Source organism: Chiloscyllium punctatum, chromosome 33, assembly GCF_047496795.1.
Source record: "Chiloscyllium punctatum isolate Juve2018m chromosome 33, sChiPun1.3, whole genome shotgun sequence".
Lineage (NCBI taxonomy): Eukaryota > Metazoa > Chordata > Chondrichthyes > Orectolobiformes > Hemiscylliidae > Chiloscyllium > Chiloscyllium punctatum.
Window position 1 is genome coordinate 37,971,245 of NC_092771.1, and position 72,089 is coordinate 38,043,333.

At 45.6% G+C, this 72,089-nt stretch overlaps 1 protein-coding gene and 1 long non-coding RNA gene across 3 annotated transcripts in view; one reads left to right on the top strand and one right to left on the bottom strand.

The window, feature by feature from the left end:
• LOC140458603 (uncharacterized) overlaps positions 1-6,515 on the top strand; it is a 25,284-nt gene extending 18,769 nt beyond the window's left edge. The window contains exons 3-4 of the long non-coding RNA XR_011953602.1: positions 2,342-2,911; positions 6,380-6,515. This is a non-coding gene — a long non-coding RNA (uncharacterized lncRNA). The remainder of the gene's footprint in view (positions 1-2,341; positions 2,912-6,379) is intronic.
• A 14,191-nt stretch (positions 6,516-20,706) lies between these two features.
• Positions 20,707-27,290, bottom strand: LOC140458539 (endogenous retrovirus group 3 member 1 Env polyprotein-like). Of its 2 annotated transcripts, none has more exons than XM_072553330.1 (2): positions 26,853-27,290; positions 20,707-23,158 (listed from the first exon to the last, which is right to left on the bottom strand). In XM_072553330.1, exon 2 carries the CDS (start codon positions 22,309-22,311, stop codon positions 21,016-21,018), a length of 1,296 nt encoding a protein of 431 aa, XP_072409431.1. In that variant the 5' UTR covers positions 22,312-23,158; positions 26,853-27,290; the 3' UTR covers positions 20,707-21,015. The 2 variants fall into 2 exon arrangements, with proteins under 2 accessions (XP_072409431.1, XP_072409432.1); XM_072553331.1 differs by lacking the exon at positions 26,853-27,290 and adding an exon at positions 26,765-26,846.
• Positions 27,291-72,089: the final 44,799 nt, after the last annotated feature.

Here is a 72,089-nt window from a genome sequence, read left to right on the forward strand (position 1 = left end):
TTTCAGTTTGATAGACTCCCTTATTTCCCGAGCCACCCACGGTAGATTATTCCTTTTCCTACAGTCCTTCCTTTTCCCAGATAGATAATTTTGCTGAGCACTTCGAAAAATTGCTTTGATATTCCTGCACTGTCCGTCAACTTTCCCACCATAAAGTCTTTGCATCTAGTCTCCATTAGCCAACTCCTGCCTCATCCTATTGTCGTCTCCTTTAATATAAGCACTGGATCTTGGGAGTGGATCTAATCTTCCAGCTTTCCATCTGTGTTCTAAATTCAACCAGACTTCTCAGAATTCTTTTATCAGATTACGAGGTGAGACCATGTTTCCTGGGTGTTTTGGTTTTCATTGTCAGAGACCTTGGCTTTGTAATAAAGTACAGGATAGATATTCACAACAGAGTATTCTGGACGGTGGGAATGTACTACACAGTCTAAAACCATAAATCACTGTCTCCCCTCAGTTTAAAATTGCAAAATCATTATCTCCTACACGCTTCCTCACTACCTAAGTTTGGAATGCTAATCCACCTGACTATCTGTCATTTTCCGAAAATCTCCTTTGGTGAAGGTGGTGAGTTTTGGATTTAACTTTCCAGTTATTACCATAAGAAGATATGCACTGGGCACAGGAGAAGCAATGCAGCCCTTCGAATCAACTCCACCATTTAATACGGTGATGATTGAGCTCACCTCGGTCTCAGCTGGATTTTCCTGCCTGCTCTCTCTCACCCTTCATCTCATTGCAAATTCAACAGCAGTGGTTAGCACTGCTGCCTCACAGCGCCAGAGACCCAGGTTCAATTCCCAACTCAGGCGACTGACTGTGTGGAGTTTGCACATTCTCCCCGTGTCTGCGTGGGTTTCCTCCGGGTGCTCCGGTTTCCTCCCACAGTCCAAATATGTGCAGGTCAGGTAAATTGGCCATGCTAAATTGCCCGTAGTGTTAGGTAAAAGGGGTTAATGTAGGGGAATGGGTGGGTTGCACTTTGGCGGGTCGGTGTGGACTTGTTGGGCCGAAGGGCCTGTTTCCACACTGTAAGTAATCTAATCTAATCTAATCTGTATCTCTTCATTAAATTGGCTCATTGTCCTGGCATCCACCGCATTTTGAATAGGGAATTCCACAGATTCACAACACATCGAGATAAGTACATTCTTCCTCATGAGATTAGAATAGAGTCCCTATAGTGCAGAAACAGGGTATTCATCCATCGAATCCACACCAACCCTATGATGAATATCCCATTCAGACCCACTCATTCCCTGTAACATTGCATTTCCCATGGCTAATTGTCTCACCGGCACGTGCATGGACACTGTCAGCAATTTAACATGGGCAATCCATCTAACCTGCACATCTTTGGACTGTGTGAGGAAACTGGAGAACTGCACGAAACCATGCAAACATGGGGAGAATGTGTAAACTCCACACACTCGCCTAAGTTTCCTGACGCTGTGAGGCAGCAGTGCTCGCCACTGAGCCACCTCTGCTTAAAACCTGCTGCCCCTTATTAACCTCCCTATGCCCCAATTGGCTGAATCTATGTTCCTTATGTCAGAAATCAGGTTGTCTAAGCAGATGTCTCAGGAAATCCCAGTGACAGCCCACATGTCCCGTGTGTCTGCATGGGGATCTGATACACAACATCCTCCACCCCACACTTTTCATTCACATTCCAGAGACAGGGCTCCAGTGGCTGCATGAGGACTGCAACTCCCAAATTCCGAGGCAGGGACCATACGTCTGTGGGGAAACCTGGCACTGCACAAGTACAGAATGTGGGTGGGTTTTGGAGTATGTGCTTTGGGGTAACTAGTGGAAAGTATTTCACACTGTGATTGTCTGGAGGAGGAACGTATTTGCTTGTAGTATTGATCTGTTGGAGTGTCAAAGTGTCACCACACCCACATGGGACCAAGTTCCATTCCCAACTTGTCATAACACTGGAATCGACCAATGAGAAACAAAGAAGGATCTGACCCATTCTCCCAGTCTGAAGGTTCCTCTTCTGTCCAGGATCTGCCACCTCCCTTTCTGTTTCCTTTTGTTTCATTCTGCTGTTACATTATTGACTTGCAGCAACTGAAGGGAAAGGAAGTGAACCCAGAAAGGGTGCAGACTCTAACCAGGGACGGGAAGTGGTGGCATAGAACTGTTTATCAACAACTCCATGAGAATGTAAAGGGTGTACATTAGGGGGTAGTAGAGTCAGAACGGTGGGAGAGAGTAAGTGGGCTGGAGGGTTACAGCTTTGGGGGAAGGAAGAGGAAAAAGATATTCCAGAGAAACTAGAATTGTCTGTTCTGAATTTCTAATCTGTACATATTCCTTTCTACAGGGTGCTAGATGGTGAAGATTTGCGGACTGAACTCTCAACATCATTTGCCGATCGTGATAAAGTTAACCAGAATTTGAAGAACCAAAGATAGAGAATCATTCAGCCAAAATCCTGCAACACTCTCCTCATGGCATTGTCGGTCTATCTGCGCCAAATGGACTGCGAATGGTTCAAGACAGCAGCTCACTACCATCTTCTCAAGGGTAACGAGAGATGGGGAATAAATGCTGGCTGAGACCGTGATGCCCATATCCTGGAAACGGTTTCTATCTTTAGTTGCTGAAACCCAGTTGATGTTACTGCAGGATGATGAGGGACGCTGAGTGCATCCTCCAGGAGGCAGCACCATCACATTACCCCCGCCAACACCCACACAGTAACACAACAACGCCACTGGAACAAAAGGCAGTGAAGCCAAAGGAGGACTTTGATATAGTTCTTCGCGGTAAAGTCATGAAAGGGGATTGGAACACAGCAGGAACAGGAGACTGAGCTGGATGGTCAGCTGTTTCCCATTGAATGGTGGAGCAGGATTGAAAGGCCGAATGGCCTCCTGCTGCTATCTCCCAGGTATGAAGATAGCCATGGAGCCCGGGTAGGAAGGAGTAGGCAGGGATTCTCCAGGAGATTGCATTTCCACAACAGTTTTCAGTGAGGGATGGTTTGATGGATTTTATTTAACATTTGTCTTTAACACAAGGTTTGTGAATTTGGTTTTAAAATATTGTAGCTATTTATTCCACAATAAATAAAACTAAAAGAAATGACACTAACAGTTTTTAAAAATTTCAAATGCCCTGTAAAACAAAATCCTGTCTATTCCCGGACACCATCACTTTCCAGTTACTCAAACTCCAGGGAAATATTCCCTCCCTGTCTGAACCTTTGGTTTGATTTAACTGCTTTTCAGTTCTCGTTCTGTGAGCTGTGAAGTGTTCTTTTTCCGACCCAGACATGTTATCTCACACAGCTGAGCAACCTTCCCACGTTCATCATTACACCATTTTGGGTTTTTGTTAATATATAATCACCAGCAGTAAACCACCCGTGTAACCAATTGAATATTTACAAACAAAGCCCATTACGGGTAAAGCAAACCATTACAAATGACAGTGGGAAGGGGCCAAATCAAAGTAGAGTTAGGGGTGAGGGGGCAGCAGTGGAGATAAAGCACTGTATTTTCTGCGATGCCCACCTCTATCTAAAGGCATCAAGAGCATTGATACATACCACATGCTCCTTCTCCAAGGACACCCTGCTTTATCCTCAATCATAGAATAGCCTTTATCCTCAATCATAGAATAGAATCCCAACAGTGTGGCAGGAGAGTATTGGCACATCAAACCCCACCAACCATCCAAAGAGCATCCCACCTGGATCACTCCATCCCTGTAACCCTGCATTTCCCATGGCTGATCCACTGAGTCTGCACAATTATGGAGACTGTGGACAAGTCCACACCGACCCGCTGAAGCGCAACCCACCCATACGCCTACATTTACCCCTTACCTAACACTACGGGCACACACAGAAACACAAAAGGCAGCATGTGTATCTGAGTTGAATGAACCTGGACCTAGGAAAATGTGACAACAATCACAACTAGTTAGAATTACAGAATCCCTTAGGCGCACAAGGAAACTATCCGGTCCATCGAGTCTGCAATGACCTGCTGTCCCACCCAACCTCCATAACCCACATTTAGCATGGCTAACCCAACCACGAACCTACACACTACAAGCCATGTTAGCACGGCCAATCCATCAAACCTGCACATCTGTGGGAGGGTCACATATTATGTCTAAGTGCTCAAGATTGTGGATGAAGGCTCACAAATACTTGACTCTGACGCAAATCCTCTTTTTTTTATCAAAATAAAATCTGGGGGAAACTGCAGCCAGAAAGATTTCCGATTATGTCATGAGGAAGAGAATTCAAAACTCGTGCCCCTGACCTAGGGGGCGCAGTGAAGTCACAGAGGTCTGGGAATCAGAAATGTAACAGGTTGTGAGCAAGGTGGGAGTGAGACAAGGACAAAAAGACAGTCTGGCGCATGGGGGAAGGCAGGAGAGATTAAATTGCAGAAATGGTAGTCCCTCAAGGCCACGGGGAATGGAGTTAGGGCTGGGAAAGAAACCAGGAAACAAGGTGAGCAGCTGTCAAAGAAATACATTGAAAAAACAGATTATAACAACATAGAGGGCAGAGTACACAGTCTGAAATTGTTGCTCTCATTGGTGAGTACAGAACGCTGTAAAGCCTGGGTCATTCTATTACAGCCAACACATGCAGGATGGGCCAAGTGGCCTCAATCTGTGCTGTAACTTTCTGATAAATTTATTCCGACATTTGGAATTCAGGTCGGGTGATGTTCATAAATTCTCAAATTGGACTTGAGTTTAATATTCTGGAGAAATGTCAAATCAATCACAATGATCCCATTCTGCAGACTTTAGTCCACAGCCCTGCATGTTCCAGCATCTCAGTTACATCCATGTCCTTTTATTCTAATGTGATGCTGGTTCCTGCCTCTGCCACCCCATCAATGAGTTCCTGCTCCCCACCATCTCTGAGTGAAATGAATTCTCCCCTCCCCTTCTTTCTGGGTATTAGTTTCAATCTAAATCCTCCAGTTTCTGACCTCTCAGTTAATGAATAGCTCATTCCATCCACTCGATCTGGATTCCTCAACATTTTATCACTTCAATTAAATCTCAGCTCATCCTCCTTGGAAATCATCCCCAGCCTATCCAACCTTTCCTCAGAGCAGAAATTTTCCAATTGTATAAACATTCTGATCAATCTCCTCTCTACCCTCTCTGGTGTGATCACATTAACCCTGGAGTAAGGGGATCAGAAGTGTGTGCAGTACTTTAACCGCAGTCAAACGAGTGTTCCTGACATTTCCCATGTCACCTCCGTGTTCTTGTGGTTGTCGCTCACACAAGAAGTGTCTTGGATTTCCCACATGGAACTGGATGTGCACTCCATGGGGCTGGGATTCCCTACCATGTGTTTATTTGTTAACTAATCCTAAATTAACTTCAGATTAAAACAAGATTAGCAGCTACCCACCAATCAACTTCTTCCATTATACTCAAGTCACCTTACTTTTTAAGATCTCTTTAAAATTATTACTATCTAAACACAACAGGCTTCAAGTTGCTGATCAAGTATTCAGATGTCTCCATTGTTACAATCACTTGAAGATTATCTTTACCTTCAGCTACATTTGGTGAATTGAACACTGATTGTAAATATATGAATATCAAACGGACTTGAGTTTTATGATAATTAATCCAGTCTGACATTCTTGTTGGTTAATATCTTGAAGAGAACTGTCCCCAGAACTCCAGCTGTGCTCTGACTTCATTCACAACTGGATTTGGTTGGACTGCAGATCTTAGATCTGTTCCGAAGTTTCCCGGATTGCTTCGCTCTGTCTATCACTTACTGCTTATGCTGCTTGGAACACAAGTCGTCCTCTTTGGGAACTTCATCAGGTTAACACCTCATTTTTAGGTATTCATGCTGCTGTTACTGGCATGCCCTCCTGAATTCTCTCAGTTGAATGAGGATTGATACTCTGGTTTGATGGTAAGAGGTAAGTTGGGGAAGATGCGGGGCCGTGATTCTGTAAGTTTTGTTGGAGTACAATTCTACTGCTGTTGTTGGAAGGAAAGAGCTAAACTCTTACACTGTTGGCCCCATATACTACATGCAGTACCATGAACACTGATAGGTCAAGACATGAAATACGAGCAACACTGTACAATGATGCAGGATCACAACTGCAGTAAGGGGAGTTTAAGATCCAACTTGACATAGGAGTTGGGAAAGAAGCAGCTGATCAGATTGTCTCATTCATAATCATAAAGAGACTCTATGAGATTATTGTATTGTTGGAGGTGAGGATGGAGGACGTTGGGGAGATGGAGAGCCCTTCAAAAGAAACTAATCTGCCTGAGAGTTATGGGATCGACTTGATTGCCATGCATTTAATAGAAAGCTAATTGAAACTGTTTTTATCCCCAAAAGATAACAAGACTGATGGTTCTTCCAATTATCACCAGAAACAAACCCCAGAATACGTGGTTCAGAGATGGATGTCAATAGCCAATCAACCTCCAACTCCTGCAATTATTCAGCAAACGTATGTGTGATTACCCAGTTCTGATGAGCCAGACAATCACTGTTCATTCTGTGCAGATGGACAGCGATGTGGGGAAGTATTGGCCGAGTGGTATTATCGCTAGACAGTTAATCTAAAACCCCAGATAGTGTTCTGGAGACCTGGGTTCAAAGCCTGCTGCAGCAGATGGGGGGCATTTGAATTCAATAAAAAAAAACTTGTGAATTTAGAGTCTAATGATGACCATTAATCGATTGTCAGAAAAACCCATCTGTTTCAGTAATGCCCTTTCAGGAAGGAAGCTGCCATCCTTACCTGGTCTGGCCAACATTGTGACCTCAGACCCACAGCAATGTGGTTGACTCTTACCTGCCCTCTGGGCAATTAGGGATGGGCAGTAAATGCTGCCAGGCCAGCGACACCCTCATCCTGTGAATGAACAAAGGAAAATAAAAATCTGTACCCAGTCTGAATCTGTACATGTTCAACAATGTTGTGAACATTTCCAAAGCGAAGATCTCTATGTGCGCAACTTTATGAGCTGCCAAAACCATTGTTCATTACTTGGCGTGAAAAAGTGGAAAAAATCCTTCAACTGTGGCTATCAGTAAATTGACTGGTGTCTCAGCAGGATGGATGCCTGAGTGAATCCCTTTCCCCCCCCCCCCCCCCTCCCTCTCTCTCTCTCTCTCTCTCTCTCTCTCTCTCTCTCTCTCTCTCTCTTCTTTCTCTCTCTCTCTCTCACACACACACACACACACACACACACACACACACACACACACACACACACACCAGGTGAACAGCTTCTCCCCAGTCTGACTGGTTTGGCCAGTTTCCAGGTGGGATGGTTAAAGAATTCCCTTCTGGCATTCCCCACATTTCCAGAGTCGATCTCTAGTGTTTTGCTATTTCAGATAAATGCTAGCAGACTGTTATACACACCGTTAGCCCCCCTCCCCTCCCAAAAGAACCCAGTATAAAGCAGTAAACATTATCTCCTGTTGTGGAGGGACAGCCTGTATTGGTTTGAGTAGGAACACTGAGCAGATTTACCTAAATGACAACTTAATCGGTGACCAGAACAAGTTAAGCAAGTCCAAATAAAATGCATTATAGCACAGAAAGAGGCCCATCAAATCCAAGCTGGCTCTCTGTAGCAGAATCCCATATTCTCATTCCCCATACGTACCCCAAACTCTGCAAGTTTATTTCCCTCAGAACTGATCTAATTGTTTTTATCAATCATTGATCTTCTCTAATTGCACCACCAAACTAGGCAAGAGGTTCTGCATATTTCCAGCCAATACAGTCAGCAGAGACACTTGCTCATCTCCCACTGTCTCGAAACCTCACAACTAGTCTTGTGCCATTACCTATCAAAAACAGATATTTTTATCTGCTATATCTAGGTCTGTTATAATCTTATACAGCTCTATCGAAAATATATTTAACTTAAAATAGCAATCTCTTCAAATCAATCCAGTGACTGCATTTTCTTCATCAGTGAACCACTCCAGTAAGTCTATACTCCACATCCTGAAGATTACTCATATCCTTCCTTGTTAATGTCTGTTTTGTTCCACAAATCCAGACGACACAAGTTTTTTGTACAACAGCAGTAGCTTTATTATCGGACAGCTGGCAAGAGTTTCAAAGCATCTCTAAAGTAGCCGAGTGTCTACTTGTACAGACTCATCTTCACGAATCTCTGCCTTACCCAAAGAGACAGTATATTTAATAAGAATTAGACAAAAGCATATCAGTCACATGGGCGATTGCCATTACCTAGTTTAAAGCTGGTAATTATGAATTTACAAAACTTGATGAATGGCGATGTTCTGTGATAATGTGAGATGGATTACAGAAACTGATTATCGTATTGTCCATGATTATGTGTTGATGGGAAGAGATTAAGGCAGAAGGGTTCTTTCTTCAGTAAATGGGGGATTCACTTACCTTTGCTCATATGGAGGGGAGGTAAGACAATGGGAGCAGGAGGCAGTTTAACAGGGTTGTGCCCAGGGCTCTCAGTCTTGTCTGGAAAGGGCAAATTGCTCTATCTGGGGTAATGGTGGAATCCACATGTGTGGCTCCAAGAGGTTCTGTTTCGAAGATTCGGTCTGCCTCACCCCTACTGAGGTGTTCAGTCTGTATTGCAAGAGTACAGGCCTTGTATTCTTACAATACGGCAGTAAGACCTTTGGCAGGAGAATGTTTAACCCTTGAGTCGCCAACGCATCCTGAAAGAGAAGCAAAGTATGGAACAGGCCCCTCTGTGGTATTTTAACTTCCTCATCCTGACCAGGAATCTGTTGACCACAATTGGATGCAATGATTGACTATGACCTAACTAGAACTTTGTCAATGATCAGCATCTTTTCCATGAGTATGTTATCATTCCCTCTATTAATGAAGCCCAGCATCCTATACGTTTACTCAAAACACTTTATGTTATCTCTCCTTTAAGGATTTGGACACATTGTCCCGCATTCCTGCTGTCCTGCTCTCTATGTCTGTGCCATTCAAATATATATTCCCTTTCAACATTGCTTCTCTCAAAATGCATCAACTTACTGTGTGTTCTAAAGAAGAGACATATTATACTCAAAATATTAACTCTCACTCCACACATTCTCCCCACCCCCCCCCCCCGGAAAACAGAACAGTACAGCACCGGAATAATCGGCCCACCATGTCTGTGTGGATCATGATGCCATTCCAAACTGATTCCATCTGCCTGTATATGATCCATATCCCTGCCAACCCAGGCCTGCTTATCTGTCTGTCCAAATGCCTCTTAAACATTGTGATTGTTTCTGCTTTTATCATCTGTCAGGCAAGTACATCCTAGTCACTGACCACCTCCCGCATAAGAAACTTGTCTGACACAACTCCCTTTTAACTTGCACAGATGTTGTTGGAAATGCTGAGCAGGTCATGCAGCATCTGTGAAGAAAAATCAGTTAGTTTCGGGTCCGGTCCCCCTTCCTCAGAAATGTTAACTAATTTCTCTTCACAGATGCTGCTAGAACTGCTGAGCTTTTTCTGAAACTTCTGTTTTTCTTTCTGGTTTACAACATCTGCTATTCTTTCGGTTTTCATTTCCTTTAAACTTGCCCCCTCTCTCCTTAAATCTATGGCCTGTGGAATTGGTACTTTCCACTTGGAAAACGATTCAGATTATTCACTCTGTGCCTCTTGGATCACTCCACAGCCACTGACTTTCCAAAGACAACAATCCGAGATTTTCCAACCTCTCCCAATCCAGGCAACATCCTGGTAAACCCATTACCACCCTCTCCAAAGCCTCCACATCCTCCTTATAATGCGGTGCTCAGCACAGCACACAATACCCCAAAGGTGGCCTAATGACAGTTTTATATTCACTCCCCTGACAGAAGAAGGCAAGCCTGCCATCCACCTCCTTCACCACATTCAGGGAGCTGTGAACTTGCACCTGAAGATCCCTCTGTATATCAATGCTGCTCAGGGCACTTCATTTTAGTGTATACATTCCTCTTACAATGAGCTGCCCAAAACACATCACGGCACACTTGTCTGAATTAAAATCTATCTGCAATTTCTCCGCATAACCTTCCAACTGATCTCGTCCTTGATGTTTCCTTTGAGAACATTCTTCACGATTCACAACTTCTTCACTTTGTGCCATCTACAAACTTGCTAATTAAATCTTTACATTTTCAGGCTAATCATTTCTATGTATTACAAAGGACAGATGTCCCAGCTCTGACCCTTGTGGAACAGAGGCACTGGTCACAGACCTCCAGCCACCAACATACCCCTGCACAACTGTTACTGGGAGAAATATCAAAGAGGAGCCTTGAGTTCTGTGCTGAGCAGCACGACCAATGTTTATTCAGAGCTCCTTACTAATGCAGGATGGAAGAGTTCCCTCTCTGGAATTCTGTGGCTCCCGCAGCCAAGTCCAGCATTTTGATGTGTTTCTTTCAGACGTTTCACTAATATTTCCCCCCTGACCCGATCTCCTGGATTCGGGATGTCAGCTCGGATGTTTATGAGCTCCCATTCCCAGTCTCTGATTCTCTGTCCGTCTGCAACTTCCCCTCTCAGCTCATGCAGTTGCTTTGTCAGTTCTTTCTCAAATTGTTTCATCCTATCCTTGCCATTGTACATCTCCTGCCCTCCCACTACCATACCCTCTGACAGCTGCATAGTCCAAATTCAAAGGGAGATTGCTCAGGTCCCTTTGCTGGGGTTGACGTCAGTTTCATTAGGATTGTGGGGAGTACCCTAACCCATCCTGGCCTGTCTCTGTCAGGGCCTTAGTCAGACTAGCTTTCAGTGTCTGCTTCATTCCTTCTACTGTCCCTGAGCTCTGGGGGTGGGATGTGAGATGGGATTTCTGCTCAGTACCAAACAGGCCACAGAGCTGCTTAACTTCGTTTCCTGGAACATGTGTCCCTTGGTCAGAATCTGCAGGGGAATGTTTCCACCCACTGAGTAAACCTGTTTATTAAGACCCAGCAGGATTTCCTTCCCTGGGATTGGGATGGGGTGTATGTAAAATCCATCTGTAATTGTTCCTGTGAGCCCCTGGGTCCCTGCTGCTGCCTCCATTTTATCCTGATTGTTTTCCCTGACTGTCACTGTGTACAGACTACATCCCTTCGACAAAACCTTCTTGTTCCAGAACACCCCTGAAGTTGATCATCCGATATTGCATTTTATCCTGCTCAATATGGGCCAGCCCATGATATGTTTTTAATAATGTTTGTCTTATACAGTGGCACTGCTGGATCATCCTATTTCCTATTACTGCCCCACCCTTTTCCCATTCCTGTTTCTCCTGCTATGGGACTGTTTCTGGAAATATCTTCAAACTTTCCTTTCTCGCTTCTGTAGCTCCTGCCACTGCATCCTCCTCAAATGTCTGCACTGTTTCAGTAAGTATGCTCACCCATGCTCACCAACTACCCCGTTGGTGTGGGGTTTCTACTTTCCTGTGAGCTCTAATCTTCATTATTGCTGCTTCACTGGGAAAGTTAGCTGCTTCCACTAACTCTCTGACCTGTTCTTCCTGCACAATATGGCCCCCAGACAGGGTGATATACCTTCACCGAGCCCAGTCATGAACTATACCAAAGCCATGCTGACTGTGTGCATTTTGCCTCCCTCACCCCTGGTTAATGTCCACGCTTCTGCCAGGGCTCGTGATGGTTCTCTATTTCTGGATAATTCCTCACAAAATTCCCACATTAATTATACAATCCTAAAGTTTGCCTGATCCCTTTACAGTGTGTGGGTAGATAATTTTATAATCATAGTTTTTGTTCCCGCTGGGACTGTTCCCTCTCCCTTCCTGATTTGATCTCCCCAATATGATGTCCCAGTTCCGTCTCTCCCTACCTTCCCAGTTGCACTCCCTGTGCGTTAATTTTAAGCCTGGCCTGGCTAACCTGATCCAATACTCTGTATAATATCTGGATATTTTCTTTCTCACCGCTTGAGGTGTTGGTAAGATCAGTGTGATGAAATCCATCAAACACACATCGGTGGGATATACTGGAATATTGCGGGATCCCTGAGGTAATAGTATCCTGTTGGACTGTTCTCCTCAGTCAGTAAACACCACTCTCTTCTGCCATTCAATGTCCACAGGTATGGACCCAGACTATTTCCAGCTTCTGTCAATCTATCACTATCACAATTACTGCCTCCTCAGCCCCAGCTTTGATGAGATCCCGTTTGTGTGGGGAGTGAGAGGGCCCTCGATCTTTACAGAGTCGATAGATAACAACCCACTTTCCTGTTTGAGTTACGCACACCGCTGAGTGGGTCTGAGCTATAACCCACCAGATTCTCTGACTGCCCCAGTCTCCCTCCAATGTAGCTACTCCGGAGAGGTTGCCTCTCCTTTTCTTTCTGTCCCAGTCCTGGCTGGAGCATCCCCATGTTTAAATTCGGGTGTTGATGTCAATAGTTGCCATTTTAGAATAAACAGGAGCAACTCCCAGAATGGTCCCTTCTTGAGTGTCACACCCCCATATCTGAATACGTTTTGTCATACTCCCGGTCTACATCGGGGCAGGTTTGCTTCATCCACCTTCCTAGGTTCCCTCTCCGACTGCTCTCATTTTAGTAATTGAGGGGGTGAGGAGTAAATCCTTATCGGTAACTGACAAAGATGCTCCGATGTTAGAAACATGCAAGTGTTGGCCCCTTAACAGCATGTCAATGAATATTCATGGGCTATGCATATACCTACATGAACACAGGCCACTCACAATATGAACACCTATCTCCCACTCTGTGCCTACATTCCTTGTCTATGTGCCTTTTCCTGCTTCCCTTGTAACATTGTGGGTCTGATTACCCTCCCTGTACTGCAGCTATTCCCCTGTGTTTCTGTGTTTGCCTCAGCTCTCATGGCCCAATTCAGAATGTGGTTAGAATTATCTCCCACTGAGAGTCCCATGTTTATAATTACAGTTAAATAGTGTCCCATGTCATCTTTTAAACGCATCAAACCGATTTCATCATCACAGGTTGGGGTTTGGTAATCCCCCGTAGTCGTTACACACCTCAGGCTTCCTCTCTGTATGATCCTCGATATTACCCTTGGGTCCCTGAGTGACCAAGGTTATTTTAGCCCATTCAGCCTGTCCCCTCCCCAGTGTGTCCCTGTAATATCTGTAAATGCCTGGCGCCATGGATCAGCTGTACTCTGGGGGGAACTGGCTCGCACCCCATCGTCTCATTGCAGGTACAGTTTCTGCTGTACACTTCAGGGCACCTTGGGCCGAGGGAGGGTCTGCACATCATCTTCGGTGAGACTGTGTACCTCCACTAATTCATCCATATTGTCCCAATAAGGCCCATTATTACCATTTCTCTATCAGGCTGGGTCTTCATTCACCAACATCTGTTATTCAGCGGGGTGAACGGTTCAGGTTTGGTTTCTGTCAGTTCCCTTTGTTGCTCCCTACTCTCTAAGTTGAGCTTTGATGCCCAGTGGTGCCATAGACACAGCCTTCTGGACCTTATAGGGCGGTGGGTCATCCCACCCATTGTCGTCCCTCTGTCCATACGTGGGCGCTTTGTCATCTAACCCATTCCAGTCTGTGTCACCATCCTTACTGCCTTCTGAGGAGAGCAGGGCACTAGGTACCTCCCCCACTGTAACTACCACCTGGCCCTTTGGCTTTAAGGCCTCACGTCTGAGAGTCACCACCTTCACTTATTCCTGTTTCCCATAATAATGTAACACATCCTGTCATTCCTGGAATAAAACAGAGCAAAATGTGAATTTGGTTTTACTTGAAATATTAATAATTTGACATTCACTTTACATATCTATAGAGGGGAGAATTCTAATTTGATTATTTAAGTGAATTTAACGTGATCATACAATGAAAATAACAGATAATCAATGACAATGAATGAACTGAATAATATGTGATATTTTGTACAAGTTCTTGCAATGAAAATTCAATTTTATTTAATGTTTGTCACCCATTACACCATGGTCATTCTTATTAGGGAATAAAGTAATGGAAGGATATCAGAGAAAATAAATAGACTTTAATTTTAGCTTCACTGCAATAGTGAACCAAAACAATATTTGGAAATATGGTTAAACTACATAACAAAGTTTCCAGTGTCATTATTGACATGAAAACTATTTTAGTTTGCAAGTTGTTTTGCTCTAAGAATAATTGGAAATGAATTGTGATTTGGAATACACCATTTAAAATATATTTTGAAGAGAATAATCACATACATTTTTTTGGAGGAAATTAGGAATGGAAATAAATATATATTCATTGATATTAATAGTTTTAAAATGTTGAGAAGTTGACTGGGATTATTTTAATTGAGAGAGGCTGCATGATTATAAAGACTAATTCACCATTTTCATTGCACTGTTGGTTTCACTAGAATCTGTTGTGGTCTAAGTTCTTGTTGTGTGCAATGGACTGTCACGAATAGCTTAATTAACCTGCGAGTTCTTGATCAGGTTTCCTTTGTCTGTAAATCAGTCTGTAAGTGAGCAACACACCTCCTTTTGTGAGGGGAAATAAGTGGCAGTTCACCCTGAGAATGGTTTCTAGCACACACCATCAGCAGGGAAGGGTTTTTTCTAAAGATTTCCAATCTCTATCTACAAATCTGATTTGTCAGTTTGTGGAGGATTCAGCCCCTTTGTTCTGAGCTGTTTTTATACAAGCAGTTGGTTCATTCTGGCTTTGCCAAGAATGTTGTTTACTTTTCCCTTTTACTGTGATTCTGCAGGTTCGCATATTCTGTGAGTCAGTAATGTTCAGTAACTGAACATTGAATGATTTTGTCTCTAACAGAGCAGTGGCCTTGTTTTCAGCTAAGTATTCACTTTCCATTTCCTGGTTGTATTGAATGTTCCAGAACCAGACTCTGAGCAATGTTTCCATTCACTTGTGTTGGATTCACTGCCAGCCACATGGTCAGTCAGTTTCAGCAGTTTGAATTCAACAATCATCTAGAATTATGAGTCTATTGATGAAATTATTCTCGATTGTCAGGAAACATCCAACTCGATCACTGATGTCCTTTAGGGAAAGAAGCTGCCATCCTTACCTGGTCTAGTCTACATGTGACCCCTGACCCACAGCAATGTGGTTGACTCTTACCTGCCCTCTGGGTAATAAATGCTGCCCATAGCCTGTGGCACCTACATCCAGTGAATGAATTTTCAACAAAGCTCTTAGTCCTGTGTCATGTGAGAAAGAAGCAGAAGGTGAAGTTTCAGCCCCTCAAGTCCACTCCATCATTCAATAAGGCCAGGCCTGATCTGTTAGTGATTTGTGTTACATCTTCCCCCAACGTCCCTTAACAAGAATCTATCAACCTGTATCTTAAAATACTCAGTGAGCCCACCTTCTGGGGCAGAGAGTTCCAAAGTTGCATAGCCCTCTGAGAGGAAATAAATCTCATCTCTGTCCTGAAAGGGTGAATCTAATTTTAAAGCAGTTCTCTCGAGTTCACGTATGACCCACAAGAGGAAACATCCTTTCCACGTCCTCCTTAACAAACCATTCAGGATTTTAGACACTTCAGTCACGTCACCCCTCACTCTCCCAAACTCCGGCTGTAACAAATCCAGCCTGTCCAACCGATCCACATTTTATTCCTGTCACACCAGGTTGAATTGTTGTGTTGTGTTTATTATGCAGTGAATGTGTTGTTCCACTGTGTGGGGTCTAAGAGTAAACGTGAGCCATACTAGCTTTCCTGTCTCACTGGGTTACATATATCTTACATCACTGTGGTGATCCAATCCCTCCCTACCTCATATAACCAAAAAGAATGGCAGAGAGAGATCAAGAAAAGTTGTTAGAAAATTTGTTGTTGCCTAAAAGGTACTTGGTCTGTTTGTAGAGATTGCATTGTAATTGAAGTAACCAGTTAATGAAAAGTTACTGACAAAATATTTGAAGCGGAGTTGCTGCTGGTGATGGAAATGCTGCTGGTTGGTATAAGAGAGGGCTGGGGGGAATACTGTACTGATGAGAAAGTTGAGCAAGGTAACCTTTTATCTTTGTCAATAAGAAGAGGCAGAGATTGCAGCTAGGACAGCGTTGGAGCTGTTTTGATCCTGCAGACATTATTTTAATATTTATTTGATGTGATTTGGTTGTCACTGGCTGGGCCCAGCATTTATTGCCTGTCCCCAGTTACCCTTGAGATATTGGTGCTGAGCTATCTTCTTGAACCGCTGCAGTCTACCTGCTGTGGGTTGAACCACGATGCCATTGGGGTGGGGATTTCCAGGACATTCACCCACCGACAATGAAGGAATGGCAATATATTCCCAAGTCAGGGTGGGTTAGTACCTTGGAGGGGAACTTGAAGGTAGTTGTATTTCCATCTAGCTGCTGCCTTTGTCCTTCGAGATGGAAGTGGCCATGGGTTCCTTGAGTGTTGTTAGGGCGGCACTAATCCAGGCAAGTGGGGAGTATTCCATCACACTCCTGACTTGTGCCTGGTAGCTGTTGGGCAGGCTTTCAGGAGCCAGGAGTTGAATTACTCTTGTAGCCACTGTGTTTGTGTGGTGAGACCAATTCAGTTTCTGATCAATGATTATCCCCAGGATAATGTTGATAGTGGGTGTTCAGTGATGGTAACAGCATTGAGTGTCAAGTGATGGTGGTTAGGTCATTTCTTATACGTGATGGTCGCAGCCTGCATTTGTGTGGGATATATGTTACTTGCCCCTTGTCAGCCCAAACCTGGATATTGTCTAGATCTTGTTGTTCTTGGGGTTGGACTGCTTCCGTACCTGAGGAGTTAATTAGTTAACAATGTTCAATAATTACAAAATTATGCCAATTCCTTTTTCTATCAAATGTCATGGACTGTAGCTTGTGGTCACTCTGATATTAACTTTCGTTATCTCCTTATTTTCTTCCTAATTCAGACACAGATGTTTGAACATCGATCAGGATAAAATTAAGTAAATTAAATACATACGTTTCTACCTGTAAACTAATTGAATTAAATACATTACTTCTGTATTGTCTGCATTTTGAGCAAAAGTCATTTCTTTTCAATCATTACTGGATGGCTCATGTCCTCAATCCATCAATCCAGCTGTTAGATTTTAGTCTTCAGTTTACCGATCTTAATGATGTCTCATCAACATCAGAGCAAAGTGCTTTTAAAATGTTGAGTCAACTTATTTGTTCAGATTACAACATTTATTATGAATTCATTATCCTTATAATAATTACAAAATAATTTGTTTGTCTTTCTAACATGTATAGTCAGATCCATATTTTAATTTAATCCATTGTTTCATTTAATCCATTGTAACAATACTATTGATTTCAGCTCAAGTATCCCACAATGGAACCAATGATTTTGCATCCAACATGCTTTGAAAACTGACTTTTGCTCATTTGAATAATCACAGTAATCTCAGCCTTTTAAGTTCAGAGAACTGTAATTACTTTTCACTGCAATGATTGCTGTTCATGTCTACACATTGCACAGTCACATAGCAACATTAAATATCTCCTTCTTTGAAGTGCACTGATATATTTTCAAAAATCTATGTGTTGCTAATATGTAATTATTGTTCAGTTCAGTAAGGGATATAAATGCGCAATAATAGCTCAGTACGTGAACTGATGTGAATATATTACGGTGTACAAATCTCAATCATTGTGAATATCAATTTTTATTTAACCATGGAAACACAGTTGAATTAATTCAATTATATTTCACTTTAGTGCTCGCATTCATTGTATTTCTAATCACAATAAGAGTGAACTATTTCATGTGACACAATTAATTAAAATTCATGTCACTTTTTCACTGACACAAAATAGAAATAACACCCGTTGTTTGCTTTCCTTTACCTATCACAGTCAAGTTTGAATTGTAGAAAGTTAGACTGATACAGCACGGAAACAGGCCATTCAACCCAACTTGGCATTCCGGCCAGGTTTCCGAAACTAAACTAGTCCCATTTTCCTGTGTTTGTCCCATATCCCTCTGGATGTTTTCTCTCCATGTAACTCTCCAAATGTCTTTTAGATGTTGTAATTGTACCAGCCGCTGCCTTTCCTCTCACAGCTCATCTTAATATGCCAAACACGCGTTGTGAAAAGAGTTGCCCCTCAGATCCCTTTTAAAACTTTCCCCCTCACCTTAATAACATTCATACTTTAATCAGTGACCTGAAGCAAATAAATTCAAGATATTGTGACCATTATAATCAACAACAGATACAAGTTGAGAAAATGTTGGATTAAAAAGTAATTCAATTGACACTTAGATATTTTCTAATCAACTCTGAGGTGCTTTGACACATCTCTGTTTAAGGAATTGAATGCCTGCCTCCTGGTCTATTAGTACAGACATTACCAGAGCCCTCCATAATGTTCCCATGTGGGAAGGGCAGGACTATAATCACATACTTACTGTGGTTACTCACAGGGAAAACTGCTCAGATATTTATCGTGATATTTGGACTAGGATTATATTAGACACTTCCAGTGTGTAATGGATAAAAAGAATTCCTAATTTCTAATAATGATGGAACGAAGCGACAATGATCTTAAATAAATATAAGTCTCATGATAATCAAATAAGTCAATATGTTTGAAGCAGTTATTCATATACATAAATTAACATTGACCTGCTTTGTAATGCACATGAATTGGAAATAAAGCATTCGCCATTCAACGTGACTACACAGCGAAAGACAACTTTCCTCAGTTTCACAAAATTGTGATTTCTAAGAATTCAAGATTTATTGTAAAAGAATTGATCAAACATTTGATCATTCAGGTTTGTGTACACAAGAAACACGTGAAATTTAAATAATGTTTAATGTGAAAAATAGTTAGCTCTTTTATAATAATCAGAAATATAGAAATGTTAGCATTGAAGTGAAATACAATCAGTACAAAAACGCAAAAAACTGTGGATGCTGGAACTCAGAAACAAAATCAGTAAATACTGGAAAACAACACCGCAGGTCTGGCAGCATCTGTGGGAAGCATTCAGTGTTAATACTTTGGGTCCAGTGACCCTTCTTCAGAATGTATTTTTGCTCACAGCCAATTCACTCTAACTAAGCTTCCACACTGAAAATTATTTTGCTCAGATTAAGAGATTGTAGAGTGCAATATTGTTTGTCAGTTGATGTATTGAGCCATTGTTCCACATCGACAGCTGGATATATTGCATTCAAACAATGATTACCAGTTAGACATTAGCAATAATTAGTTTTTAAATGGCTGAAACCAAATTTAAGGTTGATAAGAAAATCCTTATTGCAATGTAATTGTGCAGTATATCGGAAAAAACTGAAATATTGAAGTGAAAAATAATTAGCCATCTCTTAATTTATAAGGCTGATTAATAATTGTTCCATTAATATGAGAATTCAAATGAAAGAGAATGAGATAGTTACTATGAGTGTGGGGTGAGAAAACTCTGGTTGATTACAGGTGTGTTGATCTGAAAAGAATGTTAATATTTCATTGTGATACTGGCACTAAGAAATAATGGATTCAACTAAAATGTGAATCTCATGATGGTGTGAGAATTGAAATGACAATTAAATAATAATTAATGTCAGAACTCAACACGTAAAATGATTCAATATATTCAAAGCAGCGTGCGCGCGCGCGTCCCTCCCTCGCTGCGTGCGCGCGCGCGTCCCTCCCTCGCAGTGTGCGCGCGCGCGTCCCTCCCTCGCAGTGTGTCTCAGCAAGTCCCTCGTTTGCTGTGTGTGTCTCTTCCTCGCTGTTTGTTTGTACGTGTCACATCCTCACTGTATGTGTTTGTGTGTCCCCCTTCACTGCATGTCCCTCACTCGCTGTTTGAGTGTGTGTCAGTCCATCGCGTTGTGTGTGTTTCTCTCTCTCGCAGTGTGTGTGCATATCCCTCCCTCGCTCTGTGTGTGTGGTGTGTGTTTACGTGCGTGTCCCTCTGTGTGTGTGTGTGTAATTGTGTCTCCCTCCCACACTGATAGTGTGCGGGTTCCCCTCGCTGTATCTGTGTGTGTGTCTGTCCCTCCCTCGAGCGTGTACGTCTGTGTGTGTGTCCCTCCCTCACTGTGTGTGTGTGTGTGTGAGTTTCCCCTACTTGCTGTGCGTGTGTGTCCGTGGCCCTCCCTCGCTGCGTGTTCATGTGTCTCCTCCTCGCTGTGTGTGCATGTGTCCCTCTCTTGCTCTGTCTGTGTGTTTGTGTGTGACTCTCCCTCGCTGTGTGCGCGTGTCCCTCCCTGGCTTTGTGTGCGCGTGTCCCTCTTGCTGTGCGTGTGTGCGTGGCCCTCCCTCGCTGTGTGTGCATGTGTCACCCCTCGCTGTGTTTCTGAGTGTCCCTCTCTTGCTCTGTGTGTGTGTGTGTTGTTAGAAACGAAAATCGCTTCTTAATAATCGCTCTAGACAAATTCAGGAAAACAAAGTTTTATTAGCAAGTCTGCAGAGTCGGGCAGCCTTCTGAGTAAAAGGCGCGCTGAGGCTTACAAAGTTTCTCATTATATACAGTACAAATCCCTCCCCTCCTTGGCTCTAACAAGCCATGAGGTTCACATTCTTAAAAACATCATTATTCTTCGATTTACACCCTTATCACAAAGTCTGCAACAAATGCCTCCAGACCCTCCCCTCCCTGGCTCTAACGAGCCATGAGGTTCACATTCTTAAAAACATCATTATTCTTTGATTTGCACCCTTATCACAAAGTCTTCAGAGTCTCCAAAGTTGTTTCTCTCACCCTGCAGTCTTATCAGTCAAGGACTCATCCTTCCCTGCCTGTGTTAATGGTTTCATCAATCAAGGGCCTGTTTGTTTTTACTCTGCTCACAAATTGTCAGCATTCTGCACAATTTAAACTATTCTACTTTGAGTATACAAAATGTTTTAGAAAAGAAACAAAAGTTTTGTCTTTTATTATAGATCAGTCTGTGGTCCAGGCACATCTTAAAGTTTAAACCGAAATTACCTCTCACAATTCCACCCTTTTCTTTCTTTAAGATGTGCCTGACCAAGATAGCCCCCCCTCCTCAAGGGCCCGGGAAATCCTTGGTCTTTCGCAGCAACATCACCTTAAGTTCCCGTGTCCCATGTTGTGGAACCACCACTGCCTGGAGTCGGGAAATATTTTTCTGAATTAAAAACTGAATACAGGGGGTTAGGCAGGGTAATATGAGAAGAAGAATCATGCCCCCCCCAACCACCAGCAACACCGTGCGCCACCAACTACCACCGAGGAGACCATCCCACCATCCGATGCCACTAAGAGGACGCCAAGATTGTACTGGCACATGGGCCAATTTCCGAATTTCATCGGAAATTTTCAAAACCGCTTTACCATTATCGTCAATTTCTAGGCAGCAGTTAGTCAGGTTAAACTTCCCGCACACGCCCCCCTCCGAGGCCAACAGATAATCCAAGGCAAGACGGTTTTGATATAAAGCAGCCCTCATCTGATCCTGCTGCTTAGCCAGCAGCTCCAGGGCCAGGGCAGTCCGGTTAGTAATAACCTCTACGACTGCTTGGAGCCTGATAATTCGATTTAACATATAGATAGGAGTACGGTATCCCCATGATCCGTCCTGTGCCCATGTAGCTGGCCCGTAGTATTCAATAATCCGGGCCGGTGGCCACTCATCCCCCCAATCACCGACTTGGATATCCCTTGGCGACCTACGGAGGGAGTCAAAGAGTTTAACTCCCAAATCATCGCCTTCCTCCCGGGGTAATAGGAAGAACGCCGGTCGTATTAGACCCAGGAAGCATACCCCAGCCCATCCCATGGGCAGTGTGGAGTATGCCTGATTACCGCATATCCAAAATAGGCCATCTGGAGCAGGCCCTCCCTGCCTCACAACGTCATCCCACAGCTCCTTTACCACAGGGACGCCCTCATAAGGACCAGGACCACTACAATTCCAATATTCGGGCTCCTGGCCCCGTGCCAGAGTCTGGACAGGAGTATCCCAGCATCGACTCCCCTGACAACCACCACCCCAGGCTCTCATCATGTCATCGGAAGAATCAGCACCTAGTTCGTCAGAGGAGGAATCAGTACGTAATGGAACGCAATTTTGATGACCTCGGTTTGCAATGTACCAAGTAATATCCTCAGGCCACCATACTCGTGTGGTCGCATCCAATATACTCTGACAGGGACTAATTCCTACCTCCACGGTCCCCTTTCCTTCAATACATAACTGGCCCTCAGGGCTATTTGTCAGTCTCCACCCCTGGCTTTTCCTTTCGTTGACATGTGTCCAAGTGGTTTGAAGCAATTCCCATATGTCTAAGCTGTGACCAGTCCATGGCCATTGTTCTGACATATGCGGCCCCCCACAAACCCAGCAATTACTAACATTTAAAACAGTGGCTATTCTAGAGGTGAGATCAATAAACAGGTTTTGTGTAACATCAGGGAGTTCAATTTTTCCTTCTACCTCTTCGTATACGGATGGCACTTTAGGGAGCACGACCGTTCCCTAACGGTCTTGCTCCTTCCCCAACCCCCGATCAGTGATCTGTATCTTGGTCTCCTTGACTCTGTCAACCTGCTCCCTGAGCAACACGGAGGATAGGTCCCACCTCCCAGTTTTGCTAATAGACACCCAGCGGTCATTTATAGGGCATCCACGGATTTTGCCACCGTATCCTTTATTATATACCTGATAATAGGGTCTCCCATCCTCCCAACATTCATGGCGTGCACTCACATCGTAACACCTATCGTCCACATAGGAATGGGACACAAATGATCCCGAGTAGATCCTACTCCCAAGCCTCACCGTAGTCCGACATTTGTCACATCTCCCCTCACCCTCCCCCACATACAAGAGAAAACTGATTAATATCCCCACCAATACAGTCCAAGTAGAGTTCATTATTGCTGTCTTTTCAGTTTTACCACCAACGGCTTGTCCCCTGGCTCGCATGTCCAAGTGCTCTCTCCTTCAGGCGGAACAGGCCCCTTTATCCTTGATGCGTGGACCCACCCTTTTTCTTTCGTCCGAACAGCTGCTTCAGTTGTTAACAGAACCAGGAACGGTCCTTCCCACCTCGGCTGGAGCTTTTCGGCCTTCCAGGTCTTAACAAGTACCCAATCTCCGGGCTCCACCTTATGCAGGAGGAAGTCGAGCGGTGGAGTCTGAGCCAGGAGACCTTTCCTCCGGAGTTCTGCAAAAGAACGGGATAAGGCCAGTAAATAGTTTCTGATAAATATATCTCCCCCTTGTAAAGTGGGACATCCGTCAACCTTACTCCAATATGGTAATCCGAACAGCATTTCATAGGGGGAAACCCCGACATCCCGGCGAGGTGCCGTACGAATCCTCAATAGGGCAATGGGCAGGCATCTCGGCCAAGGTAACTTAGTTTCTAACACCAGCTTAGTCAATTGGGTCTTGAGTGTGCCATTCTTTCTCTCAACCCGACCCGAGCTCTGGGGATGCCAGGGTGTGTGGAATTTCCATTGGATACCCAGGGCAGTACAGATCAAATGGTGTAGTTTAGAAATAAAATGTGTCCCGCAGTCGGAGTCGATAGATTCCATTATGCCATATCTCGGGATTATATTCTCTAACAACAGTCGGGCCACGGTTGGTGCATCGTCTTTGGCAGTTGGGAAAGCCTCTACCCAGTGAGTGAAATGGTCTACTATTACTAGCAGATATTTCCATCGCTGCACTGGGGGTAATTCTGTAAAGTCGACTTGGATTCTCTGAAATGGCCTGATCGCGAGGGGCTGACCACCGGCTGGCATAGAACGCATGGCTTTCTGGTTAATACGCCGGCAAGTGGGGCATCCGACTACCTCTTGTTGGGCTAATGTGTATATCCCCCTGCATACATAGTCTCTCAGGATCGTATCACACATGGCTTGCACCCCCCAGTGGGTTTGATGGTGTAATCGGTGCAGAATACCCCGGGTGATCTGTTTGTTCAGTACTTGTCTCCCATCAGGAACCGTCCACCTCCCGTTAGTATCTAGCCGGGCACCCAATTGATCCATTTTATCAATCTCCCCCTGGGTGAAGACGGGTTGTTTAGCGAGCCCTTCCCTCAACGGTATTAACGTTAACAATTGGACGGATTTTTTTGACCGCTGCCCGCTTGGCTTCCTCATCTGCCAGCCGGTTTCCCACCGCTTCCGGTGTCGACCCCTTCTGGTGGCCGGGTACATGGACTACTGCGAGTTCCGTAGGTAACGCCAGGGCTTCCAACGTTAGGCTGATCATTTGTTCGTGAGCTAACTCTTTTCCCCGGGAAGTTATCAATCCTCGCTCTTTCCAGATTTTCCCGAAAGTATGAACGATCCCGTATGCATACTTTGAGTCAGTATATATGGTTCCCACCTTCCCCTCCAACAACTTCATGGCCCTCTGGAGGGCGTACAACTCACAGGATTGGGCTGACCACTTCCCGGGCAGTCGTCCGGACTCGATCGTCTGTTTCGTTGCGCCATCTACGACAGCATAGCCACTGTACCGTACGCCGCTGATGCACCGGGAGGACCCGTCGATGTACAGTTCCTGTCCTTCCATAGCAATCGGGTACTGTTTCCTTCTTACCGGGCCTTTTCCTGGTAACATGGTGATTTGGAGAGGTTTGATGTTTAGGCCCCCTCTGTTCCCCTCTCGGTACCATACTTCCGGGTCTATTTGTTGATCATCTTCTTCGGTGAGGGCGAACAACCTTACCACCATTTCCCCATTACTTGGTACCGTTCCGATCCCTAGTTTGACCTGCAAGTCTCTTCCTAACAAATTAAACCCCGCCGATGGCAATAGAAGGAGGTCTCGTTTAGTAGTTCTGTTTTCATATCCAATTTCCACATCCTCCACCACTGGGACTTGTAATTTCTGTCCTCCAATTCCAGATACCCCCATAACTGTTCCTCCTGCTCGGGTGCCGGGGGGTATTTGGATTATTCTTGATCTTTCGGCTCCCAAGTCCACCATAAATGTGATCTCCGATCCTTGGGGTCCTACTTTCAAGTTTACCAGGGGTTCCTGTCGATAGTCCTTTTGCCCCAAGGGTAGGAACCCCCGACCTCCCTAATCTTCCTCCATCAGGGCGTACGACCGCACTTCCCGCTTGTAGCGGGGGCACTCCCGTTTGAAATGTCCCTCTTCATCACAGTAGTAACATCTGAGTATCCTTCTTGTTTCCCTGTCGCGGTCTCGCGTTCCTCCACTCTTCCTTTGTTCCGGCCATGGTTCTCTTTTCCTCTGCTCTTGCCACGGCTCTCCCCTTTTCCCTTCTTCCAGCTGTCACTTGCTGCACCGTCTGCATCATTATCTTTGTCGCCTTCTTTTGCTTCTCATCGTCCCTTCTCACAAACACCTTTTGCGCCTCCCGTAGTAGTTCACTTAGAGATTTACTATCCCAATCATCCATTTTCTCTAACTTCTTGCGTATGTCCGGCCAGGCTTTTGATACAAACTCTACCCGTATGAGTTGTTGCCCCACGTCCGTCTCAGGGTCCACCCCAGCGAACTGCTGCAAGTTCTTCCTAATCCTGTCTAGGAAGTCCGTAGGGGTTTCCTCCGGGTTTTGATGATTACCAAAGGCCTTGGTAAAATTGTGCCCCTTCGGGGCTGCCTGTCTTATTCCTTTTATCCAATATTCCCGCATGTCTCTCATGTTGCGCCGTCCTTCCTCCGTGTTCTTATTCCACTCGGGGTCGGTGAGGGGAAACTTCTGCTCCCCTCCTTCTCCCCCTTCTCTCTCCCAGACCAAGAGCGCAGCTTGTCGTATCATCTGACGCTCCTGGCTAGAGAACAATGTTTTCATAATGGAACACATCTCTTCCCACGTGTAAGTATTCGGACCCAGGAACTGATCTAATTGTTCAGCCAGGCCCATGGGGTCCTCTAGCAGACCCTTCATCTCCCTCCTGAAATTCCGTACTTCAGTACTCGTCAAGGGAACGTTCACATAGCCCGTCCCTCCTTCCTCGCCCCCCATGGGCACTTCCCGGAGTGGATTCATTCTTGCAATTGAGGTAGGGTTTTGTCCGTGACCCCTTCCAGCTTGAGATCTGGTCTGTACCCCTGAGGTAGCCTGTGATTCCTCCTCATTTTCTTCCCCTTCCTCTGACTCGTCGTCACCCGAAGGAACATTTTCTGGGGCAGACGGGGTCACGTAGGGCGGCGGTAAGTGATCTAAAGGTTCCCATTCTTTCTGCCCTTTCGAGTCTTCATTAGTTACCTGCATTTGGCAAGATATCGTGACCGGTAGCCAACAAAGGGCATAATCACTTTCTTCCAGATTAACATCAGGTTTTGAATTGACATATAAAATGAGAGCTTGCCGGACCCAGTCTTCGTCAGTACCGAATCTAGGCCACCACACTGAGTCGCCCTGAATAGGTTTCTGGGACCATTGTTCACAGTATTTTACCATCTTCCTTTTAGATTTTCCTTTTCTCCTACCCTGATTCCAATTATTTAACATTCTTCCTAACGGACTATCGTCAGGTACCCCGGGGTATTTGTCATTGTCGCTGTTCAAGCCTACCTTTCCCTTACTCGCCTTGGATCCCTTATTTCCCATTGCCGAGGACTTCGTAATTTTCCCGTGACAATCTATCACAATTTAGCCAATTCCCGGACCTTCAGTCCTGTGATCGCCCAGGTTCCTTTGCAGGCACCCCCGGTCTTTGGATTCCTGTGTCCCACGTCTCTGTGACACAGATCACAGGCACCCCGTAGGTACACGTTCCTCCGCAAACACGGTCTCTGCAAAATCCCTCACAGGCGAGCCCCGGTCTCTAGATACCTGAGTCCCACGTCTCTGTAGAAAAATCCACAGGCACCCCGTAGGTCCCCAGGCGTCCGGAAACACGGTCCCCGCAAGTTTTTCTTACCTGGGTTCGGTGCACCGAAATTACTCGATCGTTAACCGTCCCCACTGCCTCGGCCACACCCCTCCTTTGTTTTCCTGAGCCTCCCGGATATCACTCGCTCAAGCCGCGCGGGGCGACAAGCAAGGAATCAGGGACTGCTGAAATCAGCAGGGTGCACCTTCTCCGATGTCCTTCCTCAGCTCCCCCCGCGGCCGGAGTGTTGATCCCGGACAACGAGCCCCCAAGTTGTTAGAAACGAAAATCGCTTCTTAATAATCGCTCTAGACAAATTCAGGAAAACAAAGTTTTATTAGCAAGTCTGCAGAGTCGGGCAGCCTTCTGAGTAAAAGGCGCGCTGAGGCTTACAAAGTTTCTCATTATATACAGTACAAATCCCTCCCCTCCTTGGCTCTAACAAGCCATGAGGTTCACATTCTTAAAAACATCATTATTCTTCGATTTACACCCTTATCACAAAGTCTGCAACAAATGCCTCCAGACCCTCCCCTCCCTGGCTCTAACGAGCCATGAGGTTCACATTCTTAAAAACATCATTATTCTTTGATTTGCACCCTTATCACAAAGTCTTCAGAGTCTCCAAAGTTGTTTCTCTCACCCTGCAGTCTTATCAGTCAAGGACTCATCCTTCCCTGCCTGTGTTAATGGTTTCATCAATCAAGGGCCTGTTTGTTTTTACTCTGCTCACAAATTGTCAGCATTCTGCACAATTTAAACTATTCTACTTTGAGTATACAAAATGTTTTAGAAAAGAAACAAAAGTTTTGTCTTTTATTATAGATCAGTCTGTGGTCCAGGCACATCTTAAAGTTTAAACCGAAATTACCTCTCACATGTGTGCACGTCCCTCCCTCGCTGTGTGTGTGCACGTCCCTCCCTCGCTGTGTGTGTGTGTGCGCGCGCGTCCCTCCCTCGCTGTGTGTCTCAGCAAGTCCCTCGCTCGCTCTGTGTGTGTGTGTGTGTGTGTGAGTGTGTGAGTGCGTGTCCCTCCCTCCCTGTGCTTGTCCACTCTCGCTGTGTGTGCGTGTCCCCTCTCAATTCCTGTACACGTGCCCTTCCCCTTGCCGTGTGTCTGCTTGTCCATCCTTCACTGTGTATGTGCGTATCCCTTCCTCGCTGTGTGTGTGTGTGCGCGCACGCGTCTGTGACCCTCCCTCGCTGTGTGTGCGCGTATCCCTCCCTCGCAGTGTGTGTGTGCGCACGTCACCCCTCGCTGTGTGTGTGTGTGTGTGTGTGTGTGTGTCTCTCCCTCGCTGTGTGTCTGCGGGTAACCCCTTCACTGTGTGTGTTTGTATGTCCCTCCCTCGCTGTGTATATCCCACGCTCCTCTGTGTGCACGTGTCCCTCCCTTGCTCTGTGTTTGTGTGTGTGTGTGTGTGTGTGTATCTGTGCGTGTCCCTCCCTCGTCGTGTGTGTGTGTGTGTGTGTGTGTGTGTGCATCTCCCTCCCTCACTTTGCGTGTGTGTCCGTCCCTTGTGTGCGTGTGTGCATGTCCGTCCTTTGCTCTGTGTTTGTTTGTGTGTGTATGTATGTGTGGGTGTCCCTTCTTCGCTTTGCGTGTGTGTAACCGTCCCTTGTGTTTGTGTGTGCCTGTGTGCATGTCACTCCCTTGCTCTGTGTTTCTCTGTGCCTATGTATGTGTGCGTGACCCTCCCTCGCTTTGTGTGTCCGTCCCTTGTGTGTGTGAGTGCGTGTCCCCTCTCGCTGTGTGTGCGTGCCCCCTCTCAATATCTGTGTACATGCCCCCTCTCAATATCTGTGTACATGCCCTCCCCCTCGACATGTGTGTGTCCCTTCCTTCGCTGTATGTGTGTGTGTGCGTGTCCCTCCCTCGCTGTGTGTGCTCGTCTCTCCCTTGCTTTGTGTTTGTGTTTGTGTGTGTGTGTATGTGCGCATGTCCCTCTTTCGCTTTGCGTGTGTGTGTGTCCCCGTCCCTCGCTGTGTGTGTGTGTGTGTGTGTGTGTGTGTGTGTGTGTGTATCCCCCTCACTGTGTGCATGTGCATGTCCCTCACTCGCTCTGTGTGAGTGTGTGTCCCATCTCGCTGTGTGTGTGTGTGTGTGTGTGTGTGTGTGTGTGTGTGTGTGCGTGCCCCCTCCCCCTCGACATGTGTGTGCGTGTCCCTCCCTTGCAGTGTATGTGTGTGTCCCTCCCTCGCTGTGTGTCTGCGTGTATTCCCCTCACCGTAAGTGCGTGTGTTTGTTCCTTCCTCGCTGTGTGTGCTTCTCTCCCTTGCTCTGTGTTTGTTTGTGTGTGTGTGTGTGTCTCCCAGTCCCTCGCTGTGTGTGTCCCTCCCTCGCCGTGTGTCTGTGTGTATCCCCCTCACTGTGTGTATGTGCGTGTCCCTCCATCACTGTGTGTGTGTGTGTGTGTCCCTCCTTCGCTTTGCGTGTGTGTCTCCCAGTCCCTCGCTGTGTGTGTGAGTGAGTGTGTGTCTGTGTGTATGTGCGTGTCCCTCCATCGCTGTGTGTGTGTGTGTGTGTGTATTTGTACCTGTCCCTCCCTCGCTTTGCATGTGTGTGCCCCCTCTCAATTTGCGTGCACATGCCCTCCCCCTTGCGGTGTGTGTGCTTGTCCCTCCTTCGCTGTGTGCCTCCCTTGCTGTGTGTGTGCGTGTCGCTCCCTTGCTGTGTGTGTGCGTGTCGCTCCCTTGCTGTGTGTGTGCGTGTCGCTCCCTTGCTGTGTGTGTGCGCGTGTCGCTCCCTTGCTGTGTGTGTGCGTGTCTGCATGTCCTTCCTTCACTGTGTCTGTGTGTGTGTCCCTTCGCTGCGTGTCCCTCCCTCGCTGTGTGTGTGTCCCTTTCTCTTTGTGCGTGTGTGTGTCTCCATCGCTGTGTGTATGTGTCCCTCCCTTGCTCTGTGTGTGTGTCGCTGTGTGTGTGCGTGTCCCTCCCTTGCTCTGTGTGTGTGTGTGTGTGTCCCCCTCTCTTGGTGTGTATGTGTGAGTTTCCCCACTTGCTCCGTGTGTGTGTGTGTATGTGTGTCCCTCTCTTGGTGTGTGTGTATGTGTGTCCCTCCCTCGCTGTGTGTGTCTGTGTTTGTGTGCTTGTGCATGCACGTGTCTCTCCCTCGCTGTGTGTGTCACCCTCTTGCTGTGAGTATGTGTGACCCTCTTGCAGTGTATGACCCTCGCTGTGTGTGTGTGTATGCGTGTCACTTCCCCACTGTGCCTGTGTGTCCCTCCCACGCTCTGTGTGTGTGTGTGTGTGTGTGTGTGTGTGTGTGTCCCTCCCTCGTTGTCTGTCTGTGGGTAATCCCCTCACTGTGTGTTTGTGTCTCTCCCTGGCTGTGTGTGCACATGTCCCTCCCTTGCTGTGTGTTTGTGTGTGTGTATGTATGTGTGCGTGTCCCTCCCTTGCTTTGCGTGTGTGTCTGTCCCTTGTGTTTGTGTGAGCTTGTGTACATGTGCCTCCCTTGCTCTGTGTGTGTTTATATATGTGTGCGTGCCCCTCCCTCGCTTTGTGTGTGTGTGTGTGTGTGTGTCCGTCCCTTGTATGTGTGAGTGCGTGACCACCTTGCTGTGTGCGTGTGTCCCACCCTTGCCATGTCTGTGTGTCCTCTCTCGCTGTGTGTGTGTGTGCCCCCTCTCAATTTCTGTGCACATGCCCTCCCTCTCGACATGTGTGTGCTTGTCCCTACTTCGCGGTGTGTGTGCATGTCCTTCCCTCGCTGTGTGTCTGCGGGTATCTCCCTCACTGTGTGTGTTTGCATGTCACTCCCTTGCTCTGTGTGTGTGTGTGTCTCCAATATTTGCACCATCAGTGGATTGGCCATCATAAATTGACTGTAGTATTCAGGAATGTGTGGTTTAAGTAAGTTCACCACGAGAAATGTAGGGTTTAATGTATCGGTAGAGGGGTGGGTCTGGGTCAGATGCTCTTCAGAGTTTTGGAATGGACTGGTTGGGCCGAATGGCCTGGTTGCACACGATGGCGATTCTATTCAGGTTATTGTCCAGCCCTATCAACCATCCCCGTCTCTTACACCTGGCCTTATCCCCAATATTCTCCTTAACACAGTAATCTCCTCCAGACTCTAAAACACCCCTTGCCTATGTAACCTTCTCCAGTCCTTACAAAGATCGATATGTCTGTCACCTCTTCCTGCTTTTAGAACCCTCCCTATAACTATTACCATTTGTTACAGCTCTCCCAATCATTTTTCCCTCTTGAAACTCCCGTAAACATTTGTATCTCTGAAAACTCCTCTGGACTGTCTCAACTTCCCTTTGACAGTTACATGCTGAGACCTGCTCTATATCAGTGAAGTAATTAAGTCTTGGCAACACTCACTGTTATAATCTCCCTCCAGCTTGATGGCACTGAGGATCTGTAGAAGCTCTTTTCAAACCGACAGCCATCTCTGTGTCTGTAATCTCCTCCACTCCCCATAATACATTCTCTCTGAGCTCCTCTGTAGTCCACCAAACACTCCCTAACACTGTCTGTATCAGTGTAACCTTTTCCAGAAACACAACCTTCCCTATCTGTGTAAATCCCTACACCAGTCCCTATCCCCCTCAGCTCCGTCTAACAATACAACCCTCCATGTCTGTGTATTCACCTTCAGTCCCTACTCACCTCCCTATCTGTGTAACCTTCTCCATGCAGTTTTGCTTCAGTCTCTTCAACTGTCCCTGTCAGTGTAACCTCTTCCAGATGTGAAAACTCTCCTCTTTTTGACTTATTCAGACCACACAACCCTCACTATCTATAACCTACTCCTGTCTGAGAAACCTACCTCTGCAAATTGCTCCAACTCTTCAACTCTCCATAAGGTCCTGCATCTCTTACATCCCTCCCTATCGACCAAATCTCTTCCAGTCCTTAAACACCAACAGTCTGTGGAGACCCGACCCCCATCCCTATCAGTGTAATTCTCTCAGGTCTCTGCAGTAATCCTGATCTGTCGAACTCACTCCATGCCTGTGCCTCTCCCAATCCAGTCCCTACAAAACCCACTATCTATTTAACACCCTCCTGTCACTATCACCCCCATGTCAATGTAAGCTCCTCCTGTGTCTCCACCATCTACCCATCTCCATAACCTTGTCCAGCTCTTACACCACTGTCTGTTTAAACGTCACCTTCCTCTACAACTTCCTCCTGTTTGTGCGATGCTCCCGTATCTGTGAAACTGTCTCTGACCAAAATTGTTATCCCAGTCTCCGAAAAGAAATCCAGATTCCACAGCCTCCATAACCCCCAGAACCTAAGCCTTCCTATGTCTATAAACATCTTCAGTCACGACTACCCTACATATCTCTGTTTGTTCTTCCAGTTGATACAAACCTCTTTATCTCTGTAATCTGCTCAGCTCCCTAAAACAGTCCCTGTCTGTGATCCAGCCCTGTCCTACAAACATCCTTATCCCTGTAAACTTCTCCATCCCTCCCAACATTCCCATCTCCATGAATCCCTGTCAGCCCTACAGCTCTCCACATTTCTGTAACCTCCTGTGGGTCTATGGTCCTCCCTCCCTGTGAAACCACCTCCAGTCCCCACAATCCTCCCAGTCTGGGTCCTCTGCTCCAGATCAGACCATTACTGTCTCTGTAAACACCTCCACTCCTGACAACTCTTCCCATTTGTGTAACCTCGTTCAGACCCCATACTCTCCAGCTTCCTGAATCCTCTTCCTGACATTGCAACCAAAACCACATGTTTATGTAACAACCACCAGTGCTTAAACCTCCCCAACTCAGTAACCACTTACAGCCCTAACAAAACACCTAAACTGTGAAACCTCTAATTTCCCTACAATCCTCCCTCCCTCTTCAAATGCCTTCATCACCATGAAACCTCACAATTACTGAAGCCTCCTTTTGGCACTGCAAACCTCCTAATGTCTGCAGAATCCTCCTGTCCTGATATCGCTCCCTATCTCTGTAATCCCCACCACCCTCCAGTGCCCTTCTGGGGAACATGGCAGAGGAGGGAAGATTTGTAGAGTCTGGACCATATTATGGAGGTTGAATTCTGGGGATTACAGATTTGGTCGAATGTCTGTGGTGTGCAGATTATTGGCGAGGACTCGAAAGACAGGATTTATGACTACTTGGAAAACCATAGTTACATTAGAGACAGTCAGCATGGGTTTGTGAGGGGTCAGGTCATGCCTCACAAACCAAATTGAATTCTTTGAGGATATGGCAGAATACGTTGATGGCTCATTCAAAAAAGAAGGATGATTTTGGATACATGGAAATCTGTCTGTCTGGATACAGGATCGGAAACCACAGAGTAGACAGAGTATGGCAGCAGATGGACAGTATTGATCTTGGAGCTCATTGGCCAGTGGTGTTCTGTAACAGTCGGCTCTGGGACTCTGCTCTTTGTGGGTTTTTTTTTAAAATGATGTGCATGTGGATGTTGGAGAGTGGGTTAGTAAGTTTGCCAATCACCTGAAGGTTGGTGGAGTGGTGGGGAATGTGGGAGGGCTGTTGGAGGTTGCAATGGGACATTGACAGGACGCAGAGCTGGGCTGGAAGTGACAGATGGAGTCCAATCTGGAAAAGTATGAAGTGATTCATTCTGGAAGGTCGAACTTGAATACAGAATACAGGGTGAAAGGCAGAATATTTGGCAGTGTGGAGGAACAGAGATCATGGGGTCCGTGTCCATAGATCCCTCAAAATCACCACGCACGTTGGTAGGGTTGTTAAAAAGGCATAGGTTGTGTTGGCTTTCCTTAGCATCTTAAAATCAATAAGAGCCGCGAGGTTTTACTGCATCTTTATAGCTTCCTGGTGAGACCACACTTGGAATATTGTATTCAGTTCTGGTCCCGTCTTTACAGGAAGGATGTGCAAGTTTTAGAGAGTGTACACAGGAGATTTACCAGGATGCTGCCTGGAATGGAGGGCAGTTCTTATGGAGAAAGTTTGAGGGAGATAAGGCTTTTCTCATTGGAGAGAAGAAGGGGGTAGGGTGTCTTGGTAGAGGTGAACAAGGTGATGAGAGGCACAGAGTGAGTGAATAGTGAGAGACTTTTCCTCCTATGGCATAAATGGCTATTACAAGGGGGTGTAATTTTAAGGTGATTGGAGGATGGATCAGAGGATAGAGAATGGTAGGTGGTTGGAATGCACTGCCAATGGTGGTTGTAAAATTAGACACATTCGGGACATTTAATAGACTCTTGGACAGAGACATGGATAATAGTAAAATGAAGGGTATGTAGTACAGTTTGATCTTACAGTCGGATAAAACGTTTGCATGAAATCATGGCTGAAGGGCCTTGGACAGAACTGTTCTGCATTCTGTGTTCTGTCTGTTAAACTGGGTAATAAGCTCTGATCTGTGTTAAAAGGATATGGCATTCAGGAGGAGCTAGTGAACTGGATACAAAAGTTGCTTGATGGTAGGAGACAGAGGGTGGTGGGAGACATGTTGTTTTTCTGACTGGAGGCATGTGACCAGCGGTGGAGTGGGTCCACTGTTGTTTGTCATTTGGATAAATGGTTTAGATGGGAATATTGATTTCCTGGTAAGTAAGCTTCTTGGGTGACACTGACATTGGTGGGAAAGTGGTTAGTGGAGAAGATTATATATGACAAAACAAGATTAACAGGACTGCTCGGATAGTGGGCTGAAGAATAGCAGATGGGGTTTAATTAGATAAAGGTGAAGTGTGCCATTTTGGTGAAACAAACCAGGGTGGGACTTGTACAATTAATGTTTGGGCCCTCAGACAGTGACCAGGGATGCAGGTAGACAGTTCTTTGAAAGTGGTGTCACAGGTAGACAGCTGGTGAAGCAGGTGTTTGGGGTGGTTATCTTCATTGGGGAGAGCATTAAGAGTAAGAGTTGGGATGTCATGTTGTGGCTGTAAAAGACATTGGTGGGGCCACCATTAAAACATTGTTGATCAGTAGGAAGAACTCATCTAGTTCACTAACCTCCTTTAGGGAAGGACATCAAATATTCTAACCTGGTCTGGCCAACATGTGACTCCAGTCCCACAGCAATATGGCTGACTCTGAGCTACCATCTGGGTAATTAGCAGAGGGATCAAAGAACGTTGTTCCAGTCAGTGGCACCTACATCCCATGAATGAATATATAAAAATACCTATGTCCCTCCCTACCTCTGCAAACCCCTCCAGCTGCAGCAATCCGTACTGGCTTTGTCACACCCTGACCACTCTCTGTAACACTCTCACCACCTCCAGCACCTTCACCTCTCCCTGTTCCTATTGTGTCAATGAACCCTGACCGTGGTTCCCCTTCCCCCAGCCCTCCTCCTGCGAGCAGACCCATTGTAATCCATTAACATTTACTCCTAAAACACACTCTCACTTCAGGATTTTAAGTACTTTTTGGTGATTACTTAGCCTCATAATCGAGTATGATCCCTTTTGTCCTGAGTGAGGGATCAGTGGGAATTTCTTGCTGAGGTTTTTACTGTTTCAATTGAATGTCCTTTTGTTGAGTATTTTGCATTGTCCCTTGAAATGTTTTCCACTGTTCATTTACAGACACATATATCAGTTTGTTTAGCCTGTTTACCTTGGTCAGTTCTCCTCTCAAACTCATGTCATTGGCTATTTTTGTTTCTAGTTGTAGCTTGTCCTTTCTATGATTCACTTTAAAACTTTATATTTATTTAAACTGCACTTTATCACAATTTCCCAAAGGATCTCTGTAGGTGACATTACTCATTCACTCACTAAGTTTCATTACACGGTCTCTCTGCAATAGTTATGTCCCTTAACAGTTGCTCAATGTGTTTTTCAAAGAAACACTGAAAAAAAATTAACCGAACTCCTTCCAATATCAATGTTGACTGTGTGATTGTCCCAGATTATACAAATATTGAAGTTTTCAAAATTATCACAATGCCTTTGTTAAAAAATTCCAATGAGTTCCTATTTAATGCAGTGATGAGCAATGGAATGCTGTTCATTGGCTAAAACTGTTCTGCTGCTTGTGTCCTTGGCAAGTAGTAGCCAGAATTTGCATTCAGACTGACTCTACTTCATGATCTGCGGCCAAATGCTTTCTCTGTAATGCCTTTGTTATCCATTATTGTTAGCATTGCCCATTTTGCCTGAGTTTGCACAAGATTACGAACCACTGAATATTTTTGTTCACCCTGTATCCATGTCTCCCTGGTGTCTAAATCTCTTTTATCTCTGTGTCACAAATCCATCGACCTTATTGCAGCAACTTTGTCCATTCAAAAAAAAAACATAATATTCTCTCTTCCACAATTTTCTGTCACCAATCTATTTGCTTATGTACTATTTTAGTTAAACTCTGTCCCATCCTGTTCCTTTCTGCTTGTCTTCAGCCACATTCCCACGCTGTTCCATTGCTTCACCTTTTCCCTTTGGATTTGGAGAGGTCCTTTCACCTGCATCCTCTCTGTCAGTTTAATGCCCTGTCCATAAACCTACCGACATGATTGGCCAGGACACTGGTCCCAGCACAGTTCCAGGGGGACCATCCTAATAGATTTTTTTTTAAAATCAGGTATGGGATGTGTGAGTCTCTGTCTGACCAGCCTTTCTTTCCCAGTCCTAGAAGCCCTTGAACTGAGTAACTTGCTCGGCCATTTCAGAGGGTAATTGAGAGGCAAACACTTTGCTGTGGGGATGTCGTGCAGACCACGTGAGGATGGGCAGATGTCCTTCTCGAAAGGACAAGTGTTTGGATTTGTTGTACATCAGTAATGGTTTCATACTTATTAGTGGATTGTTAATTATTATTTTTAAAATTATTGATTTCAAATGTCTCCTTTTCAGATGGTGGGATTCAATCCTGTCTCCCCTGAACATTAGCTGAGGTTTTGGATACATTCTCTCGCAATAATACCACTCGGCCATTACTTCACCTGCTCACTGGGTGCTCATCCCTGAGCACTGATATCAGGGCATCATGAAGCTAAACCCATTCTTCCGACACGACTGTGTGATCCTGACATCTTCCAGCAATCTGGGTCTATTACTTAATTTTCCAGATCTCTGTGGAACTCAGTGCTATTCTCCATGTGTAACCCTCACTGCATCTGTTTAATTTCCCATTCTGTCTATTTCTCTGTCTCCTGTAGGTATTCAGGAAGGTCCTGACTCAATAGCCTTCCCAGCTGCTGGGTGGATCGTCCATCACCACATTGAACACAGTTGGTCTGCCAGAGAGAGACAAAGAGAAAGGAGATCTGGAGCCTTCAATAAATCCTGTAGTGAGGTAAGGTCACCCACAGTGCACAGAGCAAAGGACAATGAGAGGGCTCCAAACATCTGTTAACACAACATGTCATAGATACAGTGCTGGAGGGGAGCACAGTACACACACACACCCTGGTGCTAGAAAAGCACGGCAGGTCAGGCAGCATCCGAGGAGCAGGAAAATCGATATTTCGGGCAAAAGCCCTTCATTAGGAACAGAGGCTGGGAGCCTGCAGAGTGGGGAGATAAATGAGAGGGGGGTGGGGATGGGGAGAAAGTAGCATAGAGTACAATAGGTGAATGGGGTGGGGAAGAGGTGGATAGGTCAGAGTGGAGGATGGGGGAAGGTAGCAAAGTGTACAATGGGTGAATGGGGGTGGGGATGGGGGTGATAGGTCAGAGAGGAGGGTGGAGTGGATAGATGGGAAGGGAGATAGGCCATTAGGACACGTCATGAGGGCGGTGCTGAGCTGGAAGGCTGGAGGTGGGGTGAGATGGGGGAAGGGGAAATGAGGAAACTGGTGAAGTCCACATTGATGCCCTGGGGTTGAAGTGTTCCGAGGTGGAAGGTGAGGCGTTCTTCCTCCAGGCGTCGGGTGGTGAGGAAGTGGCGGTGGAGGAAGGCCAGGACCTGCATGTCCTCGGCAGAGTGGGAGGGGGAGTTGAAATGTTGGGTCACAAGGCGGTGGGGTTGATTGGTGCGGGTGTACCAGAGATATTCCCTAAAGTGCTCTGCTAGGAGGTGTCCAGTCTCCCCAATGTAGAGGAGACCGCATCGGGAGCAACAGATACAATACATGATATTGGTGGATGTGCATGTAAAACTTTGGATGTGGAAGGCTCCTTTGGGGCCTTGGATGGTGGTGAGGGGAGAGGTGTGGGCGCAGGTTTAGCAATTCCTGCAGTGGCAGGAGAAGGTGCCAGGAAGGGAGGGTGGGTTTCTGGGGGGCATGGAACTGACCAGGTAGTCACGGAGGGAAAGTGGAGAGGGGTGGTGAGGGAAAGATATCCCTGGTGGTGGGGTCCGTTTGGAGGTGGAGGAAATGGCGGCGGATAATTTGATTTATACGAAGATTGGTCGGGTGGAAGGTGAGCACCAGGGGCGTTCTGTCCTTGTTACAGTTGGAGGGGTGGGGTTTGAAGGTGGAGGTGCGGGATGTGGACGAGATGCGTTGGAGGGCATCTGTTACCACGTGGGGAGGGAAATTCCGATCTTGAAAGAAGGAGGCTATCTGGTGTGTTCTGTGGTGGAACTGGCCCACCTGGGAGCAGGTACGGCAGAGGCGGAGGAATTGGGAATAGGGGTTGGGAAGTTTGCAGGCGGTAGGGTGGGAAGATGTGTAATCTAGGTAGCTGTGGGAGTCGGTAGGTTTGTAAAAAATGTCGGTGTCAAGTTGGTTGTCATTAATGGGGATTGAGAGGTCCAGGAAGGGAAGGGAGGTGTCTGAGATGGTCCAGGTAAATTTAAGGTCAGGGTGGAATGTGTTGGTGAAGTTGATGAATTGCTCAAACTCCTCGAGGGAGCACGAGGTGGTGCCAATGCAGTCATCAATGTTGCGGAGGAAGACGTGGGGAGTGGTGCCATTGTCACTATGGAAGATGGACTGTTCTACGTCGCCAACAAAGAGACAGGCATAGCTGGGGCCCATATGGGACCCATGGCTACCACTTTGGTCTGGTGGAAGTGGGAGGATTTGAAGGAAAATTTGTTAAGGGTGAGGACAAGTTCAGCCAAACAAATGAGAGTGTCGGTGGAACAGTACTGTTGTGGACGTCGGGAGAGGAAGAAACGGAGGGCTTGGAGGTCCTGGTCATGGTGGATGAAGGTGTAGAGGGATTGGATATCCATGGTGAAGATGAGGCGTTGGGGGCCGGGGAAGCAGAAGTCTTGGAGGAGGTGGAGGGTGTGAGTGGTGTCTCGAATGAATGTGGGTAATTCCTGGACTGGGGGACAGGACAATGTCGAGGTAGGCAGTCATGAGTTTGGTGGGGTAGGAGCATGCTGAGCCAATGGGTCGGCCAGGGTGGTCAGGCTTGTGGATCTTGGGAAGGAGGTAGAACCAGGCAGTGGGGGATCCCGGACAATGAGGTTGGAAGCTGTGGGTGGGAGATCTCCTCCTGAGGTGATGAGGTTCTGTATGGTCTGGGAGATGACGGTTTGGTGATGGGAGGTGGGTCATGGTAGAGGGGGTGGTAGGAGGAGGTGTCTTTGAGTTGGCATCATGGCTTCAGTGGTGTAGAGGTCAGTGCACCAAACTACCACTGCACCCCCTTTATCTGCTGGTTTGATGGTGAGGTCGGTATTGGAGCAGCGGAAGTGGAGGGCTGCACCTTGTGAGGGTGAGGGGATGGAGTGGGGGAGGGGGTAGATAGGTTGAGGCAGTTAATGTCTCGGTGGAAGTTGGAAATGAAGAAATCGAAGACAGGTAATAGGCCAGCGCGGGGTATCCAGGTGGATGGAGTGTATTGGAGGGTGGCAAAGGGGTCCTCAGAAAATAGGCGGGAGTCTTCATTGTAAAAGTAAGCTCTGAGGCGGAGGTGGTGGAAGACGTGTTCGATGTCACGGCGTGTATTAAATTCATTGATGTGTGGACGGAGGGGGATAAAGGTGAGGCCTTTGCTGAGGATTGATCATTCATCCTCAGTGAGGGGGAGGTCAGGGGGATGGTGAAAACTCGGCAGGACTGGGAGCTGGGACCAAGCGTAGGTGTGGAGCTGGGGGAGGTGACGGAGCCTGTATCTGGAGTGGGTGTGGTGTTAGGGGGAATGGGGCTGGAGTCATGAGCAGGGGTGGTGTTCCCCTCAGGGTTCTGGGGGCAGGGATGGTGACAGTGGGACCTGGGGGTGGTGTGAGCAGAATGCAGCTGAGTGGCGTTGGTGGGGGCGGAAGTGGTGGCAAACATGGCAGTGGGGGGGCGTGGAATTCACTGAGTGTGTGACATCAGCGATGATGTGAGGGGCGGAAATGATGTCACTTGTGGTGTATGAGGAATTGTGAGGGGCGGAAATGGCATTTACTTTATTTTAACCAATAATTTCCTGTCACAAATCTGTTTGACAATGTCGTATTTTAATTAAACTCAGTTCCTGACTGTTTCTTTCTTTTGGTCTTCATTCACATCTCGATGGTGTTCCAATATTTCAACCTTTCTCTTTGGACTTGGGAATTTCCATTCACCTCAGACCTGTCCTCCTCATCTGTGTCCGTTTATAGCACACTGCATAGTCCTGGTCCCAGAGGAGCCTATCCCAATAAAATAGCTCAGTCCTCCCTGAGTACTGGGAGCAGTGCTCACTGGTCAGAACCACTTCTGATGATACCATTGTGTGATCCTGATACATTCCTGCACTCTGCTGATATCACTCAGTCTCTCTCCATGTGATATCCCTCACTGTGTGGGTCTAATTGCTGCCTCTGTCAGTGTCTCTCACTCTTGCAGCTACTCCAGATCCTGAGCCAACAGCATTCTCCACTCCAGAGGGAAGCAACTGCACAGGCCATGGATGGAGACAGGGATTTTCCAGATCTCTGTGGGACTCAGGGCCATTCTCCATGTGTAACCCTCACTGCATCAGTCTAATTTCCCATTCTGTCTACTTCTCTGTCACCTGTAGGTATTCCTGATGTCCCGGACTCAGCAGAATTCCCAATTCCTGCCTCAGCCATCACCACATTGAAGACAGTTGGTCAGCCAGAGAGAGATGGAGAGGGAGATCTGGAGCCTTCAGTAAATCCTGCATCCGGTAAGATCACTCACAGTAAACAGCACAGGGAGGAGTTAGTGGACTTTAATTCAGACCCTGAGGGCATGATGTAGGAACAATGCTGGGCAAGGAACATGAGAAAAGTCTCAGGCTTCATTATCATCATCTTGTCTGTAAATTCATCTGTTCCACAGAACCCTCCCTCTGTCTGTCAGTTTCTCCACTGTCTGTTTCATCGATACCACTTCCCCTCTCTCTATCAGCCCCTACAATCCTGCTTATTCCTGTAAGCTCCTCATATCAGTAAAACTCTCCAAGTTTCTGCCTTTGCCTTTAATCCCGGGTTCTGTCACATCTCTCCTTAACTGAAGAAAAACAACTCTTCAGTTCCTTAAGCCATCCTGGTCAGTGTAGTCCTTTCCAGACCTGAGAAACCTCCCTGTCTTTCTGACCTTTTTGAACTCCTACTACCTTCATGATCTCTGTAACCTTCCCGTCACGACAACAAAAAAGCTCTGTACCTTAGTAACCTCCTCCAGCTGTGAGACTCCTCCTTGTCTCTGGGCACAAAGCAGAGTGACCCTGCTTCTCTCATAAATTAGTTTCTGCATTTCTAATGATGACGATGAACTCTTCCTGTCTCTAAAACACACTCAGTCTCTGTAAACTCTGCTGGTCCCGATTGATGGAATTTCCTTCGGTAACTACAAACCTTTATACCTTTAATCTCCTCCAGATGCGACCACACAGTTTATTTCTATAACCTCTGAGTGATAGAGTCATAGAGTTGTACAGCACGGACACAGACCATTCGGTCCAACACGTCCATGCCAACCAGATATCCCAACCCAATCTAGTCCCACCTGCCAGCACCCGACCCATATCCCTCCAAACCCTTCCCATTCATATACCCATCCAAATGCCTCTTAAATGTTGCAATTGTCCCAGCCTCCACCACATCCTCTGGCAGCTCGTTCCATACACGTACCACCCTCTGCGTGAAAAGGTTGCCCCTTAGGTCTCTTTTATATCTTTCCCCTCTCACCCTCAAACTCTGCCCTCGAGTTCTGGATTCCCTGACCCCAGGGAAAAGACTTTGTCTGTTTATTCTATCCTATCCACGCCCCACATAATTTTGTAAACCTCTGTAAGTTCACCCCTCAGCCTCCGAAGCTCCAGGGAAAACCACCCCAGCCTGTTCAGCCTCTCCCTGTAGCTCAAATCCTCCAATCCTGGCAACATCCTTGTAAATCTTTTGTGAACCCTTTCAAGTTTCACAACAGTTCTTCCAATAGGAAGGAGACCGGAATTGCACAAAATATTCCAACAGTGGCCAAACCAATGTCCTGTACAGCCACAACATGACCTCCCATCTCCTGTACTGAATACTCTGACCAATAAAGGAAAGCATACCAAATGCCGCCTTCACTATCCTATCTACCTGTGACCGTACTTTCAAGGAGCTATGAACTTGCACTCCAAGGTCTCTTTGGTCAGCAACACGCCCTAGGACCTTACCATTACATGTATAAGCCCTGCTAAGACTTGCTTTCCCAAAATGCAGCACATCGCATTTGTCTGAATTAAACTCCATCTGCCAGTTAGCCCATTGTCCCCATCTGGTCCAGATCCTGTTGTAACCCTCTTCGCTGTCCACTACACCTCCAATTTTGGTGTCATCTGTAAACTTACTAACTATACCCTTTATGCTCACATCCAAATCATTTATGTAAATGACAAAAAGTAGAGGGCCCAGCACTGATCCTTGTGGCACTGCACTGGTCACAGGCCTCCAGTCTGAAAAACAACCCTCCACCGCCACTCTCTGTCTTTTACCTTTGAGCCAGTTCTGTATCCAAATGGCTACTTCTCCCTGTATTCCATGAGTTCGAACCTTGTTAATCAGCCCCCCATAGGGGACATTGTCGAATGCCTTACTGAAGTCTATATAGATCACATCTATCATCTACCCTCCTCAATATTCTTTGTTAAATCTTCAAAAAACTCAATCAAGTTTATGAGACATGATTTCCCACGCACAAAGCCATATCGACTATTCCTAATCAGTCCTTGCCTTTCCAAATACATGTGCATCTTGTCCTTCAGGATTCCCACCGCCGATGTCAGGCTGACTGGTCTATAGTTCCCTGGATTGTCTTTACCACCCTTCTTAAACATGGCACCACGTTTGCCAACCTCCAGTCTTCTGGCACCTCACCTGTGACTATCGATGATACAAATATCTCAGCAAGAGGCCCAGCAATCACTTCTCTAGCTTTCCACAGAGTTCTAGGGTACACCTGATCAGTTCCTGGGGATTTATTCACCTGTAACCGTTTCAAGACATCCAGGACTTCCTCCTCTGTAATCTGAACATTTTGCAAGATGTCACCATCTATTTCCCTACAGTTTATATCTTCCATATGCTTTTCCACAGTAAATACTGATGCAAACTATTCAATTAGTATCTCCCCCATTTTCTGTGGCTCCACACAAAGGCCGCCTTGCTGATCTTTGTGGGGCCCTATTCTCTCCCTAGTTACCCTTTTTTCCTTAATGTATTTGTAAAAACCCTTTGCATTCTCCTTAATTCTATTTGTCAGACCTATCTCATGTCCGTGTTTTGCCCTCCTGATTTCCCTCTTAAGTATATTCCAACTTCCTTTATACTCTTCTCAGGATTCACTCGATCTATCCTGTCGATACCTGACACATGCTTCCTGCTTTTTCTGAACCAAACACTCAATTTCTTTAGTCATACAGAATTCCCAATACTTACCAGCCTTCCCCTACACCCTGACAGGAATATACTTTCTCTGGATTCTTGTTATCTCATTTCTGAAGGCTTCCCATTTTCCAGCCGTCCCTTTAGCTGCGGATATCTGCCTCCAATCAGCTTTCAAAAGTTCTTGCCATATACCGTCAAAATTGGCCTTTCTCCAATTTAGAACATCAACTTTTAGATCTGGTCTATCCTTTTCCATCACTATTTTAAAACAAATAGAGTTATGTTCGCTGGCCTCAAAGAGCTCCCCCTCTGACACCTCACTCACCTGCCCTGCCTTATTTCCTAACCTTTCCGAACCTAAAGTTTTGCACCTTCTCTAGTAGGTACATCCACATACTGAATCAGAAAATTGTCTTATACACACATAAGAAATTCCTCTCCATCTAAACCTTTAACACTATGGCAGTCCCAGTCAATGTTTGGAAAGTTAAAATCCCCTACCATACCTACCCTATTATTCTGACAGATAGCTGAGATCTCCTTTCAAGTTTGTTTGGCAATTTCCCTCTGACTATTGAGGGGTCTGCAATACAATCCCAATAAGGTGATCATCCCTTTCTTATTACTCAGTTCCACCAAATAACTTCCGTGGATGTATTTCTGGGAATATCATCCCTCAGCACAGCTGTAATGCTATCCCTTATCAAAAATGTCACTCCCCCTCCTCTCTTGCCTCCCTTTCTATCCTTCCTGTAGCATTTGTATCCTGGAACATTAAGCTGCCAGTCCTGTCCATCCCTGAGCCATGTTTCTGTAATTGCTATGAGATCCCAGTCCCATGTTCCTATCCATGCCCTGAGTTAATCTGCCTTCCCTGTTAGGCCCCTTGCAGTTTAATTTATTACTCCTACCTTGTCCCTGCCTGCCCTGACTGTTTGACTCCCTTCTGTTCTCAGCTGGACCCGTCTCAGATCGAGCTCCCAAAATCTTCCCTGTGATTGTTACCACATCCCATCCCTGCATTCCTCCAAATCCCTGTAAAGTCCTCCCATTCCTAACACCCGCCCTGTATCTGTCACCTGTCCCAGCTTCCAAAACCATCCCTATCTCTGTAAGACACCACCACCCCCCACACCCCTGTCCCAGTTACTACAGCCCGCTGTATCACTAAATGCCAGTAGTTACTATAATATCAGAGTAAGGTGTGAAAGCAGGAATACTGTATTGGGTTAATGATCAGTCGTGATCATATTGAATGGTGGGACTGACTCTGTGGTCAAATGGCCGATACCTGCTCTTCTTTCCTGTGCTTCTCTATAAACTTACTATCTATATAACCTCCATCAGTCCCCACAGCCCTCCCTATCTCCATAAACTCCTTCAGTCCCTTCCTATCTAAGTAACCTGAATCATTCCCCACAAACCTCCCTAACTCCATAACCTCCAAAAGGCCCCACGACCCTCCCTATCTCCATAATCACATCCTGAGCCAACGACCCTCCCATTCAGAGTAACCTCCTTCAATCCCCATGATCCTCCTGATCTGTGAAACCTCCTTCAGGCCCAACAGCCCTGCAGATCCCTTTGGTCCCTTTCAGGCCCCACAGCACTCCCTATCTCCATAATGTCCTTCAGTCACCACTGCACTCTCTGTGTCCATAATCTCATACAGACCCCACATCACTCCCTATCTCCATAATGTCCTTCAGTCCCTATGACCCTCCTTATTTCCAAAACCCCTATTACCTGCTGACCCTGTGAGCCACCTTTTTCAGATTGATAAACACGAACTCCCATAACCCTTTCTGCTGCCAGTCTGAAACCAAACAGAGTTCGCCAGATAGTAGGTCGGGAGCTGAAATATGTTTGAAAGGATATGTCAATGAACAATAACTGGACCCTTAGAAATGCTTTTAATAAAAAGAGAATGTGTTTTTGAGCCTGTTGGATTTTATTTTTATTGGTGTGAATATAAATGGCAGTATAGATACAGGTGTAGGGGTGGTTGTACCGAAGATATGGTTTATTTGAATTTTCAGAAACCTTTACACAAGTTTCAATAAGGGCTAAAGAATAACTTAGTAGAGAATAGGGCACCTTAACTGTCAGGAGGTGGGTGAGATATTAGACAAAATAGTGTTGTCAGAATTTACTGTGGAGAAAGACATGGAAGCTCAAGAAGTTGGGGAAATAAATAGCGATATCTTGGAAAGAATCCTCAAAAGAGAAGAATAAGTGCTGGAATCATAAAACAAATAAAGGTAGATCAATCCTCAGTCACTTATTAGGTCGATCCTAGAATATTGTGGGAATCTGGGGAAGAGATTGCAGTATCCCTTATAGAGATATTTATATTATCAACAGACACAATGAGTTACTGGAAGACTGGAGGGTGGCTAATGCTGTTCCATCACTTAAGGTCTGCAAGGAGCAGCCAGGAAATCACAACCCAGTGAGCCAGTGCTGGGTAAGTTGTTGGAGGAGATTCTGAGAGAAAGGAGCTACATATATTTGGAAAGTCAAGGGCTGATTAGAGATAGTCAGCATGGCTTTGTGAGTGGGAAACCGTGTTTCACAAACTGGATTGACTCTTCGAGGGGTTGACCAAGAGCTAGATGAAGGCAGAGCAGTCAGTGTTGTCTACAGCAAAGCATTTGACAAGGTTCCAGGGGATGTAGAACATCTTGTCAAGAGGAAGAAGGAAGCTAACTTAGGTTTGAGGAACCAAGGATCAGAAGCAGGGCTCCAGAGAGTTACATGGGGCAGCACGGTGGCTCAGTGGTCAGCACTGCTGCCTCACAGCACTAGGGACGCGATTTCAATTCCAGCCCCATGCGACTGTCTGCGTGGAGTTTGCACATTCTCTCCATGTCTGCGTGGGTTTCCGACAGGTGCTCCGGTTTCCACCCACAGCCCAAAGATGTGCAGGTTAGGTGAATCAGCCATGTGTTGTTCAAGAAAGGGAATAGAGATAATCCTGGGAATGACAGACCTGTCAGTCTTCTCTCTGTGATGTGCAGATTCTTGGAGAGGACTCTGAGAGACGGGATTTGTGATTCCTTGGAAAACCATAGTTTGATTAGAGGAAGTCGTCATGACTTTGTAAGGGATGGGTCATGCCTCACAAATCTTATTGAATCCTTTGAGAATGTGACAAAACACATTTATGGCTCATTGAGTAAGTACAGAGCATGGGATACATGGAAACCTGCCTGTCTGGATACAGAATTCCTGGCCCTTAGAAGACAGAGGGTGATGACAGATGGAAATCATTCAGCCTGGAGCTCAGTGACCAGTGGCTTTCTGCAGGGAGACGTCAAAAAATCTCTGCTCTTTGTGATTTTATGAATGAGTGGAAGAGTGGGAAAGTAAGTTTGCCGATGACACGAAGGTTGGTGGAGTGGTGAATAGTGTGGATGTCTGCTTGAGGTTGCAATGGGACATTGACAGGATGTAGAGCTGGGCTGAGAAGTGGCAGATGAAGTCAAATCTGAAAAAGTGTGAAGTGATGCATTCTGGAAGGTGAGACTTGAATGCAGAATACAGGGATAAAGGCAGAATACTGAATCGTGTGGAGGAACAGATGGATCTTGGATTTCATTACCAGAGATCCATCAAATTTTCCACCAAGCTTATAGTATTGTTAAGAAAGAATATGTTGTATTGGCTTTCATTAGCTGGGGGATTGAGTTTTAAAGCCATGAGGTTATGCTGCAGCTCTATACAGTCCTGTTTAGATCCCAATTAGAATATTGTGTTCAGTTTTGGTCCCTTCATTACAGGAAGGATGTGGAAGCTTTCGAGAGGGTAAAGAGGAGATTTACCAGGACACTGCCTGCACTGGAGAGCATGTCTTATGAAGAAAGTTTGAGGGAGCTAAGGCTATTCTCATTGGAGTGAAGAAGAGTGTGGTGTGATTTGGTAGAGGTGAACAAGATGGAGTGAGGCAAAGATAGAGTGAACAGTGAGAGACCTCTTTATCCCATGGCATACATGGTACAAGGGGGCATAATTGTAAGGTGATTGGAGGATGGGTAAGGGGAGATTTCAGATGTAGGTTCTTTACACAGAGACTGGTGGGTGGGTGGAACGGGACATTTTAACAGACTCTTGGATCGGCACATGGATGACAGCAAAATGAAGGGTAGGTAAGTTAGTTTGATCTTACAGTCAAAGATGGGCATGGCATCATGACCGAAGGGTCTTGTGCTGTACTGTTCTGTGTTCTACGTTCTGTCTGGTAAACTGGGTAATAAGCTCAGATCAATGTAAAAGGATATGGCATTCAGGAGGAGCTAGTCAACTGGATACAAAATTGGGCTTGATGGTAGGAGACAGAGGGTGATGGGAGACATGTTGCCTTTCTGACTGGAGACATGTGACCAGCGGTGGAGTGGGTCCACTGTTGTTTGTCATTTGGATAAATGGTTTGGATGGGAATATTGGTTTTGTGGTAAGTAAGTTTTTTGAGTGACACGAAATTGTTGGTAAAGTGGAAAGTGAAGAAGGTTATCTCTGATACAACAGGACAAATAGTACACTGGGATAGTGGGCTGAAGAATAGCAGATGGAGTTTAATTAGATAAAGGTGAGGTGTTCCATTTTGGTGAAACAAACCAGGATGGGACTTGTACAGTTAATGTTTGGGCCCTGGGTAGTGTTGTCAGTCAGAGACCCAGGGATGCAGGTAGACAATTCTTTGAAAGTGGTGTCACAGGTAGACAGGCTGGTGAAGCAGGCGTTTGGGATGGTTACCTTCTTTGGGTAGAGCATTGAGAGTAGAAGTTGGGATGTCATGTTGTGGCTGTACATGACATTGGTGAGGCCACCATAAAAGCATTGTTGACCAGTAGGAACTACTCATCTGGTTCACTTACGTCCTTTAGAGAAGGACATCTGACATTCTAACCTGGTCTGGCCTGCACGTGACACCAGACCCACAGCAATATGGCTGACTCTGTGCTATACTCTGGGTAATTAGCAGTGGGGCAAAGAATGTTGGTCCAATCAGTGACACCCTCAGCCCATGAATGAATAAATAAAACTACATATATCCCTCCCTACCTCTGCAAACCCCTCCAGCTGCAGCAATCTGTACTGGCTTTGTAACACCGTTCAGACCCTGACCCCTCTCTGTAACACTCTCACCACCTCCAGCGCCTTCACCTCTCCCGGTTCCTTTTGGGACATAAAACCTTGACAATTATTCCCTCTTCCATCTGACCTCCTCCTGCGAGCAGACCCTTTGCAATCCCTTTAAAACTTACTCCTAAAACATTCTCTCACTTCAGGATTTTAAGTACTTTTTGGTGATCCTCTAAGCCCGATAATCTAATATGATCCTTTTTACTTGAGTGAGGGACCGACGGGGATTTCTTGCTGAGGATTTGTCTGTTTCAATGGAATGTCCTTTTGTTCAGTGTTTTCTACTGTTCATTGACAGGCACATATTTCAGTCTGTTTAGCCCATTTACTTTGGTCAGTTCTCCTCTCAAACTCATGTCATTGGTTATTTTTGTTTCTAGTTGTAGCTTGTCCTTTCTGTGATTCACTTTAAAACTTTATATTTCTTTAAACTGCATTTTATTACAATTACCTATTTTGCCTGAGTTTGCACAAGGTTGTGATCCATTGAATATTTATATCCACCTTTTGTTCACCCTGTAACCATGTCTCTCTGGTGTCTAAACCTCTTTTATCTCAGTGTCGCAAATCCATCTGCCTTACTGATAAGACTTCGTCCATTCATAAAAACCATAATTGACTCTTGCCCACAATTTCCTGTCACAAACCTATTCACTGATGTACAGTTTTAGTTAATCACTGTCCCATCCTGTTCCTTTCTGATTGCCTTCAGCCACATCCCCATACTGTTCTGATGCTTCACCTTTTCTCTTTGGATTTGGAAAGCTCCTTTCACCTGGAGCCTGTCCCTGCATCCTCTCTGTCAGTTTAAAGCCCTGTCCATAAACCTACCAACATGATTGGCCAGGACACTGGTCCCAGCACAGTTCCAGTGGGAACATCCTATTGGATTTTTTTATAAATCAGGTAGGGGATGTGGGTGTCTCTGACTGACCAGCCTTTATTGCCCAGCCCTAGCTGCCCATAAGCTGAGTAGCTTGCTTGGCCATTTCAGAGGGCAATTGAGAGGCAAACACTTTGCTGTGGGTATGTCGTGCAGACCACGTGAGGATGATCAGATCTCGTTGTTGAAAGGACAAGTGGGCGGCACGGTGGCTCAGTGATTAGCACTCCTGCCTCACAGCGCCAGGGTCCCAGGTTCGATTCCAGCCGCGGGCGACTGTGTGGAGTTTGCACAGTGTCCCTGTGTCTACGTGAATTGCCTCCGGATGCTCCGGTTTCCTCCCACAGTCCAAAGACGCGTAGGTCACGCGAATTGGCCATGCTAAATTTCCCATAATGTTAGGTGTATTAGGTCGAGGGAGATGGGTCTGAGTGGGTTACTCTTTGGAGGGATGGTGTGGACTGGTTGGGTCGAAAGACCTGTTTCCACACTGGAGGGAATCTAATCGAAGGGATTTTGATTTTTGTACATCAGCAATGGTTTCATATTTGTTTATGGATTGTTAATTGTTATTTTTAAAATTATTGATTTTTAAATTCCACCATATCTTATGGTGGGATTCAATCCTGCCTCCCCTGAACATTAGCTGAGGCTTTGGACAAATGCCCTAACAATAATGTTACTAGGCCATCACTTCACCTGCTCACTGGTTGCTCATCCCTGAGCACTGACACATGAAGCTAAACCCATTCTTCCAACATGATTGTGTGATCCTGAAGTCTTCCAGCACTCCAGTGATATCACTCAGTCTCTCTCCATGTGGTATCCCTCCCTGTGTGGGTCTAATTGCTGCCTCTGTCAGTGTCTCTCACTCAGAATCTCCAGATCCTGGGCCAACAGAATTCTCCACTCCAGAGAGACGCAACAGCACAGGCCAGGGATGGAGTTTGGGATTTTCCAGATATCTGTGGGGCTCATTTCCATTCTCCTTGTGTAACCCTCACTGCATCAGTCTAATTTCTCATTCTGTCTATCTCTCTGTCTCCTGTAGGTACTCAGGAGGTTGCTGACTCAATAGACTTCCCAACTGCTGTGTGTCTCATCCATCACCTCATTGAAGATGGTTGGTCAGCCAGAGAGACAAAGGGAAGGGAGATCTGGAGCCCTCAATAAATCCTGCACTGAGGTAAGATCACTCATAGTGCACAGAGCAGAGAGCAATGAGAGGGCTCCAAACATCGCTAACAAGACATGACATAGATACAGTGCTGGATGGGGAGAACAGTATAGACACACCCCATGCTCAATCACCACGTCTACTTTAACTTATGTTGCACTGTGACCGCATCGGGAGTTCATAGTTATCAATCCAGTCCTGTGCTGTCTTAGTGAGCATCAGTAGAACACATGGGAGAGTAGGCCTCCGATGAGAGGTTGTGAATGCTGCCTGGGATCTTTCTGTTCTGTGTTCTCCCTCCAACACTATGCTAAGACTCACTACTCTGCAACACTGTATCTGTGGCATGGCTTGTGCATCAGTGTCTTCAGTCATTTTTAACTCCTACAATAGTCCCTGTCCCTGTAACCTCCTCCCTTCCCGATAGTCCCTCCAACATTTGAAATGTACTGCATTCCAGACTACCATCCCCATCGCTGTAACTTGCTTCAGTGTCTACAACATGCCTTATTTTGGTACACTAATCCTCTTTAGCTGGATACAAAGTGATGCAGCACGGAAACAAAACCTGTGGTCAAACCCCTCAATGCTGCCCATGTTACCTAAACTGAATGAGTCTCATTTGCCTGCATTTGGCCCTTAGCTCTTCAAACCTTCTCCTCTCCATGTACCTGCCCAAATGTCTTTTCCATGCTGTAATTGTTCTTGTTTCTCCGATGTGCCTGAGGCAGTCTGTTCCGTCTATGCACCATCCTCTGTGGATAATGTTCCCCCCTCAGCTCCCTCTTTAAATCCTTGCTCTCTCACCTCCTGTTTATACCCTCTAGTTTTGGACTCACCTACCCTTGGTTATTCACCATTCTGAGGGTCACCCCATGACCTTCTCTGCCCAAGGGAAATATTTAGGACAATGTTAAAAATATCTCCAACGTATATGACAAAGTGCTGGCCAATGTCGGCAAATGTGCCAAATATCGCTTTCCCCACCCTGTCCACCTGTAATGCCACTTCTGAGGAACAATGTAACTTGCACCCCCCTGGTGTCTCTGTCTGTCTGTCTCTGTCTGTCTGTCTGTCTCTCTCTCTCTCTCTCTCTCTCTCTCTCTCTGTTCAACACCACTGGCCAGAGCCCTTCCATTAACTGTGTTAGTCCTCCCTGGTTTGTCTTAACAAAATCCAACACCTGAATTAAACTCCATCTTTCATTCCTTGGTCCACTGGCCCAGTTGGTCAGTATCCCCTTTGATAACCGTAGTTACTGCCCGCTACACCATTCATTTGATCATCCACAAACTTTCGCACAATCACTCCTATATTTTCAACCAAATCGTTTATGTCGATGATGCACATCAGTGGACCCAGCCCTGATCCTTTCTTCAATAATGGAATCAAACCATATTCTTGTTACAGAGCCATACAGCATGGAAACTGACCCTTCAGTTGATAACCACCATAATCTAAAACTAAACTCTTCCCAGCTGCCTGTTGCTGGCCCATATCACTCCAACCCTTCCCTATTCACCTGTTTATCCAAATATCTTTTGAATGTTGTAATTGTACCCACATCAACCCCTTTCTCAGGAAGTTCATTCCACACTCAAACCACTATCTGTGTAGCAAATTGCCCCATATCTTTTTTTTGAACACCTCTCCCCTCTAACCTTAAAAATGTGGCCCCTCCTCTTGAGACTCCCCCATCCTGAGGAAAAGGCAACTACCATTAAATTGATCTGTATACCTCCATTTTTTTTTTCATTAACCTTTATAGCATCATGTCTCAACCTCCAGGCTCCAGTGAAAAAAGACTCAGCCTATCCAGCCATTTTTTTCCGAACTCAAGCCTTCCATACCCAGCAATATCCTGGTAAATCTCTTCTGAATGTCCTGCAGCTTAATAATATCCTCCCTGTTAACTGGGCGACCAGAACTGGACAGAGTATTGCAGAACAGGCCTCACAAATGTCTGTAAAATCTCAACATGATGTCCCAAATCCTCCACTCAATGGACTGAGTAATAGTCAGGCATGCCAAGCACTGTCTTATCCATCCTGTGATGCAAACTTCAAGGATTATGTACCTGAACCCGGAGGTCCCTCTGCTCTAAAACACTAACTGAGACCCGAACATTAATTGTATAAGCTCTACACTTGTTTGTTTTACCAAATACATTACCTCGTATTTATTCAGATTGAATTCCATCTCTAGTTTTTCAGCCCATTCACTCCCTTCATCAAGATCCCTTTGTAATCTCAGAAAACCTCCTTCACTGTCCATGATGCCACCCTCCAGCCTGCCAGCCCATCACACATGGCTGTCAGTAGTACACATACCTTTGCTAGGGGCTCTACAATTTCTTCCCCAGCATCCCACAGTGTCCTGTGATACATTTAATCAGGTTCTGGGACTTACCATAGCTTTGTGTTTTAAAATCTCCAGCACCACCTCTTTTATAACATGCACACTTTTCAAGTCATAGAGATATACAGCATAGAAACAGACCCTTCGGTCCCCAACTCGTCCAGGCTTACCAGAAGATCTAAATAAATCCATTCCCTTTTCCAGCATTTGGCCCACAAACGTCTACACCCTTACTATTCAGATGCCCATCCAGATACCTTTTAAATGTTGTAATTGTATCAGTCTCCATGACTTTCTCTCTCAGCTCATTCCATACACACATCACCATGTGGGTGAAGAAGCTGTCCCTTCAGTCCCTCTCACCATTCACCTCTAACCTTAAACTTATGCCCTCTAGTTTTGGGCTCCCAAACTTCTGGGAAAAGGCCTTGAATGCTTACCCTATCCATACCGCTCATGTTTATATAAACCTCTGTAAGGTCATCCCTCAGTCTCCGATTCTCCAGTGACAGTAACCCCAGCTTATTCAGCAACAACCCTGGCAATATCTTGTTAATCTTTTCTGAGCCCTTTCAAGTTTCACAACATCCTTCCTGTAGCAGAGAGACTGGAATTGCAGAGAACTCCAATTGTGGTCTAATATATTACTCTTGTTCCCTGAGTTCCCCAGTCTTTCTCCACAGTAAGTTCTGGAGTGAAATAATAGTTTATGATTTTAGTAAATATCCTGCAGTTCCACTCATCGATGGCCTCATTGATCTTTAATGGACACTGTTTTGTCCTGAGTTACTTATGCACTCTTAATATACTGATAAAATCACTTTTGGATTCCCTTTCCTTCTCTGCTGAGGCTATTTCATTTAGCCTTTCTCCATTATTGTTTTCTACTCAAAGTGTATTCCAACAGCCCCTGTATATCCTCAGGGATTCCCTTGATCCAGCTGGCTATACCTGACATGTTGCCCCCTTTTCCTTGATCAGACCCTCAATAGACAGCCAGTGTTCCCTAATGCTGTCAGCGTTGACCTGCACACAAACAGGAAAATGCTGGCGCTGATCGATCAGTTTATCTCACTTTTAAAATATTCTCACTTGCCAAACTTTCCTTTCCCTGTAAATAATTCCCTTCCCCAATCACATTTTGAAAGTTCCTGGCTAATACGATCAAGATTGGTCAGGCTCAATTTTATAACTTGCACTTGTGGACCAGGCCTGTCCTTTTCCAAAGCTGTTTTCAAACTACTAGAACTGTGGTCCCTTTGGCAAAATGCTTTCCCACTCACATCTCAGTCCCTTTCCCTACCTTAATTCCCAAGGGGAGGTCAGGTTTTGCCCCTTTCTCTTTTCAGGCCATTTACATATTGATTGGGAGTTTTCTGGAACACAATTATCAAATTCCTCCCTTGCGGACACTGAACACTGGCAGTCCCAGTCTAGGTTTGGAAAGTTTAAAAACTGGACCATAACAGCCCTATTATTATGGTTGATATTTAAGATGTCCCGACATATTTGTTCCTCAGTCTGCCACAGATTATTCGGGGTCAGCAGTCCGATCGTATCAAAGTGATGACCCATTCTTATTTCTCTGTTCCACTAATATAGCCTCACTGGGCAATCCAACAGAAATATCCTCTCTAAGTCCTGCTGTGATGATTCATGCAATCAAAACCCACCACCACACGTCCTCTCTTGCCTCCCCTTCCTGTAGCATCTCTACCTTGAAACAATGAACTGCCAATCCTGACCCTCCCTCAGCTGTGTTTCTGTAATAACTATAATATCCCAGTCCCATGTTCTAACCCATGCCTTGAGTTCATCTTCCTTAGCTGTCTGGCCCCTTGCATTGAAATAAATGCAGTTTAATCATCAGTTTTCCCCCATTCCCTGCTATGTTCTTGCCTGCCTTGTCTGCTGAAATTGCTGTCTTTAACTTGTGCACCAGCCTCAATCTTCTTTCTGGCCTTACTTTTATTTAAGGTCCAACACCTTGCCAGACCAGATTATATCCTCTCAAGCATCTCTAGCAATTCACCCCACCAGGATATGGGTCCCTCTCCCGCTCCCAGTTGAGGTGCCTTTCCCACCCTGTCTCCCTATGCTGACACCTTCAGGGATCTATGGACTTGTCCACCAAGGTCCCTGTATTCCTTAGTACTCTGCAAGGACCTACCGTTTATTATGTCTGTACTTCGCTTATCGTACCTCCCACAGAGTATTACCTCACTTCGATCAGAACTAAACTCTGCTTAGATTATCATCCGATCGACATCGGACTGCAGACAGAGACCATCCTCCTCACTGTGAACAACACCCTCACCTTTCATGTCATCTGCAAACCAACTAATGATACCTTCTGCTTTCACATCCGAGTGATTAATGTTCAATGGTTCCTGCACAGATCCCTGTGGTACACCCGGTGGTGAAAATATTCTATCCACCAATTTTGCATCCAATTTGCCAACTTGCCTTGGAACCCAGTCCTTTTGGACCAGCCTTCCATGTTGGATCTTGTTTAAGGACTTATTCAAGTCCATGTAAACCACATCATCTGCACTGCCCTCATCAATATAATTAAGCACCATTTCAAAAAAACTGAACTGAATTCCTCAGACAGTATCTTCCTCTGCCAAATCCGTGATGACTAAACCGAGTTGATCCTTACCTTTGCAAGTGTCGATTCATCCCCACATTAGTTTCCAATAATTTCCCTCCCCCTGCTGTCAGACGATCTGCTCTGTAATTACCTGGCCTACCCCTGCTGCCCTTCTTGAACAAAGGAACCACATTAGTGATCCTCCAGTCATTCAGCACTTCACCTGTGGCCAGCAAAGTATTATATTTATCCACCAGGGCCCCAACAATCTCTGGGTAATGAGCATGGGGTCAAAGAATGCTGGTCCAGGCAGTGACACCCACATCCCATGAATGAATAAATAAAAATACATATGTCCCTCCCTACCTCTGCAAACCCCTCCAGCTGCAGCAATCCGTACTGGCTTTGTAACACCGTTCAGGCCCTGACCACTCTCTGTAACACTCTCACCACCTCCAGCACTTTCACCTCTCCATGTTCGTATCGTGTCAATAAACCTTGACAATGATCCCCTTCCCATTGCCCTCCTCCTGCTAGCAGACCCATTGCAATCCCTTTAAAACTTACTCTAAAACTCTCTCTCACTTCAGTATTTTAAGTACTTTGTGGTGATCTTCTCAGCCTCATAATCTCGTATGATCCATTTTGTCCTGAGTGAGGGACCGGTGGGGATTTCTTGCTGAGTTTTTGTCTGTTTCAGTGGAATGTCCTTTTGTTGAGTATTTTACATTGTTCCTTCAAATGTTTTCCACTGTTCATTTACAGGCACATGTCTCAGGCTGTTTAGCCTGTTTACCTTGGTCAGTTCTCCTCTCCAACTCATGTAATTGGCAATTTTTGTTTCTAGTTGTAGCTTGTCTTTTCTGTGTTTCACTTTAAAACTTTACATTTCTTTAAAATGCACTTTATCATAATTTCCCAGAGGATCTCTCCAGGTGACATTACTCATTCACTATGTTTTATCACACAACAGTCTCTCTGAGACAGTTACCTCCCTCGCCAGTTGCACAATGTTATTCTAAGAAACACTGAAAAAAATTCTCTGAACTCCTCTTCCAATATCACTGTTGTCCGTGTGATTGTCCCAGACTTTGCGAATATTGACGTTTCACTAACTGTTCACCATGTCTTTATTAAACATTCCAATGAAGTCCTATTTATTGCAGTGATGAGCCATGAAATGCTGTTCAGTGGGTGGTCCAAAACTGTTTTGCTGCTTGTGTCCTTGGCAAGTAGTTGCCAGAATTTACATTCAGACTGACTCTACTTCATGATCTGAGGCCAAATGCTTTCTCTGTAATGCCTTTCTTACCCATTATTGTTAGCGTCGTCCATTTTGCCTGAATTTGAACAAGGTTGTGACCCATTGAATATTTCTGTTCCACCTTTTGTTCGCCCTGTAACCACATCTCTCTGGTGTCTGAATCCCTTTTATCTCTGTGTCACAAATCCATCTACCTTGTTGCAGACACTTTGTCCATTAATAAAAAAAACATAATTTACTCGTTCCCACAATTTCCTGTCACAAATGGATTTGCTGATCTACAGTTTTAGTTAAACTTTGTCCCATCCTGTTCCTTTCTGCTCTCTTCGATCACATTCCCATGCTGCTTCACCTTTTCTCTGTGGATTTGGAAAGCTCCTTTCACCTGAAGCCTTTCCCTGCATCCTCTCTGTCAGTTTAAAGCCCTGTCCATAAATTTACCAACGTGATTGGCCAGGACATTGTTCCACTGGAACTGTGCTGGGACCAATCTGAATGGATTTTTAAAAAAATCAGGTATGGGATGTGGGTGTCTTTGTCTGACCAGCCTTTATTGCCCCTCCCTTGCTGCCCTTGAGCTAAGCAGCTGGCTCGCCCATTTCACAGGGTCATTGAGAGGCAAACACTTTGCTGTGGGTATGTCGTGCAGACCACGTGAGAGTGAACTGTTGTCTTTCTCTGAAGGTCAAGTGTTTGGAAAGTTAGAAAGAAGAAAGGGGGGGGTGGTCACTTTGTTGGGACTGTATTGTAGACTGTTGTAGACCCAACAGATACCAGAGGAGCAGCTGTGTCGAGAGATTGCAGATAACTATAGGAATAATGGAGGAGTGCAGGCTGGAGATTTTAATATTCCCTGTATTGACTGAGTATAAAAAGAACTGGCCGGAGGGCAATATTTCAAATGTGTCCAATGAAGGTTCCTAAATCAATATGCAGAGGGCCCTACTCTACTCAGGTGGGTGTAACACTGGACCTCCCCTCAGAAAACGAGGTCGGGCACGTGACTGAAGTGTCATTCAGAGAGCACTTTGGGTCCAGTGCCCACAACTGTCTTCGTTTTAACATAGTTATGGAAAAAGATCAGCAGGTCCACAGATTGAAGAGGAAAACTGGAACAGGGCCAGGTTTGGGGCCATTCTGCAGGATCTGGCCAGCGTCAATGCCGTGAATTTAAAATTGCACAACGCCCAGTTATAATCTAACTCGCTTTGGAAGCGCTGGTGATCACTGTAACAGATGAAAGGCTTAAACTAAATTTGTTTGATATTATATTCCATGACACTGCCATCCTGTTGCTATAAATTCTGTACCTTAGGATTGTGCTCCACAACCACCTGATGAAGAAGCAGTGCTCTGAAAGCTAGTGCTTTCAAATAAACCGGTTGGACTGGAACCGAGTGTCTGTTGATTTTTAACTTTGTCCACCCCCAGTCCGACACCAGCACCTCCACATTAAGATTCTAATCGATTGGGTGAGTCTGTTTGAAGGAAAAGGAACAACTGGCAAATGGGAGGCTTTTCAAAGTGTGATATCAAGAATCCAGGACCAGTATACCCCATTGGGATAAAGGGAAAAGCTGGCAGGGTTAGGGATCCTTGGCTGATGAGGGATAATAAGGCTCTGGTCTTGAAATGAAGACTGCATCCATTGGGTTTAAGATTTCCGTATCTACATTTTCTTAAAGACACGATCAATCTATGGACACCCCACAATCCTCTCAGTCCCTGTAACACTCCCAATCTGCAGAAGTCATTCCAATGCCTGTGACTCTTTCAATACAGTTCCTACAAGACCCACTATCGATGTGATATCTTTTCATTGCCAGCACCCACCCTGTCAGTGTAAGCTCCTCCAGTGTCTCCATCCATCTACTCATTTCCACAATCTTCTCCAGCTCTTCCATGTGTAAACATCACCCTCCCCTACAACCCTTCCCACTCTGACCAAACTGGAGGAGGTTACTAATGCTCCCTCATCTGTGAAACTGTCTCCAACCAAAATTGCTGTCTTTACCACTTGGAGAATCTGTCTGATTCCACACCCCCTTTATCTAAATAACCTGCAGAACCTAAGCCTTCCTGTGTCTATAAACATCTTCAGTCACGACTACCCTCCATACGTCTATTTGTTTTTCCAATCTGTACAACCCACATTATCTCTGTACTCCGCTCCATTCACCCGAAACATTCCTGTTTGTGTAAAACACCCCATCCTACCAACATCCTTATCCCTGTAAACTGCTCCATTCCTCCCAACCTCCCCATCTCCATGAACTCCTGGAGGCCCGACAGCTCTCCACATTCCTGTAACCTCCTGTGGCTCTATGCTCCTCCCTCCCTGTGAAAGCCCCTCCAGTCCCCACAATTCTCCCAGTCTGGGTCATCTGCTCCAGATCAGACCATTGCTGTCTCTGTTACCTCATACAACTTTAGCAACGCCTCCTATTTGTGTCACTTCATTCAGATCGCATCCTCTCCCGCTTCCCGAAACCTCTTGATGCCATCATAACCCTTGCTATTTAGAACATGGAACAGCACATTCCAGTACAAGCCCTTCCGCCCTCAATATTGTGCTGACCTTTTATCCTACTCTGAAGATGAAACGAACCTACTACCTTACTTTTTACTATCATTGATGTGCCTTTCCAAGAGTTGCTTAGATGTCTGTAGTGTGTCTGAATCTACTACCACGCCTGGCAGTCCATTCCACGCACCCCCACACTCTGTGTAAATAACGTACCAGTCCCGTCCATGCCGACAGGATATCCCAACCCAATCTAGTCCTACCTGCCAGCACTTGGCCCATATCCTTCTGATATCTAAGCTAAACCTTCCGCCAATTACCTTAAACGTATGTCCCCTTGTGATAGCCATTTCGCCATGGGAAGTAGTCTCTGGTTATCCACTCTATCTATGCCTCTCATTCCCTTGTACACCTCTATCAAGTCACCATTCTTCCTCCTTCGCTGTGATCAGAAAAGCCCTCGCTTCCACAACCTACCTTCTATGGGCATGCCCTCCAGTCCAGGCAGCATCCTGCTCAATCTCCTCTGCACTGTCTTTAAAGCTTCCACATCATTCCTATAATGAAGTGAACAGAACTGTTCACAATATTCGAAGTGTGGTCTAACTGGGGTTCTGTAGAGCTGCAGCAAAATCTCACATCTCTTAAATTCAATCCCCCTGCTAATGAAAGCCAACACACCATCCGCCTTCTTAACAGCCTGTCAACTTGGGTGGGAACCTGAGGGACACAGGATCCCTTTGTTCCTGCATGCTGCTAAGAATCCTGCCTTTAACCACGTAAAGGTTTTCTGCAGAATCCTCCAATCTAAAACTATCCCTGTCTTTGTATGTTCCTCCAGTCCCTACAACACTCATAAACTGTGAAACCTCCAAGTCCATATATTCCTAATGTCTGCAAAATCCTCCTGTCCTGATGTCCCTCCATATCTCTGTAACCCCCACCATCCTCCAGTGCTCTTCTGGGGAACATTGCAGAGGAAGGAGGAGTTGGAGAGTCTGCGCCATGTTACGAGGTATGAAGGGCTGCAGAACGTGGAGGATGGTACAAATGTCGGAAGGGACGTGGGAGTTGCACAAGGTTAGAGGTTCCGGGATTCATTGAACCTGCAGGATGGGACAGGGGATGTCTTGTGGAACCTGGAGGATATTATCATTTGAACCACAGGTAATTTTTGATTCGACCATTCAGCCGATCTTACAGTCATAGAGATGTACAGCATGGAAACAGATCCTTCACTCGAACCCAGCCATGGCGACAGGATATTCCAACCCAATCTAGTCCCACCTGCCAGTACCTGGCCTATCTCCCTCCAAACCCGTTCTATTCCTATATCCGTCCAAATGCTTCTTAAATGTTGCAATTGTACCATCTGTAAGATTGGCTGAAAGATCCAATCAAACATTATCTGTGGTTCAAATCATAACATCCTCCAGCTTCCACAACCCATTCATGGTCCCATCCTGCAGATCAGATATCTCAACCCAATGTAGTCCCACCTGCTAGCACCCGGCCCATCTCCCTCTAAACCCTTCCTATTCATCTACCCATCCAGATGCCTTTTAACTGATGCAGTTGTACTAGCCTCCACCACTTTCTCTGGCAGCTCATTCCATACATGTACTATCCTTTGCATGAAAAAGTTGCCCCTTCGTTCTATTTTATATCTTTCTACTCTCACCCTAAACCTCGCCCTATAATTCTGGACTCGCACACCCCAGGAGAAAGCCTTTGTCTATTTACCCTCTCCATGCCCCCCTTGATTTTATAAACCTCTGTAAGGTCACCCTCAGCCTCCGACTCTCCAGGAAAAACAACCATCACCTGTTCAAACTCTCCCTATAGCTCATCCCTGGCAACGTTGTTGTAAATCTTTTCTGGACCCTTTCAAGTTTCACAAAATCCTTCCGATCGGAAGTAGAACAGAGTTGCATGCAGCATTCCAAAAATGGCCTAACCACTGTCTTGCACAGCCACAACATGACCTCCCAACTCCTGTACTCAATACTCTGACCAATAAAGGAATGTATACCAAGCGCCTTCTTCGCTATCCTAACTACCTGTGACTCTACTGTCAAGGACCTCTGTATTTCATTTGAAAAATTGCACAGACAGGTAGAGTGGCCCAAGGTCTTCTGGGTAATGCTAGTTCAGTCTAAGCTGGTAGGCAGAGCCATTGAAATATTTGCAGCGCTGTCTGATGAATGGTCGAGAGATAATGCACATGTCAAACAGGCTATTTTAAGTGCTTATGGATTGCTTATGAAACGGAAGCTACTACAATTCCCTTTACTGTACCATTGCTATCTGTCAAAGTTCCTTCAGGTCTATATCCTCCGAATTGTTGAAACCTGCTTTGACCATTGCAACTCCCATTATTTCCTAACATTTTTGAGTCTTTAAAAGCTTCCCTATCAGGTTAATCTCCTCCACTGCATACAACACTCCTAGTCTGTGTAATCTCTTCAATTCCTTCAGTTCCTATATACCTATGTATAGATGTGACTGCTTTGTGGCCATTGTGTCCTCATTTATATCTGCAAAAGGCTCTACTCACTGGAGCACATCCTATGCTCATAAGTGAATCTGGTCTCTCATAAGACTCTCTGTCACTTTCTCCTCCAGTCTCTGTAAGTTTCCCTATCCCTGTCGTATCTTGCAGCATGCACACCACTCACTCTCTCTGACATACCTTCCAGTGCATAAATTCATCTCTCCTTCTAACTGTATCCAGTCTACAACTTCATCCCTGTCCGTGCAACATCCTCCAGTCCATATACTCCTCTCTATTGCTGCAGCATTCTCCAGCTTATATCATCGTCCATGTGCTTGCAACATTCTCCAGTCCATACTACCCACCTTTTCCCTGTAATATTCTCCAGTCCATACCATCCTCCCTATCACTGTGATATTCTCCAGATCACACAACTGTTGTTAAATGTACGACATCCTGGAATCCTGTGAATGTTTCTATGCCCTGATCAACATAGTCCATGTAACGATCCACAACCCTATACACATCCCTATCTCTGGAATCTAGTCAAAGACGCTTTATCTCTCTAACTTCCTCCAAACAATAAAATGTTTTCTCCTGCGGACATTCTGTAGCAACTGTAACTATGTTTAACCCTGCAACATTGTCGCGCCCCCAAACATCTCTCCCACTCTGTGACCTCTAACCATCCCTCAAAGGCCCTCTCTCGGTGACACGCGCCATGCATTTGCAACAAGGCAGATGGAATGACAGCATTAACTGAAGGGAACAGATATGATTGAACTGTTATTGTGGAGGTGTGCCTGCAGAATGACCATGACAGCAATGTGATTATTGAGGGGTTGTGGGGATTTAGGCAGGATCAGCAAAAAACCAAACAAGACCCTTTTTATTGTGAAGAAAGGACGCAGTCAGTGCATTAGTGTGACAGTAAATTTAATCTAGGAATCAAAATATAGAGTCAGTTTGAATGGACAGCTTCCAAATAGCAAGGGGGACCTGGAAGATCAAATCACAATCCATGCTTGTTGTTAAGTTGGATACAATATTTTCGTGGTAATAGTATACAGAGGCATGTGGAGTGGTCAATTTCTGATTGGACATCTGTGGCCAACGCTGTTTCACAAGGATCAGTGCTGTGATGTCTGTGTGTAATTTATATCGGTGATTCAGATGAAAAGGTCAGCTGTTTAAGTGGTAATTTTGCAGATGACATTTGGAAAGGCATGTAATGATTAGGGATAGTTAAGGGAATTGTGGATAGTGAGGAAGAGTGTTCAAGGTTGCAGCAGTATGTAGATCAGCTGGAACGTTGGGCAGAGAAATCACAAATCGAATTTCATCGGGACAGGTGTGAAGTGATGCATCTATGAAGTCAAATGGAAGAGAGAAGTGCATTAATTGACTAATTGGAAACATTGATAAACAGATGACCTTTGCAAATCTGTTGCTCCCTCAAAATAACAACACAACAGGATGTGGTGGTAAAGGAGGAGTATGGTAGGTTTCCCTTCATTGATCACAGTATAGAGTACAGACGTTTGCATGCCATGTTGTGACTGAATGATACTTCAATCGGCCATGGTTGGAAGCTTGTGTGTCATGAGTATCAGAGACTGAGAGGTGACCTGGTACAGGTATATAGCATTAGGAAAGGCGTGAGTAGTGTGGATCGTTGGAATCCTTCTTCCAATTTAGAAATATCAAATACTAGTGCACCTCAGTTTAAGGTGAGAGTGAGAAGTTTTAAGTGAGATGAATGAGGCGAGTTGTCTTTACCGAGAGGGTAGAAGCTACTCAGGAGGTGGGAGAGCTGGCAACGAGAGCAAAGTTTTGAAGTGGCATTTAGACAGAAACATGAACAGTCAGAGAATAGAGGGATATCGCCCATGTGCAGGCAGATAGGATTAGTTTAGAATAGCATCATGGTCAGCACAGTCATGGTGGGCCGAAGGGCTACCTGTTTCAGATTAAATCACAAGGATTCCCAAAACCCTTTGTGCAGTCAGTCTGAAACCAACGGTGTTAGCCTGACAGTAAGTTGGGAACGTGCTGGAATGTGCTATAAAGAATATGACAATAAATGATAACTGGATGTTTAGAAACAATGGGAGATGTATGATTTTATAAAAGGGGAATATTTTTAAATCTGTTGGATTCTATATTTTGGTGTGACCATAAATGCAGAATAGATAAGGGTGGGGGAGGCTAGTTGCGGTAGAGGGATATTTGAAATTTCAGAAGCATTTTGACAAATTTCAACAAGGGCTAAAACTTAGCTCGTGAGAGAATAGGGCCCCTGAAAGGTCAATGAGGCTGTCTGTGTGGAATCACTGCTGATGGGTGAGATACTGAACAAATATTTTGTGTTAGGATTTACTGTGGTGAAAGGCATGGAAGCTCTGGAACGAGGGAAAATACATAGGGATATCTTGAAAAGAGTGCACATTGGAGAACAGGAGGTGCTGGATATCTTAAAATGGAAAAAGTTAGATAAAACCTTGGGACATGGTCAGATGTATCCCAGCGCCTTGTGAGAAGCGAGGGAGGAAATTACAGGGCCCCTCCCAGAGATATTTGTAACATCGACAGCTACTACAGACCAGTGAGACTGATGGCAGGGTGGTAAGTTGTTGGAGGAGGTTCTGAGGGAAACGATCATCGTGCTTTTGGAAAGGTAAGGACAGATTAATGATCATCAGCATGGCTTTGTGCATGGGAAATCATGCCTCAAATGTGAGTGTGGAGGTAGACAAGTGAGCGATCAAAGCAGAGCAGTACACGATGTCCACATGAACTTTATCAAGGCCTTTGACAAGGTTCTGCATGACAGACTGGATAGTAAGTTTAGATCAGACATAACCAGGGAGTGCTCACCAACTGGATACAAAACAGCATTGACTGTCGGAGACCGAGCATGTTCATAGAGGGTTGCTGCTCAAACTGCAGCCCTGTGACCAACGGTGTGCCATGGGGTTCACTGCTGGGTCACTGTTGTGCAACATTTATATAAACAGTTTGGATGATAATACAGGAGTCATGGTTAGCAAGCTTGTGAGTGAGACTGAAATTGGTGATTAAGTGGACAGTGAAGAGGGTTATCGAAGAGTACAATGGGATCAACAGTACTGCTGGACCAGTGAGGTTAGGAATAACAGGTGGAGAAATGCAAGATGTATTGTGGTAAAGCAGACCAGGCTGGACTTGTACAATTAATGTTCGGGCACTGGGTAGTGTTGTCAGTCATTTCAGTGACCCAGGGACACAGGTACCCATATCTTTAAGAGTAGCATCACAGGTAGACAGCCTGGTGAAGCAGGCATTTGAGATGCTTACCCTTCATTGGGCAGAGCATTGAGGGTAGGAGTTGGGATGTCATGGTGTATCTGTACAGGACATTAGTGAGGCCTCTGAATAAGCATTGTTGATTATCTGGAAAAAATCAACTTGTTCACGTATGTCCTTTAGGGAGGGATATCTGACATTCTTACATGGTCGGGCTCACATGTGACTCCAGTCCCACAGCAATATGGCTGACTCTGAGCTGTCTCTGGGCAATTAGCAGGAGGGCAATGTATGCTGGTCCAACCGGTGACATCCTTAGGCCATGAATGAATCTATCCCTACCTTTGCAAACAGCTCTAGCTGCAGCAATCCGTACTGGCTTTGGAATGTTGTTCAGGCCTTTGCCCCTCTCTGTAACGCTCTCACCACCTCCAGCACCTTCCATTCTCCCTGGTCCACTACTCTGATTAAACACTGACAATGTTTCCTCTTCCTACTGCACTCCCCCACATTTCTAAATGTTGGTTACTTCAGAATTGATCGGTTCTTTTTCATCTCTTAATCAAATTGGCCAAGACCGTCTGAAGTGGGGAAGGAGCATTGGGAAGGTGTCGAGCACCTCGAGACTTATTGTGGGGAAAACGGGAATCCAGGAGAAAACAGCACAAGGAGCGCGCTGTCATATCAACGCCCCACCCACCCCCTTTCCATGTCCACCTTCTGCCTCAAGTGTAACCGAGTCTGTGGAAGGCCACATCGGTCTGTACAGCCAACTCCAGACTCCCCCATCCCCACTGAGAGTGGGAGAGAGTCAGCCTCATCTGTGAGCCACTGCCAAAGAGATGATGAGATAGGAAGGTTGAATCCCCTCACAATTATCCCAGTGCCTTTGTTACAGATTCAAACAATTCCCTGTTAATACAGTGTCTAATAATGTGATATACTTCGTATCTCTCCATCTGGTATCCCTCGCTGTGTCAGTCTATTTACTGCCTTTGTCAGTATTTCTCCCTCTTACAGATGGTCTGAGATCCTGAGTCAACAGAATTGTCCACTCCAGAGAGATGCAGCAGCACAGGCAAGGGATGGAGACTGGGATTATCGAGATCTCTGCTGGACTCAGTGCCACTCTGCATGTGTTATACTCATTGCATCAGTCAAATTTCCCATTCTGTCTATTTCTGTCTCATGCAGGTCATCAGGATGTTCCTAACTCCTGTCTCATTCATCACGTCATTGAAACTGGTTGGTCAGCCAGAGAGAGATGGAGATGGAGAGGGAGATCTGGAGCCTTCAGTAATTCCTGCAGCCGGTAAGGTCACTCACAGTAAACAGCACAGGGTGGAGGTAGTAGACTTCTATATTCAGACCTGGAAGACCGGACATAGATACAGAGCTGGGTAAGGAACAGCAACATTCTAGGCTTCATTCCCACCATCTTGTGAGGGTCCTGCTTTCACCTCTGCTGTACTGGTCCTCAATGTGACAGCACAGCGGATCGCAGGCATCAATCCTGGCCCAGGCTGTGTTCGTGATCTCTGTAATATTCTCCAGTCCCGATAATCCTTCCTCTGTTTGGAATCTCCTCTAGTCCACACCATTCTCTGGGTCTCGGTCTCGGTCTCTGTCTCTGTCTCTGTCTCTGTCTCTGTCTCTGTCTCTGTCTCTGTCTCTGTCAGGTTCTCCAGTCCCTAACACCCTAATCCCTAACCTTCTCCAGTAGATACTAAAGTCCTTCATCCCTGTAAACCCTCACAGCCCTGTCTATCCCTTTAAGCTCCTCCCACCAATACCACCCTCCATGTCCATGTATTTGTCTTTAACCTCTCCATCCGTCCCTATCTATGTAATCTTCTCCAGCTCCTACAACCCTTCCTTAGCTGTGAAAAATTTGTAATCTCCTTATCCTTCTCCAGTTCTTTGATCTTTATCTTGTTAAATTGCACCCTCTTTCCCGACACCATACCCCTCCCGACCATAGGAACCTCTTTCAGTTTGTGCAACCCCCCCTCCCCCAATCTGTGTAACTGTCTCCAACCCAATAACCTGGCATCCTCCATTGCCTTCCTATCTATGTAGCCTCCAGAGCCCAGAAGCCTTCTTATATCTGTAAATGTTTTCAGTCACAACAACCTTCCATATCTCTGTTAGTATACACAATACTCTCCGAGATGAAACAGCCCCCTGTCTGTACCTCTCAGACTGCCTGCCTCTTCCTATCTCCATCCCTAGCCCTATCTCCAGAATCTAATCCAGCTCCCTGTATCTCTGTAAACTCCTCCAATCCCCAAACCCCTTTGTCCCACTGACATTCTTGCCCAGATGTAACTCTGTTTAACTCTAACATCCTCGAGCCCCTGTAAGCCTCCCTATCTCTGTAACCTATACCCATCTGTTCAACCCCCCAGTACCGAGGAATGACTCCCTGTATTCGCCATAAGGCAGATGGAATGACAGTGAACAGATATGATGGAACTGTCATTCCGGAGATGTTGCTGCAGAATGACCATCGCTGGGAAGGGAATACTGAAGGGTTGTTTGGATAGAGTCATAGAGTCAGAGAGATGTACAGCATGGAAACCGACCCTTCGGTCCAACCCATCCACACTGTGCAGCTATCCCAACCCAATCTAGTCCCAATAGGCAGACTAGGCAAAAAGCTAACAAGGTATGAAGGAAGCATGAGGTTAATGCATTAATGAGACAGTCATGTGGATCTGAATATCAAAAGTGGAGCTGAGAATAAGCAAGTAGCAGCAACCGTTAGCAGGAATTCTTTTGCAGGCGCCAAACAGTGATGGGAATGTCAGTATGGTTACAGTCGGGACACTGAATGTACTTATGGCAAGGGCAGTACAGTAACTGTGTGTGACAGTGGTCTCCATGCCGACTGATACAGCAACGAGCCTGTCGGATTGAATTTGTTGGTGTGAATATAAATGGCAGAATTGTAAGGGTGTAGGAGGGGTGTCGTGGTATGGGCGATATGGTGTATTTAAATTATCAGAAGCCTTTATGCAAGTTTCAATAAGGGCTAAAGAGTAACTTGGGAAAGAATAGAGCCACTTAAAGATCAATAAGGTCGCCTATGTGTGGAACCAGAGGAGGTGGGTGAGATATGAGACAAAATAGTCTTGTCATCATTTACTGTGGAGAAAGACAAGGAAGCTCGGGAATATGGGGAAATAAATAGTGATGTTTTGGAAAGAATCCTCAACAGAGAAGAAAAAGTGCTGGAATCTTAAAACAAATAAAAGTAGATCAATCCTCAGTAGGTCATTTGGTCAATCCTAGTATATTGTGGGAAGCTAGGGAAGAGATTGCAGTATCCCTTACAGAGATATGTATATTATCAACAGACACAGTAAGATGTTGGAAGACTGGAGGTTGGCTAATGCTGTTCTATCACTGAAGGACTGCAGGGAAAAAGCCAGGAAATTACAGCCCCGTGATACCAGTGATGGGGAAGTTGTTGGAGGAGATTCTGAGAGAAAAGAGATCCTTACATTTACAAAGGCAAGGGATGATTCGAGATGGTTAGCATGGCTTTTTGAGTGGAAAGCCATGTTTCACGAACCGGATTGACTCTTCGAAGAGGTGGCTAAAGATAGATGAAGGCAGAGCAGTCAACGTTGTCCACATGGACTTTAGTATCTAATCAAGAGGAAGAAGGAAGTTTACTTAAGGTTGAGGAAGCAAGGATCAGACAGGGCTCCAGAGAGTTACATTGGGTGGCACGCTGTCTCAGTAGTTAGCACTGCTACCTCATAGCACCACGGACTCCATTTCGATTCCAGCCTCAGGCGATTGTCTGTGGGGTGTTTGCGCATTCTCCCTGTGGGTTTCCTCCAGGTGCTCCAGTTTCCCCCCCACAGCCCAAAGATGTGCCAGTTTGGTGGCTTAGCCATGCTAAACTACCCATAGTGTTCAGGGATGGGTAGGTTTGGTGCATTAGTCAGGGCAAATGGAGAGTAATAGGGTGGGGGAATGGGGCTGGGTTGGATACTGTTTGGAGGGTTGATATGGAGGTGTTGGGCCAAATGGCCCGTTTCCACACTGTAGGGATTCTCTGAAGGTACCAGGAAAGAACCAAGAGATGGACTTAGGGCAACTAGAAGGGTGCATGAAAAAGCATTGTTGGGAAGGATTAAGGAAAACCGTGAGGCATTCTCCACTTATGCGAGGAACAAGAGCAAGGCCAGAGTGAGGATAAGGCCAATCTGGGATAGTGAAAGGAACTTGTGCCTGGAGTCACAGGAGGTAGGGGAGGTCCTGAATGAATACTATGCCTCAGTATTCACTGCTGAGAAGGGTCTTTTCGTTTGTGAGGACAGCGTGAAACAGGCTGATGTACGTGAACAGGTGGATGTTAAGAAGGAGGATGTGCTGAGAATTTTATAAAATATAAGGACACATAAGTCACTGAACCAGACTGGATGCGTCCAAAGTTACTACAGGAACCGAGGGAGTGGATTACTGCGCACCTGGTGATGACCTTTGCAGCCTCACTGTCCACTGGAGTCGGACCAGATGACTGGTGGCCGGAAAATATTATTCCCTTGTTCAGGAAAGGGAATAGGGATAATCCTGGGAATTGCACACGTATCAGTCTTATGTCTGTGGTGTGCAGATTATTGGATAGGTCTCTGGGAGACAGGATTTATTATTCCTTGGAAAACCATAGTTTGATTAGAGATAGTCAGCATGGTTTTGTAAGGGGCAGGTCATGCCTTACAAGTCTTATTGAATCTTTTGAAAATGTGACAAAACATCTTTATGGCTCATTCAGAAAGTACAGAGGTATGGGATACAGGGAAACCTGTCTGTCTGGATACAGGATTACTGGCCCACAGAAGACAGACGGTGATGATAGATGGAAAGCATTCATCCTGGAGCTCAGTGACCAGTGGTTTTCTGCAGGGAGTGGTTACAGGACCTCTGCTCTTTGTGAGTTGATGAATGACTTGGATGTGTGATTGAAAGAGGGGTTAGTAAGTTTCCCAATGACACAAAGGTTGGTGGAGTGGTTGATAGTGTGGGTGGCTGTTGTAGGTTGCAATGGAACATTGACAGGATGCAGAGTTGGGCTGAGAAGTGGCAGATGGAGTTCAATCTGGGAAAAGTGTGAAGTCATTCATTTTGAAGATTGAATTTGAATGCAGAATACAAAGGTAAAGGCAGGATGTTTGGCAGTGTGGAGGAACAGAGGGATCTTGGGTTCCAAGTTCATAGATCCCTCAAAGTAGCCACCCAAGCTGATTGGCTTGTTAAGAAGCAATATATTGTGTGGGATTTCATTAGTTTGGGGATTGAGTTTTAAAGCTGTGAGGTTATGCTGCAGCTCTATAGAGACCTAGTTCGACCCCACTTGGAATATTGTGATCAGTTTTGGTCCCTTCATTGCAGGAAGGATGTGGAAGCTTTAGAGAGGGTAAAGAGGAGATTTACCAGGATGTTGCCTGTACTGGAGAGCATGTCTTACGACGAAAGTTTGAGGGAGCTAAGGCTTTTCTCATTGTAGTGAAGAAGGGTGAGAGGTGACTTGGCAGAGGTGAACAAGGTGATGAGAGTCATAGATAGAGTGAATAGAGAGAGAGATTTTTTACCCTCATATAAATAGTTATTACAAGGGGGTATAATTTTCGGGTGATTAGTGGATGGTTAAGGGGAGATTTCAGAGGTAGGTTCGTTACATACAGAGTGGTGGCTGAGTGGAATGCACTGCCAGCGGTGGCGGTAAAATTAGATGCATTCGCGACATTTAATATACTTCTGGATAGGCACATGGATGATAATAAAATGAAGGGTATGGAAGTTAGAGTCGTAGAGATGTCCAACATGGAAAGAAACACTTCAGTCCAACCTGTCCATGCTGACCAGACATCCCAACCCAATCTAGTCCCACCTGCCAGCACCCGGTCCATATCCCTCCAAACCCCTACGATTCATATACCTATCCAAATACCTCTTAAATGTTGCAATTGTACCAGTCTCCACCACTTCCTCTGACAGCTCATTCCATACAATACCACCCTCTGCATGAAAAGGTTTCCCCTTAGGTCTCTTTTATATCTTTCCCCTTTCATCCATAACCTATGCCCTCTAGTTCTGGACACCCCAACCCCAGGGAAAAGACTTTGTCTATTTACCCTATCCATGCCCCTCATAATTTTGTAAACCTCTATAATGTCACTCCTCAGCCTCCGACGCTCCAAGGAAAACAGCCCCAGCCTGTTCAGCCTCTCCCTATAGCTCAAATCCTCCAGCCCTGGCAACATCCTTGTAAATCTTTTCTGAACCCTTTCAAGTTTCCCAAACTCTTTCCGACAGTAAGAAAACCAAAATTGCACGCAATATTACAACAGGGGCCTAACCAATGTGTTGTACTGTCGCAACATGACCTCCCAACTCCTGTACTCGATACTCTGACCAATAAAGGAAAGCATAACAAACGTTTTCTTCACTATCCTATCCATCTGCGACTCCACTTTCAAGGTGCTATGAACCTGCACCTCAAGGTCTCTTGGTTCAGCAACACTCCCTAGGACCTTACCATTAAGTGTATAAGTCCTGTTAAGATTTACTTTCCCAAAATGCAGCACCTCGCATTTATCTGAATTAAACTCTCTCTGCTACTTTTATTTTCGATCTTATGGTCGGATAAAAGATTGGCATATCATCATGGCCGAAGGGTCTTGTTCTGTACTGTTCTGTGTTCTACGTGTCGTATGGTAAGCTGGGTAATAAGCTCAGATCAGTGTAAAAGGTTATGGCGTTCAGGAGGAGTTAGTAAACTGGACAGAAAATTGGGCTTGGTGGTGGGAGACATGTTGTTTTTCTGACTAGAGGCATGTGACCAGCGGTGGAGTGGGTCCACTGTTGTTTGTCATTTGGATAAATGGTTTGGATGGGAATA

Bases quoted from the DNA above. Each gene is read 5' to 3' on its own strand.
- LOC140458539 (XM_072553330.1), bottom strand. From the start codon at position 22,311: ATGTCAGAACAATGGCCATGGACTGGTCACAGCTTAGACATATGGGAA.